Below are 64664 nucleotides of genomic sequence, written 5' to 3'. Positions count from 1 at the left end.
TGGTTAGCAGGCATACAGAGGTCCCTTTGCCTGAATGAACTCAGTGTCTGGAGATGAAGCCCAGAGTGAGAACTTACCAGCTAAATAACACTGTCCTCTAGTAGAAGAAAATACTGACTGCATATGAATTTACTAATCAGTCCTTCGCAAATGTTGAACCTATACATAATCTATTAAATACACTCTAAATGAAGAAAGGAAAGACAAAATCCTTTCCTGCTATAGGCTTTCACTAAAGTAATTCCAAGAAGCCAAGATGCATTCTAGCCACCAACATTCAGTGAAAAAACTGACTTCTTGAAAATTCACTACCTTTTTCCCAGGATATTGATTCAATGTAATTTTTAAAGCATGCATGTGGTTGTCTTTTTTTTTGGTTAATATTAATTTTTTTTTCCTTTCAATTTATTTCTGCTTTTATATCATGGAACCACAGAAGGGACCTTAAAGCTCATCCAGTTCCAACCCCCTGCCATGGGCAGAGACACCTTCCACTAGACCAGGTTGCTCAAAGCCCCATCCAGCCTGGCCTTGAACACTGCCAGGGATGAGGCAGCCACAGCTTCTCTGGGCAACCTGTGAAAGTGCCTCACCAGTCTCACAGTAAAGAACTTTTTCCTAGTATCTAATCTAAATCTACCTTCTTTCAGTTTAAAGCCACTGCCCCTTGTCCTATCCAGTTGATATTTAACAGCTGTGCATATTTACTCAAGCATTTAAAAAGTCTTGCAGACAGCTGTTTCTATTTTTTTCAGTATTTTCCTCATGCATTCTGTAGCATTTCTTTTCCATCTTCACATTTCCTCTTGTCTGCTCCAATCCTCCTGAAAATGTGCTTTACCATAAACAATGAAACCCTAAGTAAATCCCTAAGTGTTCACGCTAATGGAAAACAAATGAAAAAAAATAATAGTTTTCATGCAGTATCATTATTGAAGAGCAAAAATATTTTCCATTCCAAAACACAGAACTATCTGGCTGTTTCAACTACTGCGTTTGTAAATCTAACCCAGAACTCAGCAATATCTCTTTAAAAGCATACTTGAACATAGGTTTTCAGGAAATAAGCACTTTCGGGTAACTTGCACAAAATCAGAGGCAGAAGGGAATCAGAGAGAGAAGGGCAGTACTAAAGGAAAAGACAGCAGGGCACAGCAGGAAAGGACCAGAAAAAAAGGAGGTTACCCACAGAGGAAGAGTCTTAAGGGAAATTTCACCTTGAATTTTACTCTTCCATGACCTAGACACAAAAACTCCTCACAGCAGTGAAACTGCAAAGTGGGGCTTTCTGATTAATTAGGGATCCCCCATCCAAAAAAAAAAAGCCTCATTTTTATTTCTGAAAATGTAGTTCAAAAATATCTGATGCTTTACAATGACACTGTCACTTTTCCTGCGGGTTTCCAGCCATGTCTTCTCCACGATCCATGAGTTGAAGGCTTCATGGCAAAACACATAATCTTAGGACAAAAGTCAATGTTTAAGACCTTTTACTTCTTTGTGAAGCTGCTGGCTTCTTAGAAATCAAGTTGTGGGTTTTTTGAGGATTAGTTTGCTATTAAACATTTTTCACCAATAATCTGTCTCAGCTGGAGTTTTTACTTAATGAGCTGTATTATTCATTAATCAAGTTTCCTGAAGCTCCATTTTACTGAAAGAATGACATCTTTATACATTATTCTTGCTAACACTTTTATACACCAGTTGCAATTATACCAATGGGTAAACACATTTTGAGGGAGTGAGATTATCTTAGCAATATAACCAAGATTGGAAATACTTTTCCCCTTTAAGTACCAGTTTTCATGTCCACATTCATGCTTCTGCTTTTAGCACTACTAAAGTTTCAGATTATGGATTTTTCTGGGGCTATCATGTACCTAAATATGATATTTCTGGCTTTTACATTTGGGCAAAGCTTATTCAGCCACTCAAGGAAAATACTTCCATTATTCATTTTTTTTACAAATGTATCATCAATACTAAAGTCTGAAAATATAAATTCGGCAATAACTGGAAATTTCTGTGGAAAACCTTAATCTGGTTGTCCTTGAAATACATGCAACTTTCTGATATTCCTATTATTGCATTTAGCCTTTGTTTTCATCAGCCTCCTTCACATTTTGTACATCAGACCTTCCCATTTGCAGGGAAGGCTCTAGAGAGCACAGCTGTATGGTGGAGGCATTTAACTACCAAACCATGACCAAGGCATTAGGAAATAACCCTGCGGTGACAAATGAAGACAGCAGACCACTAAGATTGTTGGGGTAATTCTGGTTTCTAAAATTTCCTGGAATATTCCCAGAGCAAAACAGAAAATAAATACATTTGGGGTCCAACTGAGAGCACTCTCTCATCTTTGAGTAGAAAGAACAGGTAGAGGTGAGCCAATTTTGCCCATATATTGACTAATGGAGGAAGATAATCAGGAATTTGAAGGCAGTTAGCACGCCGTAGCAGATGAGCAGAGAAAGGCATTCCTCCCGTTGCTCCTTGCTTGTAGTACTATATTCCTCACATTAAAATCCAGCAGGGGAAAATACTGAAGCAGAATAAAGCAGGCATTGCTAAAAGGCAAAAGGGAGGTGGGGAAGAAGGCTTACTAACAAAACATGGTCTGGTAGAGCAATAAAGCCTGAGCAGCTCTTACTTGGGGCACTCTGTGTCTCCAGGGAAGTGCCGTGCATCAACTGTTGTTAATGGGGTTCAGCTGCAGTTGGGCACATGGGATCTGACAGTGCATAGCATCTCTCAAGACATTTCCAGCACCCAAATAGTCACACTGGGAAGTAAAGTAAAAGGGAGGGTGAAAACCTAATATCTTCAGTCTTACATGTATATGTACTGACACATACAAAAAGGAGCATGACAACATCACAAATTAAAGGCTAAAAATTATTTCCATAAAACAAGGAACTGATACTATGATTGAGAGGATAAAACAAACCAAACATATAAAAACAGAAAGCAGGTGTTAGAAGGATCCCAGTGTTTTTAAGGATCTGGTAGAAGGAATAGCTAGTGGCAACAACTTCCTAAAAATCTTTGAGAACAGCCTCAGTCTCAAAGGGCTGCAGTGAAGGAAATAAACTGCCCATCTCAAGGAAGGAAAACTCGACAACTGAAAATTAGAAACTCATGTTCCAGTCATTGACAGATGTGCAACTACAGCAAGTTTGAAGTATGCTGGGAGAAAACAGACCTACAGAAAACAAACCGTGACAGCAAAAACTGTGAGAAAACTTGGGTAGTGGGTGGTGGGTTGAAGTAATACTGCTCAAACACTGCTCCCTTGCCATCAGGATTATATCAGCTATATTATTAAAAGTATCCTCTCTCATTCATTAAGGTACAAAACATAACTGCAAAAATTTCTCCTTGTCTTTCTGCCGATACTCAGCAATCCATTGAACACAACAGGATTATTTAATTATTTCAATGTTGGACAGGCCACAACACTCCCAATTTTCTCTCTCCAAAATTAATGCTGCGGGAGAGCTGGCATGCAACGACCTGCTGAGCCAGCAGAGGGAGCAACGAAGGACGGGTCATTCTCTCGAATGCTCTGGCGATGATTTAGCTTCGCCAATACTAAATGACTGCAAAATATCTGAAAGGTCTGGGTTTGAGGCTTTGAAAGGAGATCTCCTGGCAAGAAGCCTGAGAGTTGGTGCCAGTTAAGAGCAGGAACTGGGAACATGCCAGGACGAGGAGGAGATGCAGATAGAGGTACACTGGTGCACTGGCAGCACCTCAGCTCTGGTTTTGTGCCATCCATATCAAGGGGAGTGTCACTTAGGGGAGCAGAAAGAGCTATCTTGGCAACACAGGAACAGGAAATGAACAAGGCATCTCACCCAGACCTTTGCAACCGACTGTGCAAGAGCACAGGCATGGACTAGGGTAACTACGGCTTCTCCAGCACCTGAGCAGTTCTGCTGAGCTGCTGGCACCAGGGTTTGACTTGCTGTCGCTAGCACAATCATACTCACAGGCTTAAGCTTATAGACAAGAAATTAAATCTGAAAGGATCCTTCTGCTGATGCTCATCTTCATCACCTTGCACATCATTAAATGTCACTCACTTGCACGGTGTAGCACCGCATTACTATATTTACCCAGGCATTAACAGCAGAGCTGGTGCAGAAGAGCAGAGCCCTGCTGTCCTTTCTGTCTGCCTAGAAAACTCCAGTATCCACACAGGCTGGGGAGCTGTAACCAGAAAGAGCAGCTGCCAGAAGCTGTGGTAGCCTCCAAGTAGATAGTCTCAGAACACAGTGACTGTAAGTGGGGTTTTGGATCTAGAGGTACTACATGGCATGGTTTAGTACTACATGGGTGGCATGGTTTAGTGTGAGGTGTCCCTGCTCATGGCAGGGGGGTTGGAACTAAATGATCTTAAGGTCCTTTCCAACCCTAACTATTCTATGATTCTATGATACAAGTGACAACTCTGCAGCCACTTGCTCTTTTAGCCTCACTGCTTTTTTCTTCTTTAGTGTCTTTTAATCTGCCTGCCAGCCAACTTGCTCTGCTTCTAGCACAACGCTTGAAACAGAAATGGCTCAGCTTTCCAAAAAGAAAAAAAAAAAAAATATGAAACTTGCAAACATTTAATAAATCTCTGTATTACTGTAACCAATACTTGAGGCCAAACAGAACAGATGTCAAGCGTGAGATGCAGTGTATTTGTGGAGCATTGTTTATAAAACCCAGTCGCTCTGAGTAGCTCCTCAAGAAGCAGGGCAGCTTCAGCTCTGCCCCTTGTGCCATCCACAGGACTGCTGGGCACCTAGGGCCACACGAGGAGTATGGCTGGCTCTGCCATGCCTTGTGACTCTGCACTGCAGGACTGCACTGAAGAAGGGGTTCCTCTGAGTATCATCTGTCATCCCTGGTGTCACTAGAGAATTAGGAAGATCAGCTCTGTCAGAGACCCCTCTGACATACTGGAAAAAGCTTCATGCACTCCATCAATCCTGCCAGAGACTTGTGTCAAACAGAAATTCAAAGGCTGAGAGCACACACAGGTTTAAGAAGAAGCCAGAAGCTTTTCCACCAGCTAGCAGGGTCCACACACTACACCGCCTCCCTGGAAGCTAAAGGTAAAGAGATAAGCATGGGGCTTAATGCAGCTGGGTGCACTCACACACACACACACACACACACACACACACACACACACACACAGAGGCACTCATTCTTGTTTCAGTGTAAATAATACCCATTCATCACAGAAAAACTAATCCCAGGAATGCAAAGACTGAACTGCTGCATTCTGCTTTGCAAAAGGAATACAGCTCTCAAAGAGCAGGAGGCACCAGAGGCCCTTTTCTTCACCTTGCACCTCGCCCATCTGGGCTAAGCAAAAAAGGTAGATAAGAGCCTGTGATTACAAACGCTTGCACCAGCACACTTATTTTCCATTCTTTGGCCTCAAGAGGTACATTTCAGGCCTGTTTGGTCCTGTACCAAAAGCAACGTTATAGTGCCCCAATTGCTACTTGCCATAGTAAAGTTTTTTACAGACAAACATAACTGTTACACCTGCACTATTACCAGCTTGCATCTGGCTTAGAAGTCAGGTCCAATCCTACTGTCACTGGAAACCTCAGAGTCAATACTCTATTCTCTCCTATTTTTAATAATGCCCTCATCACTCTAAGTATCTCCTGCCTTCCACAAGGAAGGCATATTAAATGATGCAACAAAGTCATCTCATTTTCATTCCAAAAAGAAACTGATGCATAGGATTTTAATTACAGTTTCATTGTCGGTTTGTTGGTTTTATTCTTTAAAATATACTGCTCTGTGCATGCCTGTTACTGAAAACAAGCTCTGCCTGCACAGGGCACCTGCAGGATCACACACTGTGGGAAACCTCTCGCATGATATTTGATGTACTGCACCACAAATATCTTGCTCCTGGTTTAGTACCTTTCTTTGCATTCACACCCATTGTTCTTTGTAGGTACTGTTGGGGTTTTTAGGAAATTAAGAACCAAAACAAAGACTGAAAACTATTAAAAAGAATTTAGAGGAGAAAATAATATTATTTTTTTTTTAGAATGTATGGCAATCCCAGAAAAGCAGCTGTAATTAAGAGAAGCTGAAGAAACAAAAGGGCTCATCTTGCAAAACAAGAAATCAGTGATGAGCTTCATAGAATCATAGAATAGTTCGGGTTGGAAAGGACTCAAGATCATCTAGTTCCAACCCCTCTGCCATGGGCAGGGACACCTCACACTAAACCATGTTCAAGATCAGACATTGAAAAGACTTCAGCCACAGTAGTCACATATCCTAAATTTATGTGCCAAAGTTTTCATAACCCCACTGCTGCAAAAAAATATAGTACCTCAGCTAGTGACAGCTGGTGAATGCAGACTCAATTCAGTGTAGCCATACCTGTTTACACAAACCCATAGCTTTGTCCCTAGATTCCTATGCTTGTACAATCTGTAATTCTTCATACAAATCAATAGGTTGTAGGGCTTATTTTCATTAGGATTATTTTTCACTCAAGAGTTCACATGATTAAGTGTACATGTTATATTCCAGAGAATATGCACAGCTATGTGGACAACCTCTATTATTCCCCTTGGTTTAAAAATCATTTTTGAGGACTTGGCTATATATTTGCAAGATCCTGTAATGTCAAGCATAAGAAAAGTTAAAAAAGTAATTTTATACCTATCAATTAAAAAAAAAAAAGTGAGAAAGTGCTCAAAACACTCACCATAAGCAATGATTAATCTGATCTTTTAACCAGCCACCTCTGTCTCACTAAGACACAGGGAAAATACAGCAGTACCTGCTACAACCTAATGCCAGGATTTGGCAGCCCTCCTAGCAAGCTGAATCAGTGGGTGCAGTTGGCAGATCTTGCCAAAAACGATCCAACTGAAAGCCCCCCTAGTTACAGCAGCACAGAGCTCTGCAAGTAAATTAGTCATCTCAGTGCTCCATATTGCTGCAGCGTGCCTGTTTCCAGCATCTAAGCTACCCAAGTGTGATGTGTTTATACTGCATGGAGTAACCTTGCCCTCAGACATGCCCTCGCACAGTTTCTCTTTGACTTCAACTTTGTAGTAAGGGATAGTAGTTTATTGCTGCCTCACACTACCTTCTGTGGCCAGTAAGGAAAGGAATCTTTCTCCTTACCCCAGTGTCCTCTCACATTTCCCACCCATCAGCTCTGGAGAAGAAAGGCACATATTTGAATCAACCCCCCATTGCGACTGATTCCTACCGCACCTATGTGGTCCAAGGCATAATGTCATCCTTTAAAGGTTATGCCCATCCTGTTCATATCTTTAAGGAAAAAAAAAAATACAACCAAACACTTTCATGTTTTTCTCCTGAGAGGGAAAATGACCTTTCATTGCAGAAAAACATCCTAGCTGCACCATTAATGCTGAGGGGTCAAGTCCTCACTGCTTTGATTGAAGAGCTGTGTGAAGAGCCAGCCTCCTCTCACTGCTGTAAAATTGGAATGGTGCATTTTGTGCTGCTTACACTAGTTGTTGCTGTCAGTTACACTTAATGCAAATAGCACAGATGCCAGCTATTGTGCATGGTAAGATTTCCTTTTATTTAATAGAAAGGCCCCTTTCTACCCAAAAGCCATGACATTTAATATTCCACATCAAGGAATGATGGACATGGTCTGGTACCAAGTGTTTCAATATTACATGTGTACCTACAGCTCTAGTAGGCATGTATGTTAGAGAAAATCTTTTAACAACATATGATATGCCATCATTATTAAATTGCCTCATCACCTTGTTTGTGACACTCAATTTAACTGATATAGTTCATTATTACTCAAATTGCTCTGTGCAGAGATGTTCCTCCTATTGCAGATACAAAAGATGTTTGGCCAATTAAGACATTTGAACAGACAAGTATCCTCAATCATCTTCATTCACATGCTTGCAGATCTTAATTTCTAAACTAAAACTCTGTCTATTTTGGGGGTGTGGGGGAATACTGTGTTTCTCTGTTTCTTGCCCTTCTGTGACAGAAAACACACACTTTGGAATAATGAGTAATACTTTTTACTGTGATAACTAGATGGAAAAAGATACCAATACTGTGTAGCTTTGGTTTAACATACTAAACTTTTGAACATTACCAGGAGTACACAGACTACTTTACAAACATTGATACCCAGGACATTAATGGAAGGTATTAATCATACAACCTATCTGCTTTTTGAAGACACATATCTGGGTATCACAGATAATACCTGAAGAAATCCAGGCACTTATGGAGTGTCTCAGGACTGTCATCTGCTTCCAGCTCAGTAACAGCACAGGTGAGTACTGGTCTGTACAGAGTAACACAAACAGAACACCACCTGTAAATTATATTTCATATGCATTTCTACTAGTTGCTGTATATACTCATGGCTCAAAAATTGCCAGGTTTATAACACCTCTTTGTTTAATATTCCTTTGCCCTACTGGTAATCTAACAGCATTAGTAGATACTTTCCTCCCTAAAATACAGAGTCCAGCATGTTACTACTTCCACAAGCAGTCAGGGAAGGGACTGTATGGTCTTTCATGCATTCACCGGGTTGTATTTGAAAGCCATTGTCCTCACAGTGGAATAAGTCTGACTTTTCCATGTCTTAGTAAGCTTAAACGTGCCTGCTTTCAGCAAGACTTGCCCCCTGTGATTTCTGTCCCCAGCAATTGCAGCAAAAAAGCACAGCCTTTGAAACCGATGGGAAACCAAGGTACAAACCCAATGCAAGATAAGGAATCAGCCTTGCAGAGAAATGTGGTGGGGATAAAAAATCGGCACAAATAACTTCATGCTATTCAACATTAATTACTTACAGGACGTTTTTCAGTTAAAGATGGTCAAACAAACAGCTAAGCTGGCATTTGAAATGCAAGAGGCAACTCATGTTGCTCAGGTCTAGTATTCGGATTTTTATAATTATAAGCAGGTCGTACTCAGTCCCTTATAGAGATGTGGCCTTTCATGCCTTGTTTCCAAGGCAAGCAAAGTGTGAGTACATTTGCCTGCAACACTGAGACAAGCCCTGCTGCCTTCCACCACCCAAACTCCCCAGCTCCCACTGCTACCTTACCTGCTCAAGAATGGCTGCAGCTACGAATAGTTTAGTGACAGGTCATTGTCTGATAACTGATTTCAACATAAAAACGCCTGGAAACATCTTCAGTGTACTCCAGCCTTGCACTTTCTTTGCCGGAAAGAGGCACCCCTCTGTGTCCTGCCAGAGGAGGAAGGCGAATCCAGGCTGCTCCTCCAGCCCTGCCATGAGGCCCCATCTTCTCAGAGGAAAATCTCACCTTTCCTTAACCCTGTTCTGTGCACCATCATGCAGCAGACAGGCTGGAAGCCCCCTTAGGCAAGCTCCAGCTTATCCCTGCTATTTAAGACCCAGCACCCCCACCTATCCTGGCTGCCTCCTGTCTTGAAAAACACACCACACCACCTGACACGCTCTCACGTGGAGGCTGCTGATGGGTAGTTAACCTGGACAATAATCAAGCCAGAAATGCATCAAGTAGTCACCACGTGAGTTTGGAAATCTGCGACCAAAGACAGAAGTGGTGCGTGAACCACAGAAATAAATGGTCTGCCCAGCTCATTACCTGATCAGCTATGGTAAGGGGGGGTCTTTTGGTGCCCTGTTAACATTATAATCAGTGCCACTAACATTCAGTCTCTTGTAGTGCATTGTTGCAAATGTTGATTTATGCCTAGAAAGTAATAGCTTCATTTCTTACCTCGTGGAGAAGCAGATGACTGAAAGCTTACTTCTGCAGAACGGAGATTATCAAAGGCTCAATCACTATTGGGTTTTGCATTTGCCATAACACATCCCATGACTCTGCTAGGATGCTTTGGGAGAAAACAAGGACATTCAGATCCTAATACAAAGCAGACAAAACAGGTCTTGGAAAGGAGAGGAGAAGGAAACTACTAAGCACACAGATCAGCCCTCTCTACTCGTCGCTACAGCATTGCTACCCAGTTCATCTCAAGCAAAAGGCAGTTCAAAGGCAGGAAATCAAAACCAAAATTAATTCAGAGAAACCCTCGTGTGCAGCCTGCTCCCTATGTTGCAGCATTCATATGACAGCAGCCTGTGGGGAGTGCAAAGAAAGCTGCAGATACAAATGGCCATTTTGGAGGGTCCCATCCTGTTCAAAAGGGGCCTTGGTAACTGCTGCTACTGCCAGCGCAGCTGGGGGAGGGGGCTGTGTGTGTGTGTGTCAAATTCAGCTCTGATTTCTTCCCACACACAGAAACAGCAAGGGTTTTCATTCAGGAACGGGGGAGAAGAGAGCTTCTACTCATCCTAATGAGTCTCACACTAACGCAACAAGTGAATATTCAGGGGGTTGCTTTTGCGACGGGTCACTCATGCTTACCAGACAGAGAAAAAATAATATATGCATTTTAGGCTACCAGTGGCAAAAGCTTTGTTGGGTTTTCTTCCAAGAAGATGCTTGACAGTCCAAACACTACTACAGTTGAACAATGCAATTCCCAAAGCCTTAAATAAAAGAAAGGTCTCGCTGGAAATAGCATGGGGAACTCTCACTCTCCAAGCATGTATTTTTTGTAGCAGAATCCCAGTCCCTCACCAGCATCCTTGCCAATAAGAAAAACCATGTGTTCTTACTTTGAAGCTACCCACACTCAGAATTTGGTGAAGGTGGAAGACTACCTAGGAATGAGCCCCACACAGCTCCTGCTCTCCCCACCAGGTCAAGGAGGGGTAGCTCATGCAGCACAAGCTCCTTTCCCATCAGGAGGTGAAGTGATAGTGTTTTAACCAGAATTACTCAGCAATAAGACAAAACTTTTCTCTTACCGGCCAGAACTCATCCCTCCTAAAGAAAGAATAAATAAGGTGGGAAAAAGGGAAATGGCAGCTGTGATAGACAGTCCTATCTGTACCCAAGTACAAACCACACAGGAACATCTCGGGGACAACTTTGCCTCACTTCCAGAAAAAAAAGACAGTAGAAGACAGCAAATTCAGAAAAGGGAGAGCAATTTTAATAGCAGGCATCCGCACTGGCAACTAGAATCCCAACTGTGATAAAGGAGACAACCTTTCCCTGGGAAATTTAAAGTCCAGGCTGTAGACATTTTCATCTGCCACTTTAAAAAAATACTTCTATACTGCATGTCAGTATTTTCTGCTCTGTCCCTGTCATGTACAATTGCAACACCAATGGAAAGAGCCCCTGCCTCTATATTGGATTAATACAAGTGACATTTCTCCTCAACTATTTTTATATAGCTACTGTCAGTCATATCAACTTTTAAATCTCATTTTAGTCAAGACAGCCATGAAAATGCTACTGGACTTCCCTGGAAAGATCTGCAAGTATTTTTATTTATTCTTATTTCCATGATGATTTGATGGTATTTTTTTTTTACAGTTTCTCTTTTCTGTAATCTGGCTGGCAATCCCATAAAGAGAGCAGAGAGCAATGAAGTAAACCCTAAAAAATACAAAAGGGGGAATAATATCTAAACATCTCAATTTAACAATCACTTTTCCTCTAAATGTCCTTCAAGCTTTAGATTTACCTTCTGGAGAGCCTGATCTATATTTAGTTCACAGGGTCAGGAGACCTTTCTTTGCCAGTTGCTAGATGGTCAACAGTTCAAAAGCTATTGACCAACTAGGAGAGCAGTAGTGCAAAACTGTTAAGTCTCATGACCCTGTCTCAGCCAAATGGATTGTTTTTGTGAAGCCCCAAGGATAATAAATTATATAGCCAAACAGACACATTAAAACACTGTGGCTGCAGAGAAGACCAGAAAGTGCTGTGGTGAAGATAGGCCACGTTTTAACGCTATAATGAGCATAGGTCAAATAGTGGCTTTTAATTTACTTGGAATGCAGTTGTTTGCATGTTAAGACCTCAGTTCTGCCACCAGGCAAGGGAAGCTAAATACATGACTCTGAAACCTCTCTACAGTTTAATCCTAGTGAACTCCCCTCACGCCATTTATCTCCCTTACAATTAATTTTGGGACAATGTCAAGCAAATAAACACAAAAACAAAACCAAAGCAAGTGCCTCTGCAGCTGTTCCGTGGCATTGCAAGACTCTTTCTAAGAGAAAGAACAAAAGGGAAGAGATATTAAGGTGTTAAAGTGACCCTCATTTTTTAGTGAATTGCCTATAAAGCTTACATAAAGCCACAAAAACAGAAGGAGAACCTGGTAATAGAGTGCACAATGCAGAGTATCTTACATCGTAAACCCAACACATGAGCACCGGTGCCCGAGCATTAGCTTGGATGTATTACCTAGGATGCATTAGCTCTTCAGAACCAGGACAGTTCTCCCTTCCTCCAATGTGGGTGAATGGGAAGGCAGCTGAGGAAAAGTTACAGGGTGTAGTGGCTTAGCAGAGAGGGTACAGGATGTGGTGTGGTGGCCTCAGGTGTCACTTTGCCAAAGAAATGCTGCAAAATGTAGTTTCCTAATCCTCACAGTAGCCTAATTAACTCTGAAGAGCTTTCCAGAAGAGACAGAAGAAGAAAAGGAAAATGCTTTAATGACCCATTAACCCACAGATGTGTGGGTTTATATTTTAACAGAGCTTTAAGCATGCAGACTGCAGCTGAGAAGCAGCTTTGTTATTGGCCCAGCCCAGCCTCTGCCAGAAGGGGTCAAGTTCATTTTCCAGACTTTGAAGCAGGCCCATTGAGAAGGTCTGAGATAGCATAAAAAAAAGAAATAAAAAAGAAATTAAAAGAGAAGAAAACCCTTCAAGATTCTGCTAAGAAAAAGCTATGACCCTTTTGCTTTCTCTGAAGTTACAAAACGTCCCTTAATGTTCTTCAGTCCTGCCTTCTACGCAGCTCAGGGTGGCTGTACCTGTGTCACCATTGTAGTGGGACACACCACCTAAAGCAGGCCACTACAGTTCAGTTTTTCAGTATTTCTTTCTGTGGACTGACAGCAGCTCCCTTCTATGAGCACAGTCCTACGGACCTTTTGAGTTTGCTGACACAAATTCATTCTGCATCTATAATGCCAGGCAGCTGCGAGTGATCCTAAAATCCACTTAGTTCACACATACAAAAAAAAAATGTGGATTATTAGCTTAAATATAGCTTTCCAGGTTAAGGCACATTAAATGCCAGGGTAAAGAGTTTTATATTGACAGTGACAGCAGGAGCTTAGTCCCTTGGGCTTGGTGTAGGAGTTTGGCAGCTCAAGACAGTCAGACAGATGTCTTCCCCTTCCCTGCCTTTAGTCATCCAAGTTTGTTATTCCAGACAGCTGTCTATTTTACCGGTATGACAAGGCTTGCATAAGCCAAGCAGCTTAGATATGTACTTCATCCCCTTTCTCCAGGACCAGTTTTGCTCTAACACATACAAAGACAGTCTGTTTTGTCAAATCAGGGAAAAAAATAAATCCTAGACATCAGGGAAAATACATACATGAATATCCTACAGAACCCATGCAGCTGAGAGCAAACACTACATCCCAAATTTGTCTTTTAGCACAGTGAAATGACAACCAGGAACTCTGAAGCTCAAAGGCAAATTTGGATTTCAGCTTCAACATGTGAACTTACTTCAGGTTGCTGAAGCAACTCAACAGAAAACGCGTTTCCTGCAGCTTTTCTGCATGCAGTTGACATGTCTTTTTGATAGGGTATGTTTTATTTCATTATTATGAACAGCACCAGGACTATCTGATACTTGTATAGAAGCTGTAACACAGGTGATTTCAATGGAGATGGAGCATATAAGCCATGGTAACAAGTCCAGAGCTGCCTGCTACTTTTATTGGCCCTACCCTACCTGTGCAGACACAAGCAGCAATGAATCTGTCATTGTTACTTACCATCCCCATCACCCCGATACCTCAACACCTCGTAATATTTAATGCACCTGCCCTCCACACTCTCCGAGGCTGTTTTGATGGGTTTATCCCAGAGGTGAGAACTCGAAGAAAGGGATGCACACAGGCATCTCTCTCTATCTCAAGTTCCCCATTTGTAAGCTGGAGACAAAATTGCTTCAGAAACCTATAGCAGATAGGGAATCAAACCCACTTCCCAGCCTAGCACACCAGCAAGGGTGTCCCCTGGCTCCCCATGCTCCACTCCCATAGCAAGAGTGGCAGATTCTGCCCCAGCCTGTGGCCAGGCATGAGCACCAAGCACTGAGCACCAAGCATTTCTGCAGCTAGGAGGCAGGAGGGACTCAGGTTTTGCAGCACATTTCACCACAGATCCATCCCCTGTGGTACCGTTATTAACTGTTAATTTCCTACAGCACACCTGATGCGGTGCAAGGGCGATGGCTGCTGAAAGCAAGCTGATTTCACAGAGCAAGTTGATGTGGTTTGTGTCCTTTATCATCTTCCTCTCTTGCTTCTTTGTCTTTTCAGTCAATCAGAATTCTTTAAAACTCCACATGAAAAGTAAATAACCAGCCTCAGTTCATTCCACCTCTTAACACACACTGTAAATAACATATTTCCAGTCATTCATATTCTGTGACTTGAACTTTATCCTGAAGGGGTTTATGTGAGTTAGCACTGGAAACATATCTCTAAGGCAGGCTGTGCTTAGTAGTTAATAGCTATGTGCAGCATACCTAGGCTGAGGAATCATTATACCCCCTGTGAGCAATTCAGTATGTATATATAATGATCTCATTACCAGGCAGCTATTCCAATTTTATCTAGGCTTTAATATTTCTTGAAGCAAAAAAGCATACAAAGGGGGTTCAAAATCCAACTCAATCAAACTCCATATTGATGGACAATTACTCAGCTGCAGGTCAGTATAAACAGAAAAAGGAAAAAGGATTATCCTCCACCTACACTAAGCTGTTTTACCTTGTTTCACTGTCTCAGCCTGTACCTAGGATTGGCACGAGCTGCTTCCCAAATGTGGTATCTAAGTGATCCAATGGAGTTTCCACCAGAGTTGTGCAAGTGCAGCACTGCTGCTTCAGAGCATGCTGTGCAAAGATTTTTACTTCAGTTTCTACCCACATAGTTCTCATCTTGTCTCTTGTGAGACCTCACCTGGAGTATTGTGTGCAGTTCTGGTGTCCTCAACATAAAAAGGACATGGAACTGTTGGAACAAGTCCAGAGAAGGGCCACGAGGATGATCAGGGCACTGGAGCACCTCCCGTATGAAGACAGGCTGAGGAAGTTGGGGCTGTTCAGCCTGGAGAAGAGAAGGCAGCGTGGAGACCTCATAGCAGCCTTCCAGTATCTGAAGGGGGCTATAGGGATGCTGGAGAGGGACTCTTCATTAGGGACTGTAGTGACAGGACAAGGGGTAACGGGTTAAAACTTAAACAGGGGAAGTTTAGATTGGATATAAGGAGGAAATTCTTTCCTGTTAGGGTGGTGAGGCACTGGAATGGGTTGCCCAGGGAGGCTGTGAATGCTCCATCCCTGGCAGTGTTCAAGGCCAGGTTGGACGAGGCCTTGGGTGATATTATTTAGCGTAAGGTGTCCCTGCCCACGGCAGGGGGGTTGGAACTTGATGATCTTTAGGTCCTTTCCAACCCTAAATATTCTATGATTCTATCTTCCTCCTCTTATGCCCTCAGAGTTTCACCCTGAGTCCTTGTCTGGATAAACTTAAACTCTCCTTGTTGCCCCCAAACCAGGCAACTGAGCTGAGCTGAGACAGAAGACATGCTGAAAATATTCAGAGAATGGAGAACACGTAATTCTCTCCTGTATCCAGAATTTCCTTTTCTACACACCAAGGTCCTGGTCTTTATTCAGCCCTTTGTTAAACTAATGGCATTATTCTGGATTTCTCTCAGATGCTTATCTTAAAAACACCTGATACTCCCCCTGCAGTCAGCCTCACCGGGGTCTTCACATTTGCAACCTACCACCTTAGACATGTCTCTCACCAGAGGTTAATGTGTTATTTGCATGCTCAACATGAAATTCCCACATGGAAGCAGGCCCCTTTTTTCCCTCACGTTATTATATTAATTATAAGAACTGGCTGACTCCCTGCAACATTTGCCACTATTTTGCCTTCCTCTTGCTCTCCTTGCTTGTTCTGGAGCTTGTGATGAAGATTACAACCAGAGCACCTCATGGTATAAAACAGATTCATTCTAATGCCACAAACCGTAATAAGAAGAAGGCAAGGAATTAATCCTGTCTCGTCATGACAATCTCGAGATTGGAATTGCAGTCTTCCTCAGACCCAGGCTCTGCAGCATCTATCATCCTCTCCTCAGCAACACCTATTGGGCAGCACAGAGAAAATGCTTGCACTGTGCTCCCAGCGCATATGACAGTAAAAATAAAATATAACTGGCTGCTGGTTACAAATCCCAAAATATTACTTTCTTACCTAAAATATTAAGCAAAACCCATTTATTTTAAGAACTATCTCAGAAAGAAAAGATGCCCTACTAACCAAAATTTGTTACTGTCCAATCCTGTCATATGAACTGTAGCTTCAGTTCACTAAGCTCCAGACATACACCCTTTTGCTGTAAGGAAAATCAGTAGATTTTCTTTCAAGTGGTTAATGACATATGTGAAGTGAGTTCACATGACTGTATTTTTCCTTGTCTAGCAGGTTCTTGGCTTGCTTATCTGCTTGAGAGGAGCTTCAATCAAGAAATGGTAAGAATCCCAAATAGATTTTAGTTTGCCTGATCTTCAGTTTCTAAGCTCTGCTGTGTCTTCAGCAATGGTTGTCTCCCATCTCCATAGCTGTACCCAAGGACAATGTGCAACTGTCTTAGCCATGGCAGAAAGGGCTCTGTCTTGTCTTCTCCCATGCCGACTGCCAGAAAGTGGGTGTCTACCAGAGACTGCCCATCCTCACGGTTACTGGTTGGGACCAGCCCTTATGAAAAGATTCAATACACTTTGATTTTGCTTTCCTTGGAAGTCCTGGTAAGCCTCCCTGCCAGACTGAGTTACAGTCTGAGCTGGGGGGGAAACACTCACCACAGGTAAATAATGAAAATGTTCACAGTTTATTTATATATCTGAAAAAAAAGAAAAGGAGGGGGGGAAAGGAGAGTAAATCAACTGGCCCTTATACAAAAACTGAGAAGAGTTAAGAAAGAAATGGTAAAATGGCAGCCAGGGAAAAACTACATTTAGAAATCATAACCTGGCAACTTCAGCAGTTCTAAATACATTCTTGTGCCCTTAGCTTAGAGAAACAGGCTCTCCTGTCACAGCCTCTCTGCTTACACTCAACTAACTGAGTAATCTCCCAAATTAAACGCATCATGCCCATCTCTATCATCTCATTATTTTCATTAGGATAGCTGGATCTTTCAGGCAGAGTGGAAAATCCTACATATATACAGAGAATCCCAGGGAAGATGATTACCAAATCCATTACCCCATTTTACCCAGATTTTGGAAAATATATGGTGCTTTTCTGAAGGGATGTGAGGAGCTGCTGTGACACAAGACTGCTCATCAGCCTCATACTGACAGCGGAAAAAGTATGGTAACACCAAAGAGGAGGTGCAGACCAAGGCTGTCGGAAAGGTATTCCTAACTCCTAAAGATAATCCCACGTATATTCATCATCCTAGTGGCTGATAATGTAGACTGGAACTAGACTGGAAGTGGTTAAAGTTTATGTGCCAGCACTGAGCAGGCCAGGCTTGCATTTTCGGCACCACTATACAGTTGTATCGTTGTACTGCTTTGGCTGTTTGTGTTTTATTATTTGTTCCTGTAACAATGGCTCAGTTATTTCCTTGGGAAATAAGACTGGTCTGTCAGACCCTATGACCAGACTTCTGCTCATTTCCATTAGGTGCTTGTGCACTACAAATACACAATAATCACAGCCTCCCCCTGATGACTGCTCTCCAGCATTACAGAGAAGGCGGCTGGCTGACCACCTACAAATCTTACAAACTGCACTTACATTTACAGTAAGCTCACATTCTGTAACAAGTAGCCATAAATACTCCTATCAGAGTATTTATTACAGCTGCAAAATCTTCTACACAAATTGGTAACAACTCAGCTGTCTGCTCTTGTATGTTGTTATCCATTAGTTTTCACTCCTAATGACTAAAGCCTTATATTGCATGTCGGATGATTGTGATACATCATGCGATGCATCAGGCAAAATACTAAATGCAACTTTCTGGCACCACCAGTAACATAAAAGGCGTCTAGTCTAATTTATTATAATAATCTGTTTTGTTCACTATAACCCACAATTAATTTTATTCACTTGCGCATTTTTGTCTATTAGGCATAGATTTATTTTTAGCTAAGTTCAAATGCTGGAAGAGTGAAATTAATTGTTCTCATCTTCCATTAGAGATACAGCAGTGCAGCCTGTATATTCCCATGCCTTGTATAGTTTACACCAGTGCAAAATATTGGTTTGATAGAAGCAAAGTGATTGCTACAGATATTGGCCATCATTAGATAAGAATGCTAATGAAGATGCAGTGGCACCACCTAGCAACTGGAGCATGTGTACACGGTTGCTGCAGGGCTTATCCTCCAGTTGCACAATGCATACCAAAACCTGCTCTGCACAATTTCATTAGAGAGGTTATGGCTGGAAGAATTAAATCTATGTTACACCTACCTGTACTGTAATCATACCTTTGCTTGCTGCATAAATATACCTTTCAAATGTGCCTATTTAAAGGCACATAAATATGATTTTGCAAGGCAATTAAGGTTTCCTTGTTCCCATCCTTGCTCAACTTAGAGATATTGTGCAGCCCTTGCCTTCTTTTGAGACAATATTTGAAACAACATCCACTTCTTGCTCTCAGAACAAGAAAGCATTGCTGAGGGCAAAGGCCTTTGCTTTACAGTGCATGAATTTATCTTTCTCTTATTTCCTAATCCTATTATCTATATCCGCTTTATCTGTTAAACCCAAACTCAGCTGTATCCTAGCTCCATTAAAACCATCCAGCAGTGTATCTTCAGCAATCAGAAGCTTACTTCCTAATGCTACTTTTTAGGTAATGCACTCTAAACTGCCTTTTATGTACTCTTTTCTTCAGATGCCTCTGCTACTGTTCAGGATCCCTTTATGATACAAGTACTCTTCTTTGAATCTGTCACTCGAAAGCACTTTCTGAGTGCCTGCATTCATTAACTGAGGGAAATAAGTTGTGCTTGCAACAGCGGAGCTTTCTTAAGTGAATCCTTATGCTTCTCTGAAAGAACAGACTTCTTAAAAAGGTAAGATCTGGTGCAGCAAATTATGCACTCTCCACTAACGATTTACTTAACATTAGTTAAGGCAGCAGCCTGGTGACCCTATTGAAAATGGGGTCAGGCTGTAAATAATACTCGTAATAACACTACCCATTAAAGTTGCAATTTGATTTTCCTCTGAGTATCAAACACGTGTTATTAGTCTATGCAGCAGCTTCGACCAATAAGAAAAGCATGTGTCACATGGCAAAACTAGCTCTAAGGCATCCAGCTGCCTCCACCAACATTCAATTTTGCTGTATTCCAGGAGCATTGCTCACACATTGATATTTGGACTCCTCAGCGTATGCATTCATGGGAGCAAACCACTGAACAAGACACTCTTCTTTTTCCCCTTTCTCACCCTTGTCTTTCCTAACTTCAGTCACACGTTTACAGAAGGTTTTATCTTACAGTCCTACGATTTATATAGGTTCTTCTAGCACTATATTCATGCCAGTTTCTTTGGGGTTGCTGTTCGTTTTGGTTTTTTTTCCCCAGGAAATACATGTCCAAGACCTGGGCAGCTTTAACTGGAATATTCAAAAACAATCTAAGTCAGTAGAAAACTTGTGGTCCTTCTGACTTGACTATTCATTGCACCCATTACAACATCAATATGTGACTTTATGGGGGTAGACAGTCAGTCTGTCTCAGGGTAGATTCTGTATCCTTAACTTAAGAAGAAAGCAGTCTTCTCATTATGTTTTGATAGCCCAAAGCCACAGGAAATAGAAAGCATTTCTGTGCTTTGTTAAAGTGAAAGGACAATCAACATCAGGAACATTAGTGGTGGCAGAACACAAAATTGCTCAGCAGTGTATGAAAAGAAAAACTAGTCATCTGAATTGAATTTTCAGCTGGGGCCTAAGAGGCCAAATTTAATCATCCACCTAAAATTATCACACAAGTCAATATTCCCTACTTCCCTTTGCAAGGGAAAGAAACTGATTCGCTATTTTTCAGTCAAGCAGGTGGCCTTGAGGCAGCTAACCAGCTGGCTGAGAGCTAAAAACCTCTGCCAAGACAAAAGCTAGTAGCATGATTGATTATCTTCCTATTGTACTGGAAGTGGACCCTCCTTGCCGGTCAGAGTACCAACCTCCTGCTCTGCTAGCACACAGCAAAACTCTTCTGAGAGCTGGTAGAGGTGGTCCCAAATGCCAGCCTGTGCCCTGCCTCTGCATTAGCTACCTCCTAGGTCAATTTACTGATGGGGCAGCAATAAAAATGCTTGAATTTTAAATTTCATATTAGAGATGCCAAAGATATACTAAAGATATCAACAGCACATTGCATCCCACAGCTTACCTGTGGTGGGTATGCCACAGTGACGTTTGGGTCTGTAAGAGCATTGAGGGGACATACTTGTCTAGGACTGAATAGCCTCCTGTCGTACTGCAGCACCACCAACCTTAGCACAGCTACAAAAATACTCTCAATGAAGATTTCAGCCATGCAAGCTAACCTCTACATTGCCATGGGCACATAGCTAGCAGCACCCAGGCTACTATTCACACTGCCCAGAGTCTGTCTACACTACCTTGCAGTCATGCTTTTGATTACTTCATTCCCTGCAGTGCCTGCTATGATCAATCATAGTTTTATGTGCTCCTGGGAGAAGTAAAATTCACGAGTCCCATCACACCTCCTTCTCCTCCTTAGCTCGCATCCTGACCTTCTTGCATAGAAAATAGCCTTCTGGCTAGTCTGCAGCCAGCCTGCCACCAACATGCAGTCACCTGATGCAAGGTTTTGCTGCGTAGCACGTCTGTGATCACACACACACAAGGAAGCTATTCAATGGCACAGAACAGTAGCCCCAAGCAAAGTCTGCAAGTTCCTATTCAAGTAATTAAATAGGAACAGAGCCTGCAAGCCTTGACCAACTTGACCTGCTGATTCTGTGGTGGTTATGGCAGTGTGGCATGCAGCCCTGGAGAAAGAGAGCCATACAATTAAGTGATGTTAACTCTGCTATTCAACTACCATTCCAGGGCTGCAGACTTTGAGGAAAGGTCAGGAGTCAGGTCTTGGAGTTCCTATGTCCAGCCCTAGCATGGAGAAGCTTTCTGACCATTTTATTCATGTCTCTGTTTTCATGTGTGCAAAATGGCTATGGCAAAAATATGACATAGATATTAAGAGAAGAAATCAAGTGTAAAATGAAGAACTCCAAGGTTGCAAGCTTCTTTCTCATTATCTCCCTGTCGTTCCCCTCTTGCCATCCAACGCTGCTTTTAATCTCCCTGTCTATGGAGCCCCATCACTGTTCCCATCCCTTTCCCTCTGTGGGCAGGAAGCACAGCACCATTTGTGTATGAGGATGTCATCAAATGTTTCTGGAGGCAGAATAGCTCTGCAGACTCCAGTGCAGTTGACATAGGCAAAGGGCATCCATAAATTACAGGAGCACTGTCTGGGCCTGAGGACAGGTGGATCTGAGATAAAACATACAGAAATAGCTGGCAAGTAGAAAGGAAAAGGAATTATCCTTTCTATAAGAGATTTTCCAGCTGCACTTTAGACGACATTTTAACTGGGAGGCACATGAAGGAAAAATGTTTAAAATACAGATTGCTTCAGCTGTGAGGGCCAGTGCAAACCTTTAGGGGAAAAAACACAGGGTTTGCTGCAGGTCTGTGTTACAAATGTGCAAGTCAGAAGGTTTACCTCACTGTGTCAATTAATAAAGACTGACTATTTTGTTTGGAGGAGAAGGGGGAGAGACCCGATCCAGCAGCTGTAGATGCACATCTGATTAGGTGTATAATTTCCACTCCAAGCTCAATCACGAGCCTGTTCATGAGCTAATCCATCTCCCACATCACTGCTTGCAGGACGGAGCTCTACAACAACATAAAAGCCAAAGAACGGACAGGAGATGAATTGCAAAAACAGCTTTCACAGAGCACAAAATGCCTCAGGTTGATAGCTGAGAATGCACTGCGGTCTCTGGAGACAAATTCTCTCATACCAGCTCTCTTACTGTGTCACAGAAACATTGTTTGCTTGGTTTTAGGTTTTAGATGAAGGCAAGAAAAGGAAATACTTCAGTGAAACTATGTGCCATTCATGGAAGGATTTTGCTGTAACTGCAATGTTATTTTTTTGTATTACAAGGGGAACCAGCAAAGTATGTTGGGAATATTGGAAATAACACAAAGGGAACCAAGCATTTACAGTATAAATAATTATGTTGTTTCTTGTGCATATCTCTGTGCCACAGCTGTATGCTTTAGCTTTGCCTGAGGACACACTACAAGCCCATACCTAGAGGTGCAAGACTTGATTCTACACAGCACTGGGAGTTGTCATCATTGGGATTACTGGGATGTCAAGCAAATGCCTCCAAACTTTGCAGAAGAGAGGACAGAAAATTGGACGGCTTGCAAGAGAAAGCCTCTAGTGGGTAGGAACTATGAAAGTAAGTCTACATCTGTCTGACCTTACACACTCAGTAGCTGCAATCTTTAAACCAGCTGAAATCTTCAAGTACCCTGTCTGCCCTTACCCTCTAGACGACAGACCCAAGCGTGGCTCCTGTATTAGGTGCACCTTCACGGTGAACCAGAGCTGCATACAGGCTCAGCTGAAAAACCTGAGGGACGGAGGAGGAGAAAAACAGTTTTTCAGCCTCCTGTATCCAATTCACTGCTGCAAAAGCAGCTCTGCCCCTCAACAGAAGAGGCAAAGCGGAAGCAGGGATTTTGTCTGATGATGCTGTCCCCAAATTACTGTTCGAGCAGCCTAGGTGTGAATTTGCAGGACAAGGCTCCCAGAGAAGAGTTTACCCACTGGAAGCAGGAAAAAAAATGCAACACAAAGCCAAGCCCCATTTCAAGATAACGTCAGTATTTTCCTTCTGTTCTGCATAACCAGAGACAAAACAGCACTGCAGATGCAATGAACTATTTCCTCCATCCTCATTTTGACAGGTTAGTACCACCTAGCCCCACTGAGAAAACCCAGCTCCATGCACAAGGATAGGTAGGTAGAAATATGTATATTGATGATAACATCATCATTCCTCAGTAGTTGCAAATGCATTTAGTAAATATAGTCAAATTCACTAAATTTCACTAAGCAGTAACTAGGGTGAGACTCCTAAGTGGGTTTAAAGGTAACTGTAAATGCTGAAAGGACTGAAAGGGTTGACAGGATTTCCCTCACTTCTGAGCAAGGCTACAGTAAATATTCGCCAAGAAAAAAAAAGAAATGCTAATATTCAAGGATTTGCATTTCATCAAAACAATTATTTTTTTAGCTTGAAAAAGAACATCCTGAGATCCCTTTCACTTGGATTCCTCCTATGAGCACAAATCCAATTAAATTTCAAATGGCAAAATACATTTCTAATCTATCTCGGATATTTGACTTCTAACAAAAATTAGGACGCCTGTGTGTTTGTGGTGAAACCTCAGATTTTCTATATTCATCAGCCTCCCTAGATACAAAAAACCCCAAACACCAGCAGTATAAAGTATTGTGAAAACTAAAACACAACCAAGCCAAAGGGAACCATGAAGGTTTTTCCTTGGCAGTCAGAGGGCTGTGAAGTGCTTTGTGTCCTCTATATGAACAGTTTACTGAATAAAAGCAGTGGAATTGCGTACCCAAGCATGACATCAGTGAAACAGGGATCAAGAGAGACTCACCAACATGCAAGAATGGTGCAAATCTTGGGCAACCCATAATGCTCTATGGCATATACCTTGGAGAGCACTAGCTCTGCCCATCTTGCTTTGGCTCACGTGAAGAGCACCCTGAAATATTACCAGCTGAACTTCCCATGATGTATCCCTTCCCAACCACCTTCTCCTACAAGGTCAAAGACCTGACAGCTGTCTTCTGAAAGGAACATTCCCACAGTCGTTGCTTCCCTCTCAATTCCAGTACACTGAAAGATTTCCAGTGTCTAAAAAGAAGGGAAATTATTTTCCAGAACTTCACAAATGGCTGGGAATAAAATGAGTGTCAAGCTCAAAAAAAAAAAAAAAAGAAAAAAAAACCTATTTGCGAAAGCTTTTGTCAATCATAAAGTCAGGTAGCAGGAAAGTAACGTAACACCATACCTACCAGCCTCCAAGCAGAGTGGGGTGTTTTCTACAGGGTGCAGTATCTCCAAAAAAGGAGTAAAACACGTGCTAGGAACAAAGGGGAAAGAAGGTGAAATCTAAAAGACTCCGAAGTCAACACATTACTTCAGGCTTATGTTCTTACATGAGGCTGCAGGAAAAGCTGAGCCAGCTCCAGGCTCCTGGGGAGCTCAGAGCCCAGGCTTCAATGCGAGATGACCCCCAGCAGCACTACCACCATCCCCATGCACCCAAACACATGGCTTGCTGTCCCTCAGGAGGGAGACGCTGCTCTGGCCCAGGGACCGATCCATGGTGACAAAAGAAACCTACAGAAACTCCTGCGGGGAAGTCTCCAAGGGGAATCTGCCATTGGGTAAATGTAACAAAAAGGGTGGCTTTGAGGGACCACTTTGCCCCTCCTTTAGAATCACAGAAAGGCCAAAAAGGGGCAGGACGGGAGAAGCAAAAAGAAAAGAGAATAGAAAGTTTAATTTCCCTCCCTTTCTATCTGTGAATATGACAGTACAAAGTCAAGGCCAAGGCTTCCAAGATTACCATTCTAAAAGCAAATTAAGTTATATCCATATCTTCAAGATACAGCATCATCTGGGAGCAACTGAGGGTATAACTTCACACTAGATTCTGAATATGTGCTGTTACAATACAGAAACCCTAATAAGATACACATAGAATTTCAAAACCAGATAATGAGAATCTCTCTGGGCCATAAGACAGTTCTTACCCCAGAGCTTATCATTAGCCAAAGTCAGCTTAAAAAATGGCATTGGATCTTGAGAAGACATTCAGGAAAGGTACATCAATAAAAGAAGATTGCTCACACATAAATCTCCCTTGAACCTTCTCTAAGTAATACTTAATCCTAAAGCGTCTGCATTTTGAGCAAGCCCTGGTAAATTCTTGGTTAAAAACGAATATGGAGGGCTCTCAGGCCATACATATCTCATCCACACAACACAGAAAAGAAACCACCATGGGTTACAGAAACCTGGAGAAACTCAGGATGCATACAAAACCTCAATGTAGGAAAAATCAACTGCTCCCACAACGCGGAGAAAATGAAATAAAATTAAAACTATCCCGGCCTCAACATTCCTACCTATACACTCCCGCCTTCAAAACATCCCCAAAAAACCTCCTAGCAATGCAGTTATACTTTCAGCACAGCTGAAATCAAGAGGTTTCCATTAATTCAGAGCGGTACAAGTAAGGAGGCAATTACAGGCTTCATGGTGAAAAAAAAACCAAACCCTTCAGGAAGTGAGTTTTTTAATACAGTTGGTTTAAAGCTGACCAAAAAGAAATAAGTGTGACTGGCAATACCAGGTGGGGTAAAATCTTAATACAGTTGAATTCACCATTCAATTTCCAGTGTGAAAAGCAATGGCCCTACTCCAGTCAAAGACAACACTTCTACCAAGTCAGTGCCATCAGGAAGATAACTTTGGCCTTGATCCATGGTCAAATGGTTGCCTTGCGCAGCTGCACGTGGGGTCACTTGCACCATCATGGCATGTCGTGCCTGAGCACGCCCATGAAGGTCAGAGACAACTGGGAAGCTCTTACCACAGCTTCTCAGAAGCTCACTTAATGCAGAACCTGAAGAGTCACAAAAGCAGCGTGTTAGAGGAGCAATAGTCAGTCCTGAAGCCTTCTGCAGACACTCAACTCTCGCTCAGTGCTAAAAGACAGCAGGCCAGTACGTCCTAGAATACTTCCCAAGCCCCCAGTGCAGGGGAGAGCAACACTCCCACATCACAAATCCATCTTCCCCAATAACCACCTATCTTCTCTCCTTACCTAAACTCTACAAGAAAAGCGTTGCTGGCTTGCATTGGACTAGAGCATAGCCACCAACAAACCCCACAATGCCAGCCACTTGCCATTTCTCAGCTGATTAAAAGCAAAAGGTGCAAGGAACACCATGAAACTGCTCTTGTGACATCCTCACCTTTGGAGATCCAAGGCAGCACATGCTGATAACAAGGAATGTTCTTGGGTGGCTGTGCAAGTCAAGGCTTTTCTAGCTTTCTGTCCTCCTGTTTGTCCATTAATATAATTCAAAGTTACTGCCTTTGCATATATTCCCTTACCAACTTCATCAACAGCATCTCACAGTACCAGCTTAAAGAATCCAAAATAGCCTCCTGCACTGCAGCTCCCAAATCCCAAATTATAACCAACACTCACAGAAAGGCTGTTTTAAAGCAAATCATATATAACATTGTCTTTAGCACCATTTCCCTGTAAGATGAAAGGGGGAAATCTCGCTAATGGCTTTTCCCTATTTCTCATTACTGTTGCTGAGAAAAGTGTGTTAAAAGTAATACTAGTGATAAGAACAGGCTGAAGGGTGTGTGTGTGGCAGGTGTAAGTCTACTTTTCTTCACCTTCATGAAGATCAGTAGTTCTTTCCGTATCACATTATTATCAAGGGAGCATATAATGTCACCATGTGGCAGAAAAAAATTCCTAATTCTCTTCCCACCTGTTTTTACATCCAAATTCCTGCCTGATAGCTGTTGATGATGACAAAACAAGGCAGAATCAAGTTTCAGTTTCCTCCTTAGCAATTTTCCCATAACAATGCAGATCTCTGCAAAATGCTTTCCTGCATCTGGACACTGTCTCAGCGGGTCAGGATGAATACATTTTTGAGAAGGGTAGTGCTCATTTTCAGGCAAGGAATAACCCTCTATAGCAGCACTGCTCAACATCTTTGTCAGCAACTTGGACAGTGAGGTCCCACCTGGAGAACTGCATTCAGCTCTGGGCCCCCAAACATAAGAAGGATGCAGACTTGTTGGAGGGAGTCCAGAGGAAGGCCCTTAAACTGACAGAGGGGAGATTTAGATTAGACGTGAGGAAAAAGTTCTTCCCTGTGAGGGTGGTGAGACACTGTCACAGGTTGCCCAGAGAAGCTGTGGCTGCCACATCCCTGGCAGTGTTCAAGGCCAGGTTGGATGGGGCTTGGAGCAACCTGGTCTAGTGGAAGGTGTCCCTGCCCATGGCAGGGGGCTGGAACTGGGTGAGCTTTAAGGTCCCTTCCAAACCAAACATTTCTATGGTTCTGTGATATCCAGTCTGCCAAAACTGTGGCTTGGCCAATTTCCCTGCCTCATGCTAGCAACCATCACATAGATGTCTCGATCAGTGCACATTAAAGGCTTAGCTTGTCCATTTCTTTCAAAGAAAATTGAACAGTGGGAATATGCTAGATGTGAAAAGAAAAAGAAAAGGGAAAAGAAAAAGGCCTTCTCTATTGAAAATGAAACTTTGTAACTCAGGGAACAATACAACATGTACTCTGTAGGATGCATTATGAACCCCTTATTGCATGCGGGATTTATGATCAAGGTCTCCTACAAGGATCCCTAAGCGACAAACAATTTGAGTTAAAAAAAATCCTCCAGCAATGCCTTTTGCAAAAGCCTTTACTGCCATCTAATGTCATTTTTCGGGAAAGCCAGCACAGCTCTGGGTAGGAGCAAGGCTTTGGAAAGTGCCACAGCCTCATCAGGCATTCACAGCACCTTTCGAGCTCACTGCCCCAGTGTCCTTCAGGAGAGCCGGGGACACTACTCAAACCACAGCTGCTGCAAGGTGATTAACTACCTTCATACTTGCTCTTTAATACACTCTATGCATTAATCCTGGCTTTGCAACGGTTCACAAAAAAGCACAACCCACAGATTTATACCTGAAATGGTTTCTCCTGAGAACAAACCCCTGTAAGCAGCAGAGAGCTGTGCCTCTTGCTAAACTCACAGGAGGCTTACCTGAGCACTGGAAATGCTGGCATGGAGCAGTACCTCCTAAGTGGGATGGGGCACCCACCCCTGTAGGCACAAGAAGCAAAGGACCAGCTCTGACGAAGCATCTAGCAAATGATGGAGAATAAAAATATTGCCATGAAGATGGACCGAGCTAAGAAGAAACACAGGTCAGGACCATCTCCCACAGGTGCTGCCCAAAGGCACAGAGCGGGATGAGAAGCAGGCTGCAGCCAGGGATGCTGCTCAGCCTGTGTTAGCTTGGTGGCTCATCCACCCAGGGAGGGAAGCCCTCAGAGCTAAACCCAGCTCTAGGCAATTACGTCCCCTTCAGTCCTGCCCGTCTGTCCCCACAACTCTGCAACAGGCTCCTGGTTTGGATTTTTCTGGATAATCAGTCTCTGCTTTTTGTTTAACCTCGCCTGGACTAAGGGTAATTGCAGAGTGGCTATCCTGAGAAACAGTTGTAACAGAAAGTCTTGAATCAAATATCTTTTAAATACATGTTTCCAAGGGGAAAAAAGCAGGGTAACAAGAAGTTTCTCCAGTAAGCTGCTTACAAGCTTAAAATGCAAATAGCTATAGAGAAGAGGTCTTATTAAAACCCATTAATTAACTAGGAAAGATCTGTGATGCTGGCAAGATGGTGGGGAGCACGGCTGAACCCAAGGGCCATGAATAAGCAAATAAATGCTTAAAGAAAAGAAAAAGAAGGTGTATAGAATGTGAAACTGTGCTGTGCTCACAACTGTTTTCTTTCCATTTTCAAGATCTGAAATGAATGACCTAACCAAACCCAGGAAAAAAATGAATGACATAACTGCCTCATTAGTATCATCTTGAAATGTCCAGGAAGCATTAAATACTTTTTCTCAGGTTAACATCCCATCAATTTGGAGATTCACAGATACAAGGCAGAAAAGTACACAGCCTAGAACAACATAGCCATATAAACTTCTCAACAGAAACAAGAAAGAAACAGATGAATTTAAACTATTCTACTTTGAAAATAAAAATCCCTAATGGATGGTAAGTACTTGCAAATCAGCTCTCAGCTTGTACTCATATCTAGGATAGATATGAGAACAATACTTTGTCCTTCCCTTGCCTGTCTGCTACTGTGGTCTCCATTAGTATGTAATTGAGATGTTTCTGTAAGATGCACATCCATAGCATCTCTTAAGGATCTCAAAGCATTTTTCAGACCTTCTGCTATGCAAGCAGGCACCTTGACCAGCACAGGAGAGAACCCAAATTTCCATTCACACTGCAGCTTTTTATGGTCATTTTCTCAGTCCAGAAGTTATCTGTGACCTATTTTATCACTGAATGTGCTGGCAAATTAAGAGAATTCCTCTTTTAGGGAAATTTCTCTTCATCAACTCAGCTTTCACAAAGAGTCCTGCAAGAAAAGCTGTATTGAAAAAAAAGAATCATGGATACTTCACTTTGTGCTTATCACTTCCAATTAAAATACTTTCAGGGCAATTTGTGTTCAGTAATGAGATGGATTCTTAAGGCATATCAGATGAAAGGTGCAGCAGCTCTTGTTAGGGTATCTTGTACTATTATAGAGACAACTACCAATAAGGCACCAAACACCCATATTTTTCAGGCCAAATTATTAGAAAATGAAGCCTACAGTTAAGCTGCACCAATAAAAGTTAATTTGTTTAAATTTCAAACCTACAGATTCTTCTGGGTGCTTCCCTTACTGATGGCCATAGGCAACTACAGAAATCCTCTAAAAATCAGAGCAAAGGTACACAAATACACGCTTAGGATAAGGAAGCATACGGAACCTTTATGATATGCCACATAGTATATCAAAAACTGAACCACACTGATAATACTGATGGTACTTTCTCAGGTTTCAAGAAAGAGTTGCCCTGATTTTTGGAGGGAGCAGGTCAGCCTAACAGAGAACCTGTTAACACCTATAACGATTCGGTCATTTCTGAATGCAAACACCTGCACACACAGACGCATGCATGCACACACACATACCCTGAACTCTCAGAGCAGGAGCCAAGACGAACACAAACAAGTGTGGATATAAACACTGCTCACGAACCTGCAGATGTGAAATCTGATGACAACATGGAATTGCCTTGAGTTGCCTCCTTGATAAATGTACTGGAAAGATTATCGTACCTTTCAAGGACAGTATGCTCTGTGATCAAGTGGCTGGATTTTCTCAAAACCTTTAATATACCATGCAGTAAAGGGATAATAAAATAATCTCTCTGCATTTTCAGTACCTAGCAGGAATTTGAGCTACACGCCAATACATCCTGAGTGATCCAAGACAAATGTGCTGTAATGACAGAAGCATTGCTGAGGCTCTCTAATACAAGCTCTCGTAAAAAAGCATTTCCAGTCTGAAAAGCAGAGAAAGAGAAGGAGTTTAAGATTCCTGATCCCAGTTCCTGCACTAGCTAATCTCAGGCTCCAGCCTGTGCTCTTTCTTCTTCAAAGACTGCAGTGTAACATTCAAAGACTGCAGTATAACATTTTCCTTCAGCTCTGCATATTCCTTATATTGTATCTATAGGAGAATGTGTCCATTTCATCATTCACCTAGTCCATTTGTTTATTCAAGTATTATTTTAGCATTCTTTTCCCTCTCACAGCATCAGCTATGAGGGCTGTTGTATAGCCTTTTGTATTCTTTTAACGTTAGAGGAGATTGCTATAGGTAGCCTTGAGCCAGATAACCTTGCTGTCATCATTTTTCCAGGGATGCTGGGATTACCTAGATCCTCTTAAACCCTCTTCACAGTGACCCAATGGACATCAATGGAGTATTTTCAACTGATGGATCCTTTCTTTAGAATAACCTACCTAGGCAGCAATGGCTGTATTCAGTCTGAGCAAAACTGCATTTTTATCAAGTCTTCCATTCAGTTACAGAGTTATAACATGTCTCTCAGCTGTATACAAATTCAAAATAAGTGGCCTTTAATGTACTTAACAGTGCTGCTTTAAAACGGCCTAGGAAAAGCTTTGCAGTGGAATTTGTTTCCTGAGCAGATAAGAGCAGGGAGAATAATTTCTGATTTATGGCTGGAGTACTGTATTAAGAGGTCTTCTCAGCTGTATCTGAGCAAATAAAAATATGCAGCTACTCATGACTTTTCTCCTCCAGGGAATCTCAGAGTCTTCCACGCTGGTTCCAGCCAAGGAACGTGTGAGGGATGTTATAAACAACCATTAACATAACTGCTGGTGCCAATATCATCAGTAATGCTGGCTGAGGAAGCCCACCTGACCATACCAGGGCTGGAGGACATGCACAGATTCCTGTCCACCCTCATTCCAGCTATGACTCAAAACATCCTCTGCCACTGGGCAGCCCAAGGATTGGTACCCACTGCCTTAATGGTGTCTTCCTCTTTATGTTTTCCATGGAATAACTCAGTGCTTACAGTATTCCTTCCCTTATTTGCAGCAGACAGCATCTGATGCCACGTATCATCATCTCACCTAGCTCCACATCCAAAATCCCAGGTCAAAGCTGATTTTATTTTAGTCCAAAGACAAATGTGTTTTTTTTTCCTGCTGAGTGCTATGCTTTGACAAGTATATCCTTATCCCAATTTACAGTGTAAATTGCAAGACTGTAAAAAAGGAAGCTTCATGAAAAGAAGCTTTCTTTCAAAAGTTGATGCATTAGCTTATGTGGAGAGCTGGAGAAAAAGGGAAAAAAAGGGGGGGACAGGGAAAAAAGGCGAAAAGGAAAAAAGGGGAAAGGGAAATGAGACGCACACAAGCACTCCCCAGACTGTCAAGCAGGATGCATGCTTCAGTAAGTAGTCATACAGCACTTTTCACCCTTCTAAGCAAGGATGCTTTTAAAGCCTTTCTATCTGTCAGTCCTTGCTAACTCACACACCCAAATGTGACACTGAACCTAGTATCTTTTGCTCCTCTGCTAAATGGGACTGGCCATAACTTCAGCAGCTGCATGCCTCCTGGTAACAGCCTACACATCATTTTCCCAGGTAAAAGGATTCTGCTACTAGAAAACACTATAAACAAATTTCCTAGAGAAAAAGACTTCTGTAGAGTTTCTCCACTCCAACTGCTTTCCTTGAAGCTGAGGCTTGCCATTCTTGCTGTTCCTTCAAAGCTCACTGTATTTTCATAAAGGACATCAGTGATTGCAAATCCTTTCATCAAAGAGGCATTGACTATTTAATTTTACAGTTGTGGCTCTTTTCCACAAGGAATACAGAAAATTCATTAGTAATCACACATCAGAGAGTGCATCCACCTACATATTCCTCTCCTTTGGCGACTGTATAATTACACAATCATATCTTATCAAAGAAACTTTTCCCTTTAACTTCTACACAATAATTGCCGGTGGCTTTGCTTGCCTTTATCATCCATGAAGAGAAGGAAACGCTAAAAAACACCTGTGTCGAGGGTTGCTCTGGTTTCCTTTAAACAGCAAAACACAGGGCATATGCAGAGAGAAGTGTTAATCTACTCCTGAAACCACGGAAAGTAAAACTCAACTAAACAATCTTCCAGTCAGCAAGTGACAACCATGCGCTAGGGGGGCGAGGAGGAGCAGGACCCCCAAGCTGTCGCTGTTCCGTCTCTCTCCATCGCTCCTTCTCTCGCTTTTTTTAATTCCATATTGGCATTTTGTTATTAGTCCCCACACAGTAAACAAAGGGTTGCAAATTCTGACAAAATGAACTGCTGAAAGGATTATTCATCCCTCCGCGAGACTGCTCTGTGAGCTGAGAGCTACATGCTCTGCATTCTGTGACTAAGATGCAGTCCCATGTGTTTTCCCAGTTCAATCAAGTGTGCGAAGAACTGTCACAATAGTCCTTGATGCCAAGAAAATAAAATTTAGGGTAGAATGGGAAACCTGAGTTGCATTTTAATGGCATTTCATTTGCACCTGTTTTCGCTACTCTTTGTTTATTTTAGTCTTTCTTAATCTTTATTGACAATTCATTAAAGCCTTATCATCCCTCACAACAGCAAAAGAAGAGGGAGTTGTTGCCGTACCTGTTTGGATAATTGTTACTGAAGTGTTGTCAAATTCTTAGAAGTGGCTATATATCTTTCATGTCAGGCCACTGGGACTGATACAAAAACATTTCCAGACTTCTGTAGGGTTTGGGTTTGTTTTTTTTCCCTCGCCTTCAGAAGAAGATGTAAAAAGAACAAATAAGTCAAAATGATAAATTATGACAGGAAAAAAAATCAACATTTGAATTGTTTGATAATAGAGAGCGGATGGGGTACGAGGGAAGATTAGAGCGGCATCAGGCAACAACAAAACTGAAAGTTATTTAAAAGTGAAACAAACCCTCTAGGATCTGCAATCCCACCATTGTTTCCCTTTGGAAAAGCAGTTTTCAGAAGCTCCAATTAACCTTAATTTAATTCCGCCTTAGCAATATCTAGAATTTTAATTGACTGGGAAGGTGATCATAAATCTCTGTTCAAAATACTTGGCCATTAGCAATTCCCAGAATGGCCCAAAGTGTTGTAGAGAAGGACTTGCCTACTCTGCAGGTAAGGCTGCCTCTAGACCATAAAAAAAAACATTCAGAAGGGAAAATCCCAGTCCTGCAAGCAGTCATATTCTCCAATGCTGATAGCTATGAATGAGAACCAGTGACTCCTGCGGCCAACATATTTGTGTACATACTGTCCACAACATCCTTAAAGATTGTTTATTCCATCTCTCACTTGCCTTCCTCTGCTTTTACGTGTGGGTCTAATGCTGGGTATTTGGCTTCCACTTCAAACATAATCACATCCTTGCTTCTCTGGTGCCAGCCTCCATTATTTACATGCTTGCCTCTCACATATTCTGCTTGCACAATTTTAGGTCAGGTTACTTTCAATCTGATTGATACTGAGGTGTTCTGAAGATCTGGTGCTTGCAAATAAAACTCTATGCTCATGGTCGCTGCACTCATGGTATTGAATTACAATGGCCTTCAAGTGCCTGATTCCTTTTTAAAACCTGCCCTTGATCACCTTGCATCACCCCAAACTTTTGGTCTTAGAGAGCTCTTACAAATGTCTTATACCCCAGCCGTCAAAGGATGCCTATGAGCCAACCTGAGCGGCTATAACATGTGGAAAGGAGCTGTATTGCCACTGCTAACAATACATTTCTTGAGCCTGCAATGACAGTCCAACCTCAGAAGGACAAAACGTATGACTGTACCCGCACCACAAACTTCTGATGCGACAGTGATTTGGTAAGGGTAGAAGGGTTTGACCCCTGATGGATGAGGCTACAGCCTGTGCAAGGACTTTCACATCTATGTCTCAGGTTTCCTAAACAAAATTATGCATTATTTTGTACCATGCAAGAGTGCTGCATGGAAAACACATCTAACACAATGTACGTGCTATACAGTCGAATTGCATATGCACAGTGGCCACTTGCAGATGCCTGGGAAGAGCAGGGGACCTCATCTGTTCCCCACATTAACCCACATAGAGCAAGAATTACGCTAGGTAAAAAAAACCACCTTGTGTATGTACCTTTATAGATATACCAGCACAACAGCATTTTTCCTGATAAGGAGTCAGAGGATCTCTGAGTCCACAGGGCTGTGTCCCACCACTACGAACTCAACATACGCAGAAGGTCCCACGAAAAGGGTGAATGCAACCCCTCTCCTTGCACCAAACCCAGGCTCTCCCAGCCCAGCACAGAGGCACAGCCAGAGCTCAGCCCAAGGCACAGCAGTTTTAAAGAGGGCTCTGAGTTCAGTCTCATCTGAAGACCTACCAAGTCGGAAGGTCTTCAGGTGCTTGCGACTATCAAAGCACTTCGTGGCACAACCACTACCCCTTCACAACACCCCTGGCTAGCAAGCCATTACTGATACCTCAATTTTGTAGACAAATGAGCTAATAGAGAGTGAGCCTGGGAAGAAAGATAGTAAACACACTCATATGTTTACACCTGCACATCAGGACCTGCCAGATACTTCCAATTCTTCATAAGGTCAGCAGGAGGTAGAAGTCCTCAGCACTTCTGAAAAGCCTAAGGTACTCAGCTGGAAGTGAAGCAGAGGCCTGAATGACCTCCTTAGTTCTACAGTAATCAGAAGGACAAGCAAAAGCTCCTGAGGTCTTTTTCTTCACTGCAGGATATAAATCCCATTTACTTAAACAGGAATTTATGTCATGCAGGAAAAAGATAGGGCCTTAGCTTCTAGTTCTGCACACAGGTGGCAGTTCCTTTGTCCTTCTCTTCCACGTCTTTTTCCTTTCTCAAAATAGAAGCAGCAAGAATAGTGACCCACTACTGTTTCTGTAGCCACAGATTGGATTTAGACAGGAATGGCTGATTAAAAGTTGTGAATTAGGGTGATTTTGCTGAGTCTGTAAAATAGCTAGTAGAGGACGCAGGGCAGCTGAGTGACAGCTGAAAAACACATTAGAATGAAGTAAAGCTTGCAAGCAGCTGTATTGAGCAAAGAGGCCAGTAAAGACTAAAAAAACAAGCTTGTGATCATGTTAAGAAGTTTTAATAAACCAAGAGACCTAGACACAAAGGAAAAACAGGGATCAGAACTGAAACCTGCTTCAGGATCAAAAGGCAGCAGCAAAGAGACAGAAGGGAGCCAAGTGACTCAAGTTCTCTCACCTACGTGAGAAGCTGTCGAGCCCCCCAGTCCGGACTCAGTTAGGACTCCAGGAGAAGTGGGAGAAAAATGCCAACAGCAAGAAGAAAGATAGATTACAAACCCAAGTATAAGACATTGTAAGGATGAGCCCAAGGCATCACGGTAACACACAGAAAGAGGCTTCATTTGGAAATGCCATCATCAGATATAAGTGCACAGGATTCAAAAGAGAACAGAGCTGTGCAACACAACTTGGATCTCTTATTACACAAAGAAAGGTTAGGGCAGGATCCACCACAAATGGTTTGTAATTTATCACCTGTCTTTGTAGGGGATGCTTCCCACACTGACTGTAATGGAAGTTTACATCAGACATCTAACTCAGTAAAGACAGCTCCAGAGAAAAGCTCACACATAACCACAGACCTAAATTAAAAACCGTTATGAAGGCAACAGTTCAGTTCAAAACCAAATGGACTGATAATGAAAATTAATAAATAATGCTTGTCTCATACAGTCTCTCTCATGATGGCACTGTCACAGTACCAGACAATGGAAGCAACAGCATTTATTCCAATGCATAAATGGGAAATTTGAGGCAAGGAGTGACTTGTCCTGTACTACCTCCCAGGTCAATAACCAAGCTGAAATCAGACCCAAGCAATTTCAGCCAGCAGCACATCAGCCAGGAGCCACATTGCCTCCCAGACACTAAGGGAGATGCTCTGAAGCAGATAATTAACCTTTCAAATCCACACTGAGCTTTAGTTTTCCCTTTCCAAAAAGCAGAGGGAAGACTCAAGATAGCTTTCAACTGTATGTCTATCTATTTCAAAAATAGTAATTGAGAGAGAAGAATTTGGCATGCTAAAGCAAGATCTTTATGTCAAGGCTGCATGTAATGGAGCCTCATATATTGTGGTTGGGAGCGAAGATTTAACAAGGTGGCTGTGCAAAACAGGGCACTACAGTTAAAGCTGAATGCTCTCTGGAAGTGATTAAATGAGTTACAGTCCATACCTAGAGGATGCTCCGAACTGACAGTTTGGAAAGTGACTTTAATGGCATCAGTAGAAGTGGAGGGTGACACTCATGACAGGTAGTTTGACATTACGTTGAGCACTTGGCTCCAGAGCACCTGCAATTTCCCTACAGATTGGTTTCATGGTGTTTTTCCACTTGTCTAAAGCCCAAATACCTTGCAAAGGACTCTGTCTTCTTTCCAGGACTTGTCAAGAGCAGGAGGAAAATGTGCCTTTGTCATTGGATGGTGCTTCAAGCTGACCCAGCTGCCTGGGTATCTGCCACTCCAGCCACCACCATCCCTCTTCACCCTCAGGGACCCACCAGGCAATTCAGCCACAGGCAAAGGCAGCAGACAATGAGCAGGCTGAGCACATTGCTGTGGCTTGCCCAAGGAGCAGGTAAGCACTCAGGGTGTCAAGTCCTCCCCAAGCTCAGCACCATGGCATCTGCACTGCCCAGTATGGGAGCTGCTGAGCTTGGAGGAGCCACAAGTCTCCTCCCATACTGAAGTGATGAGTTCTACTAGGAGCAACCTGAGGACCAAGAGGAAGTCTGCAGCAGACAGTACCCACACACAGCAGATACCCACCTGCCTGTATTTCTTCCCAACCCAGCAAAGCGGGAACTGAGCCTAAGGTCTGTCAGTTCCACAGCCGACCGGCACTGTCAGCCCACTGATCCCAGCCCCTGCTGGCTGTGAGCTCAGGTCCCTGTGGGAGCTCCCTCTTCAGAATAACTGATTCTGAGGCCTTTTGTCATGTTAGCTCAGCAACCCATTTCCAGAGCTGGGAAAGGGACAATGGGAAAAGCAGGCTGTTCCTGTGGCTGCCTCCTCCACCAGTACAGGGGCTCCACTGCAGTTGGTTAGGGTGCCCATGGTGGGGACTACGCATCACACAAGTGGTGGCAGGAGGGAGGGCAGCAGTAAAGCACTGCAGCCTGTGAGACTTAAGTGGCTCTTCTGAATTTAACACTCTTCAAAGGCAGCATAGGAAGGAAAAGCAATTTTCCAGTTGTGTTTCTTTGTGCTGCATAAAAGGGTGCCAAGATTGTTCCTGAGCCTCTTTCAAACCTGCTAATTTCTCCCCAGTGCTTCAGTGTATTTTTACCTACCCTGTTTTTCTTAGAAGGCTTTATGGAAAAGTGGCAGAGGGGAAGGACTGCTATTTCAGCTACTCCTACTGAAAACAGAGTGGTTGTTTCTAAGAACATGTAGCATGTATCAAGTGTTTTGTGTATTTTCTTCACCCCTTCCCTAACTCCCAGAGACAAGAACAGCTGTCTCTGCACACTCCAGCTGCTCCTTTAAGAGCAGAGACATTTCTGCTGCCTCCAGGGAAATATGGTGAAGAACAGACTTCATAGCCCTGGTATTTCTGATTTTACAAAGACAGAAGGACATTTGCAAGCTTTTCTTTATGTATCACAAGGGAACAGGAAGATTAAAAACATGGACCTGTTTTCTCCTCCTGTTGCTTTTAAGAGCCTCTCAGCCCTCAAGCCTATTCATGTGCAGGACAACCCTAGGTGCACATGGGCAGCCCAACCTACTGCATTAAAGGACATCTTGGAGGTACAGACCTGTTGGACAAGTGATCCAGGCAAATGACCTGACAGCAACAGCCCACGGGGTGTCTTGGGCTTTGGAGAAGCATGGGAGGGATGGACACAGGACCAAAAAAAAAAACCGGCCCCACTTTCCCCATGCCACAGCCCTGCTGGCACCCACAGTTCAGCCCTCCTTCTCCAGGCAGCATCACCTTGTGAAGCATCCAGACCCCAGCCAAGACAGCCTGCAAGTATGACTATATAACTGCATTTTCTACAATATCTTTCATAAAGCAGGTTGTTATTTTCCTGGCAACTCACTCATGAGCTACTGAGCAATGGGTAGGTTTTCCTCTTTGATGGTAACAGCCGTACATTTCTGACACAGGCATATTGATTGCATCTCTGTAGCACCCAAATTCAGTTCTTTTAATAGAGGTTTTATTGCTGTTTTCACCAACGTACCAAGAATGTCTCTTTTAAAAACATACCGAGCTTGTTTGCTATCATGGACGGTCTATTTCTCCAGCAGTATAACATCCACTCTGTCATCAGGGTTTGAGTTGAAATCAATCCAGAAATACAATGTTGGTTCAATAATGACCCACTTCAGCAGAATAAATCATTGCTTACCTCACTGCAAGCGTGGCTCACGCTGCACCCAGCCACCTATTTGGAACCCATTATTCCCTATAATCAACAGCACGGGTGTTGGGGGGCTGCTCTCTTCCCTTTCTACACGGGAATACACATGATCTCACCACTCACTTTTAAGCACCCATGGATACATGGTACTCAGCTACAAGGGTCACATAATGGAGGCAATGCGTCTTCAGTGAGGAAAAATGACAGTCAGAATAAGAAGACTAAACCAATTCATCACTTAATGCAAAGTGTTATTGTGCTGCAACGAGAGCATTGCACAGATTGATTACAAACAAGCTGACACCTCCCTATGGACTGTCTGCTATATTATTATAAATAAATACCCATTCATTTTGGAGTCCGTATCACTGCAGAGGATAGATTATACCTCAGGTACACAGTAAATATCCCACTGAGTACAATGTCCCTTCCTCACCAACAAATGAGTTTTGTCTCACATAATACAGTTTCATAAACAAGATAAGGGAACAGAGAAACACCAAGAGACAGAGAGATCTGAAAAAAGCTCAACTGATATTAAGGAGCTATTTCCATGAAGGACATGCTAAAAACTCAGTGACTTTCTGTGAGAGGGGAGTCAAGGGAGGGGGATGCAACCACGGAAGGCTCGTCCTTGCTCTTGAAAGGGAGCAAGCCCTGAACAGCTTCCCAAATTCTCCAGACATCACTGAAACAAAAGCAAACCCTTTTAGTTTCCAACATCTAGCAGTTCATGCTAACCAGGCTCTAATCAAGCATGCTGCAGCATTTGGAAACATAAGAGCAGCTTAAAAAGGCTGCATGCTGGAAAGTAAACAGCCTGGGAAAAACATGGCCTGTCTTTATCTCCTCCCCACCTCTGTCTGCTAAGCCACCATCTCCAGGGGCCACTGGAGCATCCCATGCCCAGAACAGCCCAGACACCTCCTGCTCCCAACAGCTACCGCTCAGGGGAGATGTGGAAGCTCAGGTACCCGGCTAAGGCTTGGCAAGCACAAGAATCATAGAACCAGCTAGGCTGGGAAAGACCTTTAAGATCATCAAGTCCAACCATTACCCCAGCACTGCCAAGTCCATCACTAAATCATATCCCTGGGGGCCTCATCTACACGTTTCTTTGGACACTTCCAGGAACAGTAACTCCACCACTTCCCTGGGCAGCTGTTCCAATGCCTGATCACCCTATCTGTGAAGAAATTGTTCCCAATATGCAATCTAAACCTCCCCAGCACAGCTTGAGGCCATTACCTCTTGTCCTATCACTTGTAACTTAGGAGAAGACTCAGGCAGAGGAAAAGCCCATCTCATGAGATGAGGTGGGACCAGCTCAGCCTAGTGGAGTGTGAGGTGAGAACTGGTTAAAGGAATGCTCCGCCATATATGCATTATTTACTGACCATTTTTCTTATTTAGCCTGGGGGTTTCAAGCATTCTGCATCCAGGAGGCAGCATTTTAAGCCGAGAGCAAAAGTACCACCATCAGCTCTGCTCTCAGTGCCTGTGCTTGAGTCAGAGCAAGGCTGCTCCTGCACTCCCATGTCTTCAGCAGTTCTCTGCTCACGTACTGCTACAAAAAGAAATACCTTCTTAATACTTTCTTTCCTCCTCTGTGCTACTCAGCCGGCTTCCAGTGGTTTGCAAGAACTGAGGCTTGTTTGAGCAATGCTCTTCCACCCTCACACAGATTGTGACAGCCCCTGGAAGGGGAAAAAAAAAAAAAAAACAAAAACAACAATAATGGCTTTTATCAGTCTTTCACACATCGGGGAAAGGGACACCCTTGCTGGGCTGTCCTTACACACACATGTAGGCTGGGGGAAACGTCACCTCCGTGATTCGCAAGGCAAGACTGGAGGTGTTGCATGCAAGTACGGTGATTGCACCCCTTCACCTTCCAGGTGACCTGGTGCCAAGGAGTTTGATGGGTATGGGCAACTCCTCTGAAAAAAATAAAAGCTTCCACTTCACGGGATTTATTCTGCCTTGAAGGGATCGGGAAGCTTGATGTTTGCTCACATTTTGGCTTCCAAAGCCCAGCTGAGCCTGTGGGTGGGCTTTAAGAAACGGATGAAAATCTACAGGAGGAGTGCTGGAGCAGGAGCACAGGGCTGGCAGGGTCTCTCAGCCCTGCTCAGCACAGAAAGCAGGCAGCCCTGCATGAGCACACAGCAAGGGCACACCAGCACTCGCTGGCTGATGCTGTTTGTCCCTCTGCACCGCTCCACTCTCCTCTAACTCACAGCCGGTTGCATGACATCTCCCAGCTCCTTCCAGAAGGCCTCAAGATGCTGGCAGCAGAGGCGGGGTTATACTGCCATTAGAAAGCTGCAAGAAATAAATAAAATATATTCACCACAAACGGTCAAGCTGTGGGCTCAGGGTTTCTGCCTCATTTTCCTTTTCAGTGACTGAATTGCCAGACAGGTCTACAGAAGCCAGCTCAGAAAAGATCCTCACCAAGATTCAGCATTTCACATTACCCCTGATGCTCATGCCTTTCATCCCTCCTTCTCCAAACTGAGTAAGAGAAAACCTTCGAGACCCTTTTGGTTTTGGACATGTCAAAAAGAGAAAAATCCTCAACCTTCCCACACCCTCTAGAAAACAAACAGGAATTGTCCCATTTCACAGATAAGGAGGCTGAAATAAACAGCCAACAGACTGAAGCCAGGCAGAGCTGAAGAAGTCACAGAAAAGCAAAGAAATAATCCGGATTTGCAGTTGCCAAAGTCTGTGCATTGCTGTCACATGCAGGGAGACCTCACACATACAGGAGAACAGCTCTGAATAGCAACAGTATTGTTTGCTAATGCCAGTAGCAGAACATAAAGTGGAAACAAAAGCAGCATTTTTTATTCCTCTTTCCATTATCTCTTTTTTATATTTTCCTTCACCTCACCAGCAGAGAAACACTTCCCTATGCAGGCACAGAAAAAGTGAAGATAATCAGGCAATTTTCCATCTCCAATCAAAACGGTAACTTTCCCTTTGATTATAAATTCCAAACAAAATTAATACTGTTCCATTTCCTTTGACTCTTTTACAAAAAGCAATTGCCATTTTTCAGTCGTGTCTCCTGGCTTTCTCCCTACACATTATTTTCCAGGCCTTTCTAAGCACATTTTGTAAAAGCAGTAACTGATATTCAAAGGATCAGAGAATGATTTGGGTTGGAAAGGACCTTAAGATCATCTAGTTCTAACCCCTCCCACGGGCAGGGACACCTCACACTAAACCATGTCATCCCAAGACTCCCACGGACTCCCAAGACTCCCTGGCCTTGAACACTGCCACGGATGGGCAGCCACAGCTTCTCTGGGCAACCTGTGCCAATGCCTTACTGCCCTCACAGTAAAGAGCTTCTTCCTTTATCTAACCTGAGCTTCCCTGTTTAAGTTTGAACCCATTACACCTTGTCCTATAGCTGCAGTCCCTAATGAAGAGTCCCTTTTCAGCATCCTTGTAGGTCCCCTTCAGATACTGGAAGGCTGCTATGAGGTCATCCAACACAGAGCTGCTCTTTCCATTTCTCTTTTGGTTTAACAGAACCCTACAGACCACAGTGAGATGATTTCAAGCCATCACCCTATTTCATATACCCTCAGTCTCTTTTTCCTCTGCAAGAGATCCCCACTATGAAAAGACAAGGCATAAAACCTGGTGCTGCCAGGCACCCTTCAGCTCCCCCTTCACGTGGGGAACATCCTTCCAGCCCACAGCCTGGGGCTCTGCTGTGCTCTTACCAAGATTAAACAGGAAGGAGAAGATGAGTTCAGAGGTTGCATGGCTCATTGCACTATTGCAGAAAGTGCTCCTGCAGCTCTTGTACACTAATGAAAGTGGAATAGGAAAATTTTGCTAAGTAGCTACTATGAGAACAGAGACAAATTGCAGTAAAACCACAATATGAGTAGTTTCTGTCCTTACATGCACCTCAAAAAGCCACAGAGTTTACATTAGATCAAGGATTTTGCCTGCATCCTGATAAACAATAAAACTACGAGAGCCACTGCACTTTATCACCAGATCTGCAAGTGTCATACTGAGGGATTCAGTGCCTGTCTCCTGCTCCACCAAGAGGGGAGCAGAGCTGCTGAAGAAATCAATTATTTCAGACATGCAAGGGGATGGAATTCAAGCACACAAGTCCCATCCAAGGCTTTACTGGATGGGCAGGACCACTTGTTAGATTTGCATCTGGGTAGTGGTAGTGATTACTTCCAAATTTGGAGCACCTCTGCTATGGAGACAGGCTGAGAGAGTTGGGGTTGCTCAGCCTGGAGAAGACTCTGGAGAGACCTTAGAGCAGCTCTGAGTGCCTAAAGGGACCTACAAGAAATCTGGAGAGGACCTTTTTACAGGGGCAGGTAGGACTAGGATGAGGGGGAATAGTTTTAAACTGGCAAAGGGGAAATTTAGTTTAGATATAAGGAAGAAGTTCTTCCTTGTGAGGGTGGCGAGGCACTGGCACAGGCTGCCCAAAGAAGCTGTGGCTGCCCCATCTCTGGCAGTGTGCAAGCCCAGGTTGGATGGGGCTTGGAGCAACCTGGTCTAGTGGAAGGTGTCCCTGCCCATGGCAGGGGGTTGGAACTGGGTGAGCTTTAAGGTCCCTTCCAACCCAAACCATTCTGTGATTCTATAAAATTTCACAGCATTCAAGTGCCAGGAGATCAAAGGGAGCTCAATGAGACCAGCTCACCCCCTTCCTATGTGTATTACTCAGGTCACAAGAGAATAGTGAGCAACACGCTGCAAACACTCTTTGCTCTGGGCTGACGCACAGCACAGCAGGGGGATGGCAGAAACAGCTCAGGGCCAGGCAAGAAGAGATGTGACCCCACGTGAGACCTGAGGGTCCAAGTAGCCCTCTCACCTCTCACCCTGAGCCCTTAGCAACATGGTTTAGACAAGATGAGCATCTCACCCTGTGGCAGGTCAGCCTGCATCCCAGGAGGTCATCACCACAGCACCCTCACCCACTGGGCAGGGTATCAAGGACACTTGAGGTTTTACCTTACCTGTGCACGAGGATATCAGTGTGATGCACAAGGGTGCCTGCATGTCATCTCTTAGGGGTGAGAGAAAAAAGGCCACACAGTAAAATAAAGGCAGGTCTGTCATAGCAGTGTTTATATGCTCCATTGCCTGCCAAACTGAAAAGCAGCAATATTCCCAGTGTAGCAAAGCCCAGCTTTCAACATTCTCTTCCAAGTTAAAATCTTTAAGGAAGCAAATTCTGTACTGTTGAGGACATCTGTGATGCTAACCCCACACCAGAAAATAAATAAAAAGTAGCAAAAGCCAGATTTGCCTTCTTATCAGCCCTTCCTAAAGCACCACTTATTAGTGCCATAACTAGCTGGCTGAAGCATCCTTAGAATTTAATAAAAACCTGGAGGAAAAGGAGGGGATGATGTTACGCCATACAAAAAATATTTATTCTTTGCAGCTAACGGAGGCTAACATGGCCAGCAAAAACTGCCCGTAACATGTACTCTTATTTCTCTGTAGCCTAGTCACCCTGTCAGCTTAATTAAAGGCTAAATTAAAACACTCCACAACCCAGAAAGATTGTTTTTCTAAAGGGAAACTCCAGAAACTAGATGAATATTTTTCCTTCCTTGCAGTGTGGATGCAATGTGGGCTCTTTCTCGTTTACTGGGTTTGGTCTCTGCCCCCAGAGAAAGAAGATTAAAGCATGCTCAGTCCTACCACCTCCACTTTGCAATGGCAAGGACAGACTAGGGCCAGATGGCCACCAGCTTCCCATGCCTGCCTAGGAAAGGGTTCTCAGGGAATTCATTTTCCTAAGCAGTACTGAAAGCCTCTTACAAACTGTAGGGGGATGAAGAAGAGGAAAACATTAATTTCAGCATAATTGAAAATACGGTTTTTAGTCACTTACACGCCCTCTCCAAATAGCTCCAATTGCTCCCCCCCCCCCCCCCCGCTTAATTTAATCATCCTTTCTGCCGGCTTCAGAAATTCCCTGTATAGACAGTGACATCTAGTGAAGGAAAACCGAACTTCTGCAGAGACAGGGCTGCAACGTGAGAGCCGAGACCGGGATTTGGAAATGCTGGAAGGGAGATCACCAAGGGTCACTTGCAAACAAGGCTGAATTACAACCAAGCAGAAACTCATTTATTCACCTAGCAACAAAACTTGCGTGCTTGTGAAGCACTGCTTTTCACTTGCCTGGGAAAAAGAAAAAAAAAACCCTATAATCGAAAGCAAGGCTGAATTCACAGGACATTTCTGATTGCTGGAAGGGCTGCCAGCTGCTGGCTGGAGCCCACTAATGCATGGAAGGAGGCAATGACAGATCCCAGTCCTTACAATTACACCTGCAACAGGTACCTCTGCAGCTGCTGTGGTGCCAGAACACTTGGTGGCAACTCTGGCCTTTGCACCCTGGACAATGTAATGAAACCCTGTAATTGCAATAACTGGGGCTATTTTTGCAGGGGAAGAAGCCTGGGTAACTTGATCAACTGTTGTGGAGTGACAAGAACCAGAGTGCTCCTCATTGCTGCTATTAAAAAGCTCTGTCCCTCTCCACCCTGCAGGCACACCAGTCTTCCTGAGCACTCACCTTGAGCCCTGGCGTGCAAAGAGCTCTTAATGAGCTCCATGTCTCTTCTCACATTGGAAGAAGTATTTCTCCAGGAGCAGAGGTGCATACATTCAGGACTAAGCAGAGCTCAATTGTGAGCTGAGTAACAGGCAACACTGCTCGGAGGGACTCAGACCAGGAGTTCAAGTGCTCAGCACCACAATTAGCCTAAACTCTGAGAACAGCTTTGCCCTACCTCCTCGGTGAGGATGTCTCCCCTGGGCCTGACAACCTAGTGATGGAAACAAGAAACAGATCCTATCTCTGTCGTAGTTCCCCTCTACAGCAGTAAAGGTCCAGGGGAGGAGACAGCAAGCTCCCAACGCTGGAGGGAGGGCTGGGGTGCGGATGGCATGCTGACTGCCTGCCTCGGAGCCCACTGCTTTCAAACCGCGGACAAGGTGGCAACCACCGAAAGGGAAATATAAAACAGTTGGCGAATTCAGCTGTAGCAGATGCCAGGTTTGTCACGAACACAAGGAGGTGCTCTTACACATCCTATAATCTCTTTAACATTCAGGGGAATGAAAGGCGCCGAGTTTGCAGCTATGGAAGAAAGACACTAGGTAGGTGGGAGGGGTGACTGCAAGGAGACTCAATTCTAAAAAGGAGACAGGTCAAAAGAGAAAGAAAACAGCTAAGGGGCAGGAATGGCAGCGCTCTTGTGGCAGTGCCAAATAAAGCAGAAGATAGCACATCGATCATGAGAGGAATCAATGAGACGTGCCTTGCTATCTCTGACGTTTGTGCAAACAGCCAAGTGAGCACCACTGAGGTCACCGGTGCTGAGAGGTGCTGCTGGCACCTCTCTCTGGTTCGAGAAGAAGCCCATCCACTTTCCAGGGTAAGCCTCGGATTCCTGCACCAGTTGAAGGCAGCCCCAAGCACACTCAGGAGAGGCTGACCTGGGGGCAGCCCTGTGCTTGTCTCAAAGCAACCTGGCAGCAGAACAGTCATTGGAAAATGCATCAACTACAGCAAACACTATTTGAAAAACAAATAGCCCCAAGGTCCCAGCACCCTCCTCCCCATCACCCAGACCCCCAGGGTCCCAGCACCCTCCACCCACAGCTAAGGCAATCTCATCTCTCCCTGCAAGCAGCCTTAGCAGAGCACTACCACATCATCAAGAGATGCATGCAGCAAAGACACGCAGCACACGGCACTAATGCTGCCAACACCAATTTAGTGATATTGCAAAAAAGAAGTGTTAGCACCAAAAATCATCATCTCATATGTGATTAATATATAGTGCTGGGGGGGGGGGTGTGTGTGTATGTGTGTGTTATTAAAAATAAGCTGCTGCAGAGTTCACCATCTATCTCAGTGGAAGGCACTGAATGGCTTGGACACAACGTGCTGGAAAAGGCATAGTGCTTATTAATCAGACTGTTTTGGAAGGGCCCCTGTTCTACCATACACCTGCATGTGCAGCTGTGGAATCAGCCCAGCTGCGCTGAGCTCCCCAAGCCAGCTCAGACCCCAACAGCACACAATTAAAACAACACAAAGCTCATGTCACACGCCGAAAGCTATAAAACCCACATAGAAAACTCATCCCATGACCTGAAGCCAGACACATGAGCTTGTTTTTCACCCTTTAAAACAGCCTCAGGCTATGTTTATTTTTCAGTGAAACCTCAGTGTTTTCCAGGCAAGGAAATGTGTGCAGAGCCTGACCGAGTTTCAGCAAGGAGGGCCAGCTCTACCCTTTGCCCAACACCTCACCTGGAGATGCAGCAGCATTTCATTTATCCTGCTTGTCTCAGAAACCAGAAACAGAGCTGGCCTTCATGTTCACTCCCACCCATTTAAATTCAGATGATAGCAGAGGTGGTAAGGTTTCCTTCAAGAGGAGAGAGGCCATTGCAGCTTAGAGTGGTACAGCCATGCTGTTCTATGAGCACAGTCAAATGGTAATTTCCTACTCTTACCATAAAAGTCAGTGTTGCCATTGCAGAAGGTTTGGGGACAATGTGAAATCGGCTGTGCCAGGAGCCAGCAGCCAGGTAGGGGTTTGGTCAGCAGTAGCGAAGTGGGGGTTTTGTCCTTCTTATGTCTGCCCTGTACCGTACAAAGAATAAGTGCTGCCAGGAGTGCTAAGCCCTGACCTCAGGCCAGGATGATGCCCTTCAACAGCGCCCCACAAGCCCTGAGCTGGAAAGAAAAATCAGTCCTTTGTACCGCTAGACTTTGGATCTTGAATGGCACTGCAAAAGGGATGCTCAGTTTGGTCACAGATGGCAGGACAGGCAGCCTTCCCCCTCCAGAATACACGTTCAAGCCCCACTGGAGTCACTTAATGATCAACCACTGTGGCTTCACTGCATTCACAAGCACTTTTTCCATCCACAGGTTTGCTCTGTGCTGCCTCGCTGCAGCACCAGGTCACCCTCTGCTCCTCCCTCCCACAAGCTTCAGTGCCCAGGGCTTGCTGTCCACTCCAGGGGGGATTTGCTGCTGTCCTGGACACGGCTCAATGGAGGGGAAACGGATTTAGCCTCAAACAAGGTCCTGTTTTCTCGAGATGAAGGAGTTTTCACAGGGCAGCCTCTGCTCCCACACAAAGGATAAGTTGTTCAAAAGTGCCCCTTGTCTGTCCAACAGACAGAAATCCTGAAATCATCCCAAAGTCTATGGGGATTTTGGTTTGTCACATTCTTGGATCTATTTCACGCCCTCACCTTGTCAGCTGCCGAGTGCATCACCATCTCACATTGAGAAGCCAAGGATGCAATGTCACACACACACCTTCAGCAGGAGCTCAGGAGGCTCCTGGGCAACTCACCAACACTTCTATCCAGTAAGCAGTCAAGAGATAATGAAGCCAGTATCATTTCAGACTATTTGCCACCTCCGAGCACCTCTCTGGCTTCAGCCAGCTCCATAAGCCACACACTGCCCACTCCGGGCTTCACCCCAGGAGCAATAAAGCAGTACTTCTGTGAAAAGCAAGGCCCATAGTAACTCTCAGGAAAAAGAAGTCACGTCTCTGCTGCCATCCTTTTCATTTCCTTACCATAAGTAGGTGATCTGTGTCAACTAGTGACTGCTCAAGCTTCTAGTTAGTGTCCGTGCTACCCACTCCAGACCTCCTTCCTCTCACCCCAGAGCCTGCCAAAGAGAAGGCTCCAGGGAGACCTCAGAGCAGCTTCCAGTGCTTAAAGGGGCTACAAGAAATCTGAAGGGACAGGTCAAGGGGAATGGCTTTAACCTGACAGAGGGGAGATTTAGATTAGATATTAAGAAGTTCTTCCCTGTGAGGGCGGTGGGACACTGTCACAGGTTACCCAGAGAAGCTGTGGCTGCCCCATCCCTAGCAGTGTTCAAGGCCAGTCTGGACGGGGCTTTGAGCAACCTGGTCTAGTGGAAGGTGTCCCTGCCCATGGCAGGGGGGTGGAACTGAATGAGCTTTAAGGTCCCTTCCAACCCAAACCATTCTATGGTTCTATGGTGAACTCAGAAGCCCAACTACTCTCTGAGGAAAACAGCAGTCTCATCCAAACATGTACCTGCAGAAAAGACAGTACCTTCCTACATCTCATAAGGCTGCCCTGCAGGGACAAAACCTATTCATCATTAAATCTATGTCTGCTGCATTACCAGTAGACAATTCACAGAGAGATTTTACTGAATATGTTCAACATTTCTGCAGGGGTGAGAAATCGGTTCTAGGCACAGCCCAGGCACACTTGCCATGACTTGCTCAAATTACCTGGGCAGAGCATCCCTTCCGGCTGAGAGGAGACAGCCCAGCTGGCTGCGTGGGAAGCAGCCAGCCACCAATGCTTCCCTGCCTTCACATCTGGAGAGCAGCAAAACCTACAGGTTTGCAGGCTCACCTCCCCAGAACAGGGCAGCAGGGCCAGGGGCTGCTCAGCCACATGCAAAGCAGTGCTAGGGTGGCTGCCGAAAGCGCACAAAGCCCAAAACCCTGCCTGATGCCCAAAAGGGAGCCTCTGCTCTGGTGTGTCCAGCAGTGCCAAGGGCTTCCGTGCCTGGACTTCAGGCTTCCCTGCTCCAGCAAAGCCCCTGTGATGAGGAGACCCCGGGTGCCCGCAGGGCAATGGACAAAGTGCCCCCAGAGCCCCAATGGCTGGCTTACGAAAGCCATCCGGGGTCATGCCAGTACACAGGGTCTTGCACAAGCAGCAGGGCCCGTGACAGAAGGCAGGGCTGGATGCCAGCCACGGCTGGATGGGTGCCAGCAGTGGGAGCTGCCTCCAGCCCTGTCTCCAGGGCAGCCCAACTACCACAGCACGGCCCAGCAGACCCCTCAGGGGAAAGTCCACTCTAGGCTTAGCTGCTGGCTCCACTGCTCCAGCCCCTCTTCCATTACAAATTGATTGGCTGGAAACCGAGTGGCAAATTTACTTACCGAGACACCAAGGTACCGTGAAACCAGGGCAGTAAAGCATGACAAACAGAGAAACAGTTGTATTTGCTTCCCAAGATGAATGTTAACTCAGATGCACCTGAGGAGTGCAGTGCCCAGCCAAGGATCCTCAGCACCTCCATGTCAAAGAGAACAGTTCTCTATCACTACCCATCACTTGCTTTTCAAGAGGAGCCCAGACAGCGGCAACATAACCTCCAAAACACCATCACTCAGATATGAAATCTGGTACTCTGATTTATAACCGTTTAGGCCAGGCAGAGAGCAGTATTGCACCCTTACCACTGGAAAACAGCTGAGGCTGCTCAAATGAGGCTGGAAACAGGAAACTGGATTACCTCAAGGGCTTAGACAGCCAGAGGCTGAGATGGTCAGGACCCAAGTGGTCTCCATTACACTTCATTTCTCAGTCTCAAGCCTGCTAATGAGCAACACAATCTGCGCAAACAGCACATATGCTGAGATACCCGGAGCCTAGGCTTGTTTTAGAACATGCTGCAGTCAGGAAGTAGAGATGCTCACCTCTAAAGCCAGGCAGATATTCCCCACCCCAGACCACAGCTGCCCAGTGCACAGAGCAGGAGCACAGGAAGCTCCTTCACCACCCCTTAGCAATGCCAGAATGAGGTTCCATAGCAAAACAATTCAAAGCTAAAAGGAGCAGAGCTAAAGCCCTCTGGAATGGCCCTTCTCACTCTGCCCCTCTCCTCCCAGCTCAAGCCCATCACCCCCCAAGATAGAATTTCAGCCCCTATTTGAAGGTTGTTTTCTTGGTGCAGGAATCAAACACATCATTTTGCAATTGCTGAAAGGGGGAGGAAGAGTGGATCCCAGCCCGACCTCCCTGAGACAGGGAACAGGAGGAGAGAGTAGGAAGAAAGTTCTCTGTACAACCTCTCCCCAAAAAGTGTGCTTCCTCCGACACAATGAAAGTCACTAAACCAGTCTGAGGACATGCTCCTCCCAAAGGAGATCCATTTGCACCTTGAAGGGGAAGGAAAAATGATACTCACACATAGAAGATTCTCTTCATCTTGGCCTATGACACCCTCATCCCCAAAGCAGTCCCTGTGAAGGAAGCTGAACCTTCCACCCTTGGAGCACGTAGCAAAGAGCAGAATTTGCAGGCCACCTCTGGATGGGCAGCAGGGAGAAACACAGCACCAGCTGCAATCGATGGTGCTAATGGGCAACCCCTGTTCCACTCCTCCTGCCTCTAAGTACCAGCGTGCCAGGAAGTAAATCAGCACCAGGAGTTCCACTGATGTGGGCTCTGCAAAAGCATCAATCAGTGCTATACAAACCTCAAGCTCTTCATGGTGCTCATTCTACCTACCTCCTATTTGCCTTATGCTCTCAGTAGAGGCACATGAACCATTCCTGCCCACTAAGGCCTTCAGTACCTGCCAGCAGGTCAGAGGGACCCAGCAGCCCTGCCAGCCCTTGCAGAGCCTGGCCTTTCTAGAGCCCTCTGGAAATCATGTTGCTATCTGGCAGCTTGTTCAGAAGCTACCACCAAAATGCTGGTGGTCACATGAACATCATAAATGGACAGTGTGCCCATTTCTGTCAGAAGGCAGACTAAAGGTTTGAATGGAAGCATTCTCCCTCATGCGCCAAGTGAAAATGAACTATCCTCCTCTTCCTCAGACGCAGGCGAACATGGCAACAAAAGTGTCTGCAGTGGCTATAAGGGGAGCTATTCACACAGCAGCTCCCTTCAACATCACTAGCATTATAAAAGGAAATTAAAATGGCTATGCCCCAAGAAGCTGTGCAGCAGGTCTTCAGAACATAAAGAATTATTCCGAAAGTTATTAAGTGTCAAAGTAGATTCAGAGAGTCACTGAGCAATTCCAGTCAAAGGCTGGCTGACATGGGTAGAAGTCTTGGAAAATTTGATTCAACAGGCAGAAACCTCTTAGGCAGATGCCTACTTCTAAATACGAAGTACTCTATTTAATCACCCACACTGCAGTGTATATTCATATCTGAGATGAAGTGACATGCGTGCTTATTCAACGAGATGCCAGAAGTGTCAATATCGTTCTCTCTCTCCTCCTTAGCCGTGTGGAAGACTTCACCATCTGCTGCTCAAACTTATTGCTACTCATTTCTCAGTGAGACAGATACTAGGTTAAAGTGGCAAAGCTCCACTTTCTAAGCCACTTTACACACTGAAACTCTTGAGAAATCAGAGCGGAGTGGTTTGGAAAGCTATCTCAGCTATGTATGGCAATGCTGCCTATTTTAAATATCCATCCTATGCACTGCTGTCACCTCAGATGAACTTGTTTCAGGGCAGCTTCCCTCAAACCCACAGAGATCCTCATGTATGCCAGCGTCCTGGCTCCCAGCTTCTTCCCACATGCCCAAAACCAAGGTGAGGCTCAGAGGGGAGAGTGGGTGAGCACCTCCAGCCCTGCTGCTTGGGGATAGGGGATGCCCCACAGCAGGGTGATGGTAGGGAAACAAAGAGCTCCTGGGGATGTCATGGCAAAGGGGCATCCCAAGATTGCAATACATCCCATAGGAAAGCAGCTAGCAGCCACCACCCCAGGCAGTAGCTTTCCTTATGGGAGGAATAAGAAGGTGCTGAAATGCCTGTGCACCGTGAAGTTATAAACCTCTGTGCTGCACAGAGGCAAACTGCCCATTTTCTTTTCCTGTTAATCTACTATGGTATTTCAGTAATTACAGTCCATCCCCCCCAGGATCACAGTCTTCTTTCAGATGATGCTTTTTCAAGCTGAAAATGCTGGCAGTGTGACGGCAGCAGTTTCAAACGCAGCACAAGCGCTTTCCCGACACAGGGACGATTGGTCAGAAGGAGCTGAATGAACAATGAGGTGGAAGGATCATTATTCTCAGCTCATTGTTAATTCCAAGGAAGTGGAGTTTGTGAGATCACTGGGTTTACTACATGCTGGGAAAATGTTAGTCATACATGTACTTTTTAATTAGTAACACAGTTCCGCTGGGCCTGGGATTTCCACAGCACTGAAAAAGGACTAAGAGTCTGTCCACTAATCAGGATGTTTGAAACGTCAGCATCTCCAAGGTAAGAGCAGGTCACAAAGTTAGCAAAAAAATACTTCTCTCAGTCTGTGCAGACTCTAACCTGAACCCATTCTCTCCCTTTGATGCTGGTCTCAGCTAACTGGAAACAGCCAGATGTGCATGGGATAGCTGAGACTGCTTTACAAAGAAACTTCTAAGTCACTTGTAGCTAAAATTAACTGCATCTTTTGTTTATTTTCAGAAGGATTTCAGGCTATTAGGACTTTTGAATCATCCTGAGAGAGGCCAAGTAAGCACTGATTCATACCTCAGACCTAACCTACCATTCTTCCCAAATCCCAAGGACAAAGTGCTAGGTGTGGAAAACAGCTTCATGCAGCATCAGTAACTTCTTTCAAAAACACCTTCATTTCTGTCACACTGGCTTGCTCACACACAGTTTAGGAAAGCCAACACCCAAAACAGCAGCGAAAAGCACGTTCAGAACAGTGGCGAGCAGGAAACCTCTCCCTCCTCCTTCCCGAAGGTCACATGAGGAGGCAGCTTGGCCTAAACCCAGCTACTCATCAGAGTAATAAACTGAATAATACACATATCATACCTCCCACTCATTAGTTACTTAACAACCGCTGAGCTCTCTGGCCAGCAAGCAGCCCCATGAAACTCCTGCTAGAGCAGGAGGCTGAGCAGCAAGGTCTGGGGCAAACAGTTCTCCTGTGGGGCAGGAGAAGCAGCATGAAGAGTCATCAGGCTAAGACGTACCTGAATGTCAGCAGTCACCTGAGAGGAGCTGAGGACATGGAGCTCAGAAACAAGGCCCAGCTGCCTCGCCTCCTGAGCAGGACCACAAAGTCAGCCAGCAGCTTCCCCATCACCAAGTGTGTCATCTGTCAGCTGTGTTGTGTCAGATAATACACCAAAAACTGGGTTACCTATCCCTAATGCCACTGCTGTTACATAGTTTCTTTGCCAAATCCTGCTAGAAATGGCAGGGCTGTTAGGCTAGCTCATGGATTACCTGGATCACCAACCATTCCCTCCTTCCAGAAGCTTCTGTCTTCTAAAAAGCGGTTTGAAAAGAAGCTGATTACAGATGACTATGCGTAACAGGCATGGAAACAAACTTTGAAGTCATGAGTTTGCCCTTCTGCTAAGGGTGCCCCGACTTGAGAGCAGACAAGCCCAGTCAGGCACCAAGTCTGGTCAGCAAGGAACCAGGGCTCACAGCTTTGCATAGCAATCAAGCCTCTGTCTCTACCATGCAGCGTTAAAGCAAAGATGGTATGAATCAGAACCGAGATCTGCAAGGAGCGGAGAAGTCAGAGGAAAACAGGAATGAGGGGTGAGGAGAGGGTCAGGCAGACTGGGGTTGACACCACGCTGCCTGCCTGGCCTAACTCCCTCCTGTATCCAAGGGATCTCTGTATTTCATCAAACACATAAAATACTCAACATTGTCAAAGTCACATTTCCACGGGAGCTAGCGCTGAAGGACCCACAATACAACCGTGCGGCTGGGGAAGCATCCTTCCTGCTTCCCTTCCTCCCTCTCTTCCCCCTCTCCTCTTTCTTTCCTCCCTCTTTTCCTTCTTTACTCCTTTCCCTCCATTCTCCCTTTTCTTTCCTCCCTCTCCCCTCATGGCTCTGCACGTGCGCACTTGCACTGATGGCGAGGCAGCCCGGCGCCGCTCCCGCGTGACGCACCACCGCACGTCACCACTCTCGCCTCACACGGCGACGTGCGGGATCCCCGCGCTACCACCCGCGTGGAGCCCCGCGCTCCCAGGCCCACGGCCGAGCCAGCCCGAGCAACCCCCATCGGCGGGGAAGGGAGGGGAGGAAGAAGCGGGCGGCGGAGAGCCCACGGGACACCGACCCCCGCGCCGTGACGTCCGTGGGAACCGCACGCTCCCCTCTCTGACGTCAGCAGCGGAAAACCGCCGCTGGGCGATACCACTCCTCGCCGGGGTCGGGGGGTGTGTGTCGGGAGCGCATCCAGTGTACTCGGCCTTCCCGGCGCAGCGCGCCAAGCCCGCGGCAGCGGGAGGCGGGGAGCGGCCGCAGGAGGTGCCACCCCGCAGTCCCAGCGGGTGGGTTTAGCGCGGGCGGCGGCGGCACCCGTGCTGGGTCCATCCCCTACTCCCCCCCCTTGCGGATGGTAGGTCCCGGATGTACCGGCCGCGCGGGGAGCCGCCGCAGCCGCCTCTATAAGCGCCGCCGCGGGGCGGGTGCGGAGCTGCTGCTCGACTCGTCCCGTCCGGTCCCGCTCCGCTCCGCCCACCCTGTCGGGAGCATGTACCAGGGCCCTGCGCGCTGCCTGTGCTCGGCGCTGCCCGCCCTTTCCTGCGCACCCGTCGCGGCTGCCTCGGTCACCCTCCTGCCGCCGCGGCCCCGAGCACCCCCGCCGCCCCTCGGCCCCGCCGCCCCGCGGGCAACAGCCGCAGTAGCAGCGGCGGGAGGCCCGTCCGCCCCGGGGGCGCCTCCCCGCACAGGTAGGTACCAGGGGAGAGAGGTGTGAGGCAGCCCTGGGGCGTGTCTGCGGGAACTGGGGCGGAGGGGGGGGGGGTACAGCGGGAGCGCTCGCTCAGGTAACTAGCCCCGGAGCCCGGGGGGGGACGGGAACGCGTGGACTACATTGCCATGCGTGCAATACCCTGAAGCTTCAAGTGGCCCTGCAGTGCTAAGGCAGCAGCCGTGGCTTACGCTCATAGGCGTGAGTGAGTGCCATCGGTGACAAGCTGACAGGCGCTGCTGCACAGCCCAGAAACGAGGGGTTCAGCCAGGGCCAGGTGCCCAAGTGCAGCTGGCTGCATGAGATGATCCCAGGTACTCGTTGGGGGACTCGCTTGGTGTCCCAAGGCCTTTATCCTGCTGTCAGAGGTGTGCTGTTGGCTGACTGAGCTGCTCCCTCCTCCTCCAGTGTTGCACTCTGTAGTGTAGGATATACTTGACTCACAGTGGTTTGTTTTTTTTTCTACTAGAGACAGTGGGAAAAGCCCAGGTTACCCTCAGGCAGGCAAAGGCAGTGATGCTAAACCATCAGGCTCCTGCTTGCCTGTACCGTTAAATGATTATGTCCCGTTTTTCATTCCCAAAATGAGACCTGGAAAGTGTTCAAAGTCCCGTGTGTCCTTGGGTGCATGCTCTGCCTGGAGTCCATGTGAGGAAAGCACCTTGGCACGGACCGTGCTCCCTCCCTCCGTCCCTCCTCTGTGCCCGCTGACCTGTGCTGCGGCTTAGAGCAAGCAGTGACACACCTGCCAGGCTTCGGCTGCTCACATTCAGCCTTAAGCCGCGTCTCTTGATGAGCAGCTTGCTTCTGAACATGGCTGAAAACACCCAGAGCAGAGGCTCCCAGTGGAAGCTGGGGCAGTGACCACCTTTGCTCCATCTGCTGCTTTGCAGTAGGAGAGGGAAGATGTCCCTGTGCCAAGTATTGATTCTGTGTATTACTCAGGACAGAATTTGAGGCTCCCTTCTTTTTCTGGTGTTGCCTGTTGATCAGGCAGCACCTCCCTTGCTGTGATGAGCTCTCTGAATCCTTGTGTGAGGGTTCACGCTCCACTGTGCATAAGACTGACCTAGGTGCCAAAATCAGGACTCGGACTTTAAGCAGCAGCAGCTGCAGCTTTGAATGTGGGTGGCCCAGGGCTATTCCATAGCTGCCCCAAACAAGGCTGTATATGTAGCATGATACCCTGTAACATAGGATGTGTCACATGGGGACAGCGTCTGCCAAGTTTCTCCTTGGAACTGGGGTTGCAGTGAGGGCATCTCTGGCTGCCTCAGTAGTGGAGGCTGATGCAACTACAGACCCGGCTGCAGGTGTGGAGGAGCCATTCAATGGGCAGTGAAATGCCTGTGGTGAGCAAGGTGGGGGCTCTTGGCCAGCAGAGGTGCTGGGAGGTAGGAGATGAAAGGAAGGGATACCAGAGTGCTGTTCATCTTACCCAACAGGTAAGGGTACTGGCTGTCATACCCCTCTGCAACTCCCTGGTCTACCTGTGCACTGCAGTCTTCATCTTTGAGGCAAAGTACTTAAAGTCCATGCTTGTTGCCCAGGATCCTAGAAGTTCATCTCATCTGTGCTATTATTGCTGGATGAACAAACTGAGCTTTGCACCCTGTTCTTCTAAAGCTTAATGAATGGTTTAGATTCTTTCCCTGCCCTTACTGTGATGTGGCACCACCCTTGCTGAGAGGTAGGCCTTTTTATTTTAAGCACCTTGAATAGTAGTTGCTGAGCTGGTGCTCCCCATTACAACACTGAACCAAGAGAATTGCCTCCATGTGCAGCACCTACTGCTAAAGTGCAAGCTCAGGAGTCCACTTGTTCCTCTGCGTACACCAGCACAATGGTGTCACAGCGCTGACAGCACTGTCCCAGCAAGTTACAGCTCATTTAACTTGAGCTGTAAGGATCTCAGTGGTGACCTTGTACTTGCCCCGCTGCTGTGGACATGTTAAGCATTACGAAAACAACAAATGGATTTTGTGTTTGGAGTTTCAATGTTCAGGTTGCTGCTCTGGCCCCTGTTCTGCAAAACAGTTCAGCCAGTGCTGTGATGGTTCCAGGACTCTTGGGGACAAAGGATTTGAGCAGTTCATCAGTCATCTTAAGCTGGAGTCCCCCTTCAGCCAAGGACTTCCAAGCCACTTCCAACTGGCCTGAAAGTGTTCCATTTACAGTCCAGGGCCTCTTTCACCCAACATTCCCTGGGCTCTCAAAAGAAGACAGAAAATCCTTTTCCTTCCAGAGACATGACTGACTTTAAAAGCTGTTGAATCTGTGCTGCAGCTGGGCCATAGCACATCCCGTGCAGGTTAGGTTATTCCTGACTCTCCCCAAAGAGCTGGATACCAGAGGGATGATGAGATTTAGACAGCACTTTGTTTGCAGCGTGGCAAATGCATGACTGAACTTAGACTTCATCCTGCTGTAATAGATGTATGCTGCTCAGGGCTTTAGGGTGGACTTTGGGCTCAGGTACATTACACCTAGATTTCCCTTTCAATATTCTCCCTCTGATTCAGGCTAAGCAGTGAGCAGCCAAAGCTCTTGCTAATGGCTTTTTGCAGCAGAATAAGTCTGTTATTCCTTTGGAGAGCTCTGCATGAGCTGTTTTCATCAGTGGCATGGCAGGGGCTGTGCAGAAGCCACTGCCTTCATGTGGGGTTTCCCTCCTGGCACAGTCCTCCTAGCCAGGCACTGGGAAGGGCAGGCGTGCGTATTTGTGGGTAGAGCTGCACATGGTGTAAAGTTTCTGGCTGTACTGAGCTGCTGAGGGCACCCCTGAGGTAGCAGAAAGCACCATGTACTGCTTTCCAGTAGTAAGCACCAGTACAGCTTTCCAGCTGCAGCACTTCACTATGGGTTGTGCCTACCCCAAAAATAGGCAAGAAGCTCCCTTTGGAGCTTTCATTAAAAGCTCCATTGATTTCTTTGGGTTTCTGCATGGCTGCCTGGCAGCTCTGGTAGCGTGTGATCTGGACCCTTCTGTAACCAGCACAGAGCATGCTTTTGTTCCTGCTCCCCATCCTCCTTCACGGCCTATCAGGGCCCTGCTTAGGGATTTCATGTTTGGGCCTCATTCCCTCGCTATTAAATGGCATTTCTTCTACTTCAGCAGTACTTGGCTTCTTGACAAGAATTGTAAACTTGTAAAGGCTGCAGAAACTGAAATGCTTTAAGCACAGTTCCCCAAGAAGGACATTCGTGTTTGTCACCCCAAGCTTACATCTCAGTGTGAGGAACTTCTGGTACTGTAAAAAGATGGAGATGGGGAGATAAGTCCTACATGCAGTTTAAATTCCCGATCTACAACTTTCTTAGACCTGTTCACTGTTCCACTGGCTTACACATACAAAGCTTTTATGAAAACAAGTACTTTTAGCTTCTTTAAAAGTACCTGTTTTCCTAAAGACAAGGACACGAGGCTTCTGCTCAGGTCTTTCTTTTCTCTTTTACTCCTAAGTGTGTTTATTGAACTGTCAAGGCTTCCATCTTCCTGCCTTCCTTCTAGCCAGGTCTGTCCCTATCATGTGTCTGTCACCAGCTCTTACAATTGATAATGCTGCAGTTCACACTAGCAAAGGTTGAGCATGCAGTCGTGTTGGGTAGCACTCCACATCTGCCATGAGATGACAAGTCTTTTCTGCTTCCAAGTAACTGAAATTACAAATAAGCTTGCTAAAACACTGCTGTGGGGCAACAGCCGTGCAACACTGAACTGCTTTTGCTCAAGATTACTTTTGCAAAGCACATTCACAGTAAATAAGTTGAGACAACGATGAAGCCCTGTCAGTGGTGCCTCTTGTGCAAGTGCTGCTCTTCCTGCCCGTGTTTGAAGGGAAACCAAGTGTCCAGACAGGTTACTTGGGCAGAGCACTGAGCATGGAAAAGAGCAGACAGCTTCTTTCCAAGTGCTCCCCATGTGCTGTGGTAGGGGTGGCACTTCAGAGCTAAGCCCTCCTCCCAAGGAAGGGTTGGAAGAGATCTTGGAGTGTGCTTGGCCATGGCAAGGACTTCAGGCAGAGATGTGTTAAGGATGTCATGAACTCTGTGAATTGCCCCACAGCTACCCTGTGCTCTTGACACTAATAGTCTCCTGCGTGCTTGCAGTAAGCAAGCCTCAGGGCATTTACTGCTGCACTGTGCTGCTTGTGCTCTTGTGAAGTGGGAGGAGGTATTTCATAGAACAGTAGTCATGAGAGCTGCTGTCTCAAAGGGGTGGCTCTGCTGCTGACCCCTGCTGAGAGAAGAGGGCTGCAGCCACCTTCTGTGCGTAAACCAAAGGGCAAAACAAGAGTGGGACACAGCATCTGTGGAAGCTGTGACCGAATGTGGGATGGGGGCCCTCCCTGCAGGAGACATGGGGTCAGAGGCTAGGTGCATTAACAGAGAGAGCTGGGGCACAGCTGCTTATTTGCAATGCAAGGATGTGTGCTTAAGATGGCCAAAGGAGATGTGGGGAGGGCTGCTGGACTGCAGGGTGTGCTGGAAGCTGCTGAGCTGGGGTACAGTGTGAAGGACTAAGAGCTGAAGGGAGAAAGGAGGGTGAGGTTGTAGGGCAGCAAAGGGGAGCTGGAGCAAGCCCCTTCATTCCACATCCAAAGGTCTAAGCCAGCAGAAGCATTTGGCCACTCTGTGCTCACTGAAATGTTCGTTGCTGCTTTTGGGGCAAGTGAAGCTGTGATCTGAGTTTGCTATTAAATATTAACCTGAGGGAGTGAGTTGCTGTGCTTGGTGCTCTGCAGGAAGGAAGCCAAGAAGCATCCCAAGTAGGCACAGGGTACTGGGGTGTGTCTCCATTAGAGACATGCTGCACACGAAATAAGGAGCAAGTAGTATTTGTCTACCTGCTGGGCTCCCTCCTCTGAGAGGAGGAAAAAAGTACACTATTCTGCTGCCTACACCACATGCAGAAGTGAATCTTAGCCCTACAGTTCTGGATGAAAAACTCCTTCCCTTAGAAGACGCCTGCACGATGTCTTAAACCAGATCATTTGCACGCTGCAGAAGTTAGCAGCCCCTGGTAATAAGCAAAATCCAATGAAACTCTGGACAGAATTAACCTTATCTCTGCATCCTTCTTATTTTATGTCAGATTCAGGCTCTTTTGCAGAAAGCACACATTGCTGGCACTGTAACAAGGTTATCTACAGGGTACCTAAGTGATGAGAAGAGTCGCAGTGGACATCTCTAACACCGTTTTTTCCCTTCCAGTGTGTTCCATGGGAAACAGCACCAGCCAGCTCTACAGCGCACTCACCAAGACGTTAAGCAGCAGCGCCGTGTCCCAGCACCAGGACTGCCTGGAGCAGCCGGACTCTGCACGGCTGGATCCTATAGACCCCAAGGACCTGCTGCAGGAATGTCAGATGGTTCTGCAGAAACGGCCACCCCGCTTTCAGAGGAACTTTGTGGACCTGAAGAACGCTGCCAGTAACCACCGCCCCATTCGGGTCATGCAGTGGAACATCCTTGCGCAAGGTAGGAGATGCCTCTAAGCTCAAGGTGTGACCTTGAAACCAAATGCAGCAATGAAAGCCTTTAAATGGAGTTGTGTCTGTGTGGTTAGGCATGACTGGGACTGGCAAAGCAAAGGGTGAGGTGAGCTACATGAGGCTGAGGGTTGGAGGGACATTTTCAGCACTTGGAGTAGTGGCTTGCCTTACATCCTATAGGAAATGAGAAAAAGTCTGTCCTTGCAGCTGTGATGCCAAAGGTAGCCCTGGATGCCTGTCTAAACCTAACACAGTATAGTCAAAAAGCTGTGACCCATCACTCTTAGGTAGCTGGTAACCCCTAGAAAAGACAGACTCATCCTTCCCTAAGGTTTATTATTTGTAGAGCTTCTCTGTAGTGTTCCAATTGATTATTTTTTTTTTTGTAAACTATTCAGAGATTCAGATCTGTTACAGGAATTCTTAATTCTTCAAAATAATATTAAACTGATTTTGTTTTTTTTTTCCTCGGACCCCTAAAATCCAAGCTGTAAATTGACTTATACAACAGCCTCATCTTAAAATCTTTTGGGGTGGGAGATCCCCCATCTAGAGCCTGCCTTAATATTCTGCTGTTAAGTCAGTCCTATCCCACTGCATTTTGTCCTTGGTTTTAAGGTGTGGCGGCCATATGTGGAAACACCACAGAGTAGGGACTGTTGGGAAGGCAGGGAAGGAGTCTAACTTGTAACTGTAAAGGGAACTTAGCTTTCTTTTGGACAGACTTCAGTGTTTTGTGAAGGGGTTCTCAAACCGACTGGCACCCTTAAAGTCAGCAGCTCCTCCTGAGAAACCCATCACCTGCATGAGGGATGTACACATCTTTTACAGAGAAAGCAAAGCCTTGTGTCACTTCCCTTTATAACCTCTTACACCATGACAGACTGACTGGTTTCATATAGGGCTGCAAGCAGCTGCTGCAGGATGGGAGCTGGCTCCTGAGAGCAGAGCCTTACCTCTGCAAAACCTGGAGTAACACAGCCCATTTTAGCTATTGACAACTGTTTATTTTTCTCTTGCTTTCCCTGCTAATGCCAGCTCTGGGTGAAGGCAAAGACAACTTTGTGCAGTGCCCCATGGAAGCTCTGAAATGGGAGGAGAGGAAGTGCCTCATCCTGGAGGAAATCCTTGCGTACAAACCGGACATCTTGTGCCTGCAAGAAGTTGACCACTACTTTGACACCTTTGAACCACTCCTCAGCCGACTGGGCTACCAGTGTACTTTCTTCCCGAAGCCATGGTCCCCATGCCTGGATGTGGAGCAGAACAACGGGCCGGATGGCTGTGCCTTGTTCTTTGTCAAAGACCGCTTTGAGCTCATCAACAGCGCTAACATCCGGCTAACAGCCATGAAGCTGAAAACCAACCAAGTGGCCATAGCTCAGACACTGAAGTGCAACGAAACTGGAAGACTGTTCTGCATTGCCGTCACTCACCTCAAAGCCCGTACGGGCTGGGAGAGGTTTCGGTCTGCGCAGGGCTGTGATCTTCTCCAGAACCTGAAGAGCATCACCCAAGGTGCAAAGATCCCTCTGATCATCTGTGGAGACTTCAATGCGGAGCCAACTGAGGAGGTCTACAAAGAGTTTTCCAACTCTAGCCTCAACCTAAATAGCGCGTACAAGCTGCTGAGCCCTGATGGGCAGTCGGAGCCCCCTTACACCACCTGGAAGATCCGGCCATCGGGGGAGTGCCGGCACACGCTGGATTATATCTGGTATTCCCAGCATGCCTTGATTGTGAACTCAGCCCTGGGCTTGCTGACTGAAGAGCAAATAGGACCCAATAGGCTGCCGTCATTCAATTACCCTTCTGATCACCTATCTCTGGTGTGTGACTTTAGTTTTAATCAAGACCCCGACAGACTGCTGTAATGTGTTGGAATGCCACCTGGTATTGCAGTGTCTTAACTCACCACTGGTTTATTTTAGAGAAGACTTTTGAAGCTGGAAGCTATTGAAGAATGATGAAATACTGTTGACAAAAAATTATTTCAGGCACTTGTTTGGAGTCACATCTGCCTTTCAGTGCTTGTGAATCCGGATCCTCCAAGGGAGGAAGAAAGGAGTCTGTGTTCTCATTGTGGTATGCTTGCCATGTCAGGGTTTGAAAACTAGAAGGCAAATGAGCTTTACCCTTTCACTAACCCTGTGTTTAAGGTTTTAATCCTCTAATGAATGCGGAGGCCTTAGTATTTAAATCAAAACACTTGTGTTTGTAAAACAACTTGCCCTGACAGCATGCTGATTTTATTTATTTCATGTTTAGCTTGTGCAAGTACCAAAGGGAACGAGGCTTGACTACTCAGTGAGATTCTCTTAAATCTTTTTTTGGTCCAATTAATGCGGTTTACACATGAACAAATCCAAGCTCACACTAGTGTTGTCCTCATTTTTACATGACTTGAGATGATGATTTCATTACAAGTGAATGGATAATAGCACAGTGTGAGGAAAGCCCCCTCCAGAAAGAGCAGGTGAAGAAATAAGCAGCTAAGTGTGTCACATAGTAGTATCCTATGAATGTGCATGTGTCCATTGCACACATCCAGCCTGTAGGTATGTATACACAGTGACCCTGACCTCTGTCCCTTCTGTGCTTCCCTCCAGAGGATGCATCTAACCAGGGAGTATTTCCTCCTCTGCTTCAAATACAACTTTTCTAAGTGGTTCAATATTACTGTTTCAGTGAAGGGCCAGTCTTTGTGTTGAAAGACTTTCTTCTATTTATCTTCAGAATCTAAAGCTACACTGGAACCTGTTAGAAGATAAAGTTTATTTATAGAGAAGTGTGTGATCCTGCATCTGACTTGAAATCATACAGCAACAGTGCTCAGGAGCCTCTTTCTGTGGCCCAGGGGAACTCTAGCTAAGCACCTAGGCTACATTAGAGCTGTGTTAGTGTAATAACTCTTGTGCATGGAGTGGTGCTTATTAGCATGACATTGGTATTGCACATATGGGTTGTAAATATGCCACTATGCTGGAAAATGAGGTAGGGAGAGAGGATGAGAAAGAGACAACTGTTGGAGCTGACTGACATGTAGATAGTTGAGAAAGATGAGGCAGAACAAATAAAGCTGTACTTCCATGTCAAGTAAGGCCTGTAGTAACTATTAAATGTTCCAGGTGTTTATTAATAAAAGCCTTTGGCAAAAAAAGTCATGTCTCTGCTGTAATTTTCATTTCCCTGTCATAAGCATGTGACTGCTCAAGCTTCAAGTTAGTGGCCATGCTACCCATGGTCCTTTTCCCCTGGCCCTGCAGTCCTAATCTTACAAGTTGGTACAGCTGCTGTTTCCATGGCAAGTGCTCTTTCTCAGACTTGAAATTCCCGGGTTCCACAGAGCACTTGTAGGAAAGGAGTTACCTTTAGCCATGTTAAGCTGCTCTCTGTCCTAGATAAAGATGAAGCCTAGACTGTTACTGTAAACACTACTCTTTCCAACAGTTGTGTGGAGCATACAACCTGGCCAGTACTGCAAAGCAGGGTGCAGGTATTCCTCCCTGAGGGCTGATAAGCATGCCTAGCAGAGCTGGCTCTTCACAACAGGCAGCTGCATTTGTCACTTTCTTTTAAAACATCATTTGAAGAGCAAGAAATGACACAGGTATGTGCTTTACACAGCCTGTGAACTACTGTATCAGTGTTGCTGGTAAGCCAAATA

The 64664-nt window shown here is 45.3% G+C and overlaps 1 protein-coding gene and 1 long non-coding RNA gene across 2 annotated transcripts; one reads left to right on the top strand and one right to left on the bottom strand.

Annotated features, from left to right (window-relative positions):
• Positions 1 to 40403: 40403 nt before the first annotated feature.
• LOC130611482 (uncharacterized) lies at positions 40404 to 44337 on the bottom strand. The gene is made up of 3 exons (XR_008975244.1): positions 43976 to 44337; positions 40760 to 41282; positions 40404 to 40654 (listed from the first exon to the last, which is right to left on the bottom strand). It is a non-coding gene; the product is annotated as an uncharacterized LOC130611482 (long non-coding RNA).
• Positions 44338 to 55234: 10897 nt separating this feature from the next.
• Positions 55235 to 64158, top strand: NOCT (nocturnin). Its single transcript, XM_057432233.1, has 3 exons — positions 55235 to 55482; positions 60717 to 60983; positions 62036 to 64158. Exons 1-3 carry the CDS (start codon positions 55284 to 55286, stop codon positions 62869 to 62871), a joined length of 1302 nt encoding a protein of 433 aa, XP_057288216.1. The 5' UTR covers positions 55235 to 55283; the 3' UTR covers positions 62872 to 64158.
• The last annotated feature ends 506 nt before the right edge of the window (positions 64159 to 64664 follow it).

This window comes from Pezoporus wallicus, unplaced genomic scaffold (assembly GCF_028554395.1).
Source record: "Pezoporus wallicus isolate ANWC-B61680 ecotype Strahan unplaced genomic scaffold, APGP_CSIRO_Pwel_v1 contig_6872, whole genome shotgun sequence".
Lineage (NCBI taxonomy): Eukaryota > Metazoa > Chordata > Aves > Psittaciformes > Psittacidae > Pezoporus > Pezoporus wallicus.
The sequence above is the reverse complement of the archived record's forward strand: the minus strand, read 5'-3'. Positions and strand labels throughout refer to the sequence as shown.

What these genes read in the sequence shown, in the direction of transcription:
- NOCT (XM_057432233.1), top strand. Translation starts at nt 55,284, where the DNA reads ATGTACCAGGGCCCTGCGCGCTGCCTGTGCTCGGCGCTGCCCGCCCTT. An exon ending in GGGGGCGCCTCCCCGCACAG is followed by an intron (nt 55,483 to 60,716) that starts GTAGGTACCAGG and finishes TTTCCCTTCCAG; the next exon opens with TGTGTTCCATGGGAAACAGC. An exon ending in GTGGAACATCCTTGCGCAAG is followed by an intron (nt 60,984 to 62,035) that starts GTAGGAGATGCC and finishes TGCTAATGCCAG; the next exon opens with CTCTGGGTGAAGGCAAAGAC.